At 46.5% G+C, this 70,470-nt stretch overlaps 3 protein-coding genes across 3 annotated transcripts; all 3 read right to left on the bottom strand.

The window, feature by feature from the left end:
• Positions 1–10,749: 10,749 nt before the first annotated feature.
• Positions 10,750–25,915, bottom strand: DDX51 (DEAD-box helicase 51). Its single transcript, XM_081966257.1, has 16 exons — positions 25,787–25,915; positions 20,696–21,057; positions 19,587–19,777; positions 18,944–19,094; positions 17,440–17,585; positions 16,658–16,729; positions 15,603–15,709; positions 15,060–15,168; positions 14,454–14,599; positions 14,082–14,274; positions 13,512–13,627; positions 13,241–13,357; positions 12,539–12,640; positions 12,322–12,385; positions 11,931–12,065; positions 10,750–11,166 (listed from the first exon to the last, which is right to left on the bottom strand). Exons 1-16 carry the CDS (start codon positions 25,807–25,809, stop codon positions 11,140–11,142), a joined length of 2,061 nt encoding a protein of 686 aa, XP_081822383.1. The 5' UTR covers positions 25,810–25,915; the 3' UTR covers positions 10,750–11,139.
• MIF (macrophage migration inhibitory factor) lies at positions 25,892–26,554 on the bottom strand. Its single transcript, XM_081966258.1, has 3 exons — positions 26,381–26,554; positions 26,101–26,273; positions 25,892–26,020 (listed from the first exon to the last, which is right to left on the bottom strand). Exons 1-3 carry the CDS (start codon positions 26,486–26,488, stop codon positions 25,954–25,956), a joined length of 348 nt encoding a protein of 115 aa, XP_081822384.1. The 5' UTR covers positions 26,489–26,554; the 3' UTR covers positions 25,892–25,953.
• Positions 26,555–37,719: 11,165 nt separating this feature from the next.
• LOC309398899 (solute carrier family 2, facilitated glucose transporter member 11-like) lies at positions 37,720–68,348 on the bottom strand (the record flags this gene model as incomplete). Its single annotated transcript, XM_081966188.1, has 12 exons — positions 37,720–37,926; positions 38,144–38,271; positions 39,879–39,954; positions 40,229–40,330; positions 41,095–41,205; positions 41,499–41,686; positions 45,027–45,175; positions 49,531–49,660; positions 50,109–50,233; positions 50,449–50,609; positions 50,835–50,933; positions 68,325–68,348. The coding sequence occupies 12 exons, from the start codon at positions 68,346–68,348 to the stop codon at positions 37,720–37,722; spliced, it is 1,500 nt and encodes a 499-aa protein (XP_081822314.1).
• Positions 68,349–70,470: the final 2,122 nt, after the last annotated feature.

Raw genomic sequence — 70,470 nt, 5'->3', positions numbered from 1 at the left:
GGGGCGTTATGAGATTTCTTGGTTGTGGCAAATTTCACACGCTGTTTGGAAATGCCAGCACTTAGTTGGCCTTATAAATGCACACACTTGAAGCCCCAATTCACAATGGTTGTTACAATAAAATAAACATGAACAGAATATTTCTCATCACATAGTACTGGATTTGGGTTAATATGCTTGCAGCAAATGGAAGACTTAGTAAGATCTTGCCAAATTGCTTGAAGTGAAAAAGAGGTGCAAAATTGTTAGATGGGAATGATGAATGATTAAAGATTACAATTTACAAGCCTAAAAACTAATACAAACTAAAAAAGGAGCAAAGGACACATTAGAATATAATCTATATAAATAAATATGTAATGTTTGTTTGTTCAAAATCTCAAATCTCCGAAAGTTCTTCACCGATTCCTTTGAAATTTTGACATAATGTTGCATTCAAATACGTGTTTTTATATATGTATATTATATAGATGTCACACCTGTGACAGGTAAAAACATGCTTTTTTGTAAAAGCATGCTTTTTTGAAAACCAGCGCCATCTGCTGGATGTAAAAGCAACACGCGCTATACTAAATATTTCACGATTCCATTTCAATGTTTCCGATTGCATTGTTATATTGATTTTTCATAGATTTCCATTAATTTTCATTTTGATTTAATTATTTCGTGTGACATTGTGTTGGAATTCAGCTGTGTTGTTTACCATGTTTTTCCTTTGTTTTTCAGTTCGTGTTTTTGCTTTTTTAATGTTTTGCAAGATTTGAGGAATGATTTTTTGTGCGCAATTCGATCCCAAAATGACATAGCCTTAGCTCTTGCGTTATCAGGAATAGCTGCAACATTGCTACCAGGTGGAAGAACTGCTCATTCTGCTTTGAAATTGCCATTGAGCATGCAATTCATTGAAATTCCCACATGCAACATTTCCAAAGCATCCGGCATGGGAAAAGTATTGCAGAAATGCAAACTTATTGTTTGGGATGAATGCACAATGGCGCACAAAAAATCATTCCTCGCATCTTGCAAATCATTAAAATGTCCTCATTCCTCACATTCCTATGATTCCAATGGATATGCCATTTCAATTTAAGAGATTGCAATTCCCAATTCGATTGACGTTTGCAATCACCATCAATAAAGCTCAGTGCCAATCTTTAGAATTGTGCGGTTTAGATCTAGACACGGCTTGTTTCTCACATGGACAATTATATGTTGCGTGTTCTAGAGTCGGCAAACCAGACAATCTCTATATCTGCACACACAATGGAACAACAAAAAATATTGTATACCCGCAAGCATTGTGAAATTAAACATATTAGAAACTTGCGCTTTCTCTTTTTTTCTTTTCCATTTAACCAGACTGGGCCACAGCAATGCGTGGCCAGGTACAGCTATTATAATAAAAAGAAGTCTCCACTAAAAGTGATGGGATGCCAAACAAGAAAAGGAACTGAGATTGCCCACAAGTGCTCCAGATGGCTGCTCCTCATGAGGAGATCACAAGATGATAGGCTTTGATGAGTTTAATCTCTGGGAGACAAGGATCAAAACAGAAACCAAATGTCCCAGTTTCTGGTGTCTTATATTTTTATTGATTCTGGATCAATAAGATTGTTTATAGTTCAAAAAAACACAAAAAACAAACTTGTGACATTAAGAGCCGTGGTGGTGAAGGGCTAACTCACTGCTCACTCCAGTTGTTCAATTCTGACCGGCTCAAGGTTGATTCAGCCTTCCATCCTTCCAAGGCTGCTAAAATGAGGACCCAGATTGTTGGGGGCAATAGGCTGACTCTGTAAACCACTTAGAGAGGGATGGAAAGCACTGTGAAGCGGCATATAAGTGTTATAAAAGTCTATTTTTTATAATCTGTAAGCCACTCAAAGTTGCCTTATAGGGAAGATGGGCAGCATAAATATTTAATTAAAAATTAGAGTGGTTATGGGATTTCAGCTCTTTTAATATCATGAGTTAACAACTCTGCTGGGCTGCAGTTGGTGGTTGTACTAGGAGTTACATGCTGGGCCAGTAGAAATTTGTTGATGTTGGCTTGCCAGTGTCAGCGTTCCAAGTATCATGCAGAATTAAATCAGAGTCCAAGGCAAAACTTTCCTTAAAGTTCCAATTTAATAAGTCAGACATCTTAGCACATCTGTGGAATTCCAACTCTGATTTACTTCCTGGAATTCCACCCAGTTGAAAGTTCATAATCTTATGCCCACTCCCGTAAATCCATCACATGGTCCAATCTTCTTCTTCGACCCTGACAACTCCACCCCGCTGGTTCCGGTCAGGTGTCAAGGTGCGGAGACAAAAGATGACCTTGGGCTTCTAGAAAACAATGACAACAACACATTCCACAAATCTACTCCTTTCTATTCCCCCCTCCCAACTACTACACTAATAAAACAGCATAGGAAAATAATAGAAAATGTGGCAGGCCAAAGATCCTGAACTACATAACTACAGGCCTGACAGGCGGCCTCTCCTCAGAAGAAAAACATTTCCTGTAAAGAGAATACCATAAAAGTTAACATAACAAAAATTAACCACCTCTCCCCCCCCCCAGGGGGACCCTTTGGCTTATCGGGAAACTTCTCATGGAATTGTTTCACTAATTTATCCGCTTTTAGATCCCAACTTTTCACCCATGTAGCTTCAGACGAAGGGTACCCCTTTCAATGCACTAAATATTGTAAGCGACCTCTATACAGCCTGGAATCTAAGATTTTTTTCACCTCATAATGTGTTTCCCCTACTACCACTACAGGAGGAGGGGGAGCTTGGGTGGATGGCCTTATGCTAGACCCCATTACTGGTTTCAACAAGCTACAAATTTTCCCTAGAATTCTGGGTAGGCTGAGTCGAACTGTAACTGGGTTAATTATCTTTTCTATTGGGAAAGGACCTAGAAATTTTGGACCTAATTTCTTACTAGGCATCCTTAATCTTATGTATTTAGTAGACACAAAAACTTTGTCCCCCACCCGAAAGGGGGGTTGGAGCTAGCGATGCTTATCAGCTTGCTTCTTGTAGGCTTCTGCCGCATCTGCTAGGGCCTTCTTCGTATTTTCCCATCCCTTCTTTAGTGTGTCCATCCATTCATTCAGAGACATGGAGGAGGGAGGTTCTTTAGGCAGCTCAGGCATGGGAATGAATTCCATGCCACTGGTAATCTGGAAAGGAGTTAATCCGGTACTGCTGTGGACCACATTATTATATGCCACTTTGGCGAAGGGTAGCAAGTCCGACCAGTTGTCCTGCTGATAGTCCACATAACATCGGATGTATTGTTCCACCATCGCATTGGCCCTCTCTGCTGCGCCATTTGTGCTGGGATGAAATGCTGAGCTGAGTCCCTGTGTGGACGCGATCGATTTAAGGAACTATCTCCAGAATTTGGTGATGAACTGAACTCTGCGATCTGAAATGACCCTTTTTGGCACCCCATGCAGGTGATAAATGTGTTTCACAAACATTTTCGCTAATTTCTTTGCGGATAGCAGGTCTGAGCAAGCGATGAAATGCGCTTGCTTGGAAAACAAATCAATAACTATCCAGATTACTCTATTACCACTGCTATCTGGAAGCTCAATGATGAAGTCCATTGCGATCTCTTCCCATGGTCGGCTAGGGCTGGCTACTCGTTGTAGTAGTCCAGGGGGCTTTCTCGGCCAGGTTTTCATTGTGGCACAAGTAGCACAGCTTTTTACATAATCTTCCACCTCTGATTTCATCTTTGGCCACCAAAATTGATGCCTGGCGAGGTGGAGAGTTTTTAAGAATCCGAAATGGCCTCCTAGTTTCGCATCATGACTCCGCTGTAGCACTTGCAGCCTCATCTCTGCAGGGACGTACAGTTTGGACCCCTTCCAGTCTAAGCCATCATTCATTGTTAGGATATCCTTGTTGTTGTTGAACCACGGGTCTGTCCGGAGGGCCGTGTTCAGCTCGGTTTTCAGCTTATCTTGGCTTCGAGTGGTGACTTGAGCTGCCTTTTGGTGACAGGGAGATATGATGGGGTGGATAACTTCTTCCTTCTTACTGTCAAACTGGGGTTTTCTCGACAGAGCATCTGCTAACAAGTTCTTTCCTGCAGGGATGTGTTTAATTTTGAATTTGAACCTTTGGAAATATTGGGCCCAGCGAACTTGTTTGGGGGATAACTTCCAATGGGCAAGGAGAGCCTCGAGGTTTTTATGATCAGTCCATCCCTCAAACGGTATATCCCCCCCTTCCAAGAGATGTCTCCAGGTGAGCATGCTCCACCTGATCACAAAGGCCTCTTTCTCCCAAATGCCCCACCTTCTTTCAGTAGCGGTGAGTTTCTTGGAGATCTAAGCGCATGGCAAGAGTTGGCCTTCTTTACTCTTTTGCAGTAGTACCGCGGCTATCGCAACATCACTGGCATCCGTTTTGATTATAATTGTTCGCTCTGGATCGGGGTGTTGCAATCTGGGCTCTTGGGCAAAGAGCTGTTTTAATTTTCAAAGGCTTTTTGACAGTCCATTGTCCATTTTAATGGTTGGTTTACTTTCAGCTTTGTTGGAGAAGGGACTGTCTTTAATAGTCAATGGTAGGGCAATTTCAGCGAAGGTCGGCATGAACTGTCTATAAAAATTTGCAAATCCAAGGAAGCTTTGCAGTTGTTTGCGAGTGCTTGGAAGTTTCCAATCTAACACCGCTTTCACTTTTCCTGGATCCATTTCTACCCCTTCGTTGGAGATACGATACCCCAGATAATCTAGTGAGGTCTTGTGGAACTCACATTCGACAATTTTGCGTATAGTTTGGCAGCTAGAAGTTTTTTCAGGACTTGCCGTACCAGTTTCACATGTTCTTCCAGGGTCTCGGAGAAGATCAAGATAGCATCTAAATAGACGAGTACTCCGCGGTACAGGTGGTCATGTAGCACTTCATTTATGTACTGCATGAATACTGTGGGTGCTCCGTGTAGCCCAAAAGGCATGGCTTTGTACTGGAAGCTGCTCAGGGAAGTGTTAAAAGCGGTCTTCCACTCATCCCCTTTTCGGATTTCGGTAATACGCCTCTCTCAAGTCCAGCTTGGTGAAGATCTTGCCTTTAGCCAAGTGGTTCAACATATCTTTCATGAGGGAAAGGGGGTAGGTGTTCTTTTCGCATACCGCATTCAAAGCTTGTAGATCCACACAGAGGCGAACTCCGCCATCTTTCTTTTCTCTGAAGAGCACTGGAGCCGCTACTTTCGATTTTGCTGGTTCAATAAAACCCCTTGCTGCAGGTTCTGGATGGGTTGGGCTGTTGGGTCCGATCATTCCTGGGTGGCCTTTTGGCTCCACCGGTGGTAACGGTCCAAACCCAATAATCTATTTTCTAACGCCGGCATCCCACTTTATAGTAGGTGCCCACTTGTCCAAACATGCAAGTCCCAAGATAATTGACTCCTGCATTCTAGGGGCCATGATGAATCTGAGGAATTCATAGTGGCGCCCTATCATCAAATTTACCAATATGGTAATTTCAGTGGCTGGGGCCCCTCCAATCAGTGTTCCATCCACTTGCTCGAACCGAATGGGATGGGTTAGGGGTCTTGTACGTATACCTAGTTGCTCCACAATCGACATGCTGATTAAGCATCGGGTGCAACCGGTGTCCACAATTGCCCCAACTTCCCCTTCCACTCCAGTTTCTGGCACTTGGAGGTTGCATTTTATTTGAAAGGGGCGCATGGGTGCACTAACCATTGGGTCATCTTCGGCATTTCCCTCCTCCGAGGCATCCCCCTTGATAGGACTCTTTGTCACCTTAAGTTGGGGATCCACTTCCGGAGGTTGTTGGCCCAGAAGACTCTTCTGTGGTAGCTTCTGGATCCTTCTCTTTATCGCTCTGGCAGTTGGTGTACACGGTTGTGACATTGGGGCTGGAGCCAAGCACTTTGACGCTCTGTGGCCAAATTGATAGCAATGCTGGCATTCTATTGGCTTCCCCAAGGGACGGAATCTAGTTGCATCTCTAGCCTTTGGTACTGCCTCATCACATTGTTCTGTTACCCATCCTGCAGTAATCCCCTCATTCACCTCTTCTTCCACTGTTAAGAACTCTTCTCTGTAGGAAAGTGGGGTAAGAACCTGTTGGGGCATTGCAGGGGAGACTGGAACCGGTGGGGAGGTCAATCCCTCAGTTGGCCATTGGCCAGTTATCTGCCATGGTGCCATCTGCTGAGGGAGAGCAGGTGCCCACTGGCATCTTCTCCATCCATGACCTGGGGTTAAGACCCATCCCGGGGTTTCCTGATTCACAGGTTGCAGTTCAACCAATAATGGCTGGCTAGGGGTTTTTATGTGCCAAGGTCCCCTCTGCTGGCTTGGAAGATTTTCCCATGTTAATGGCAAAGGAGGTGCCCAGTGGCATCTTATCCATCCATACTCTGGGAAGAAAACCCAATCTGGTGGTGCTTCATTCACACACTGAAGCCCAATTTCCGGTGGCTGGCAAGTGAAAGATGTTGGCCAAATCCCTTCTTGCTGGCTAGGTTGAATTTCCCATTTTGATAGGAAATCTGCCTTCAACTCAGTTGCAGGGTAATGAGTCATTTCATTTATCGTTGTTTGGAAGGACTAATTATCCCCACTCCAGTCCTCCAGTTCATTGCAGCTTTTACTAGTGAAGGGGGGGAAAGATTGACTCACATTTGGCTGAAGAAGTCAGTCTGGGAGCCCCCTCCAGCCATCCCCCTCCAGCTGTGGTGCATCTTCCCAGATGCTATACAAATGAAAAGTTCCTCCCACGCAAATTCTTTTGCACTTCTGAAGAACTTCAGAGAAGCAATTCATCATTAGCTTCTTTATCTTAATTGTTTACTGATATTTTACGCTGATGTGGTCTGCGTTGGGAGATCAGTACCCCTCACCAGCCCCCCCCCGTGCGAAAAATACTATAAAAGTTTAAAAGGCCAAGGAATGTCTGTAGTTCAGTTTCATTTTTTGGGATAGGGGCATCCTTAATAGCCTTTAACTTGCTATCAGTGGGGTGAATGCCTGACCCATCAATGAGGTAACCTAGAAACTCAACTTGCCAGACTGCTATTTGGCACTTTTCTTTTTTAACTTTTAAGACTGGTTTCTTAGAACTGGCTCAGTACAGTTCGTAATCATTGAAGTAATTGTTCCCTGTCACAGGCAGACATGAGGACATCATCAAAGTATGGCACTACCCAAATTGCAATCGGTGGCACTTAAAAGCCCCCCTGGTGGGTTACAGTGGTTTGTGCCTCTGCGGTGGCATCTTCCACAGGCAGATGCTGGTATGCCTGGGCTAGATCAAGTTTTGCAAAAGTTTTTCCTTTTCCCAGGGAGTGCAACAGATGGGCACAGGATAGGCACTTTGTTGCAGAGCCTTATTCAAAGTACATTTGTAGTCAGCGCAGATACGGATCAACCCATCTGGCTTGATTGGCGTTACGATGGGGGTTTCTCACTTAGCATGATCCACTGGTTCCAAAACCTTTTGATCAATTAGCTTGTCTATTTTGGGCCGGAGAGTAACCCTGTGGGGCTTTATCTGGACAGGGGTAACTTTGAGGTCTAGGTTAAAAGATATAGGGTTACCCTTATACTTGCCTAGGCTTCCATCAAAAACATCCTCAAATTTGGTGAGCAGCTTTGCGAACTGCGTTCTGGACAGCAAGGATGCCAGTCATTCCCAGTCCCAGGGACTTGAACCATTCGACCCCAAACAGGGTTGGGCAGTTGCCATCCACGATGGTCAGCTGTAATGGCTCACTGAAATCACTAAAGGTTACTTGCGCTGAGGCTCTTCCTAGGACAAAGATGCAGTTTCCGTGAAAATCATTCAAAATTAATTTCTGTGGCTTGAAATCCTTCCTTTCTAGTTTTGGGCTTAGTTCCTTGAGTTTCTTCAAGGTGATAATGGTGCAGACCGATCCTGTATCCACTTCCATGTTACAGGGAGAGCCATCAATGAGGACAGTGACATAGAATTTCTCAGCAGTCTGTATTTGAATATCCCACAGTGGCTTTGTGAAGTTCTCTTGTTTCCGGGTATCTGTCACCTCTTGGTTTATTCCTTGCCCTGGGCGCCCACCTTGCATCTGATCTGGGATTTGATTGTCTTGTTGGGGGCATGGTTTCCTTCCCCTGAAGGAAACTCAGCAGAGCACAGCTACGTGCCCTCTCCTTTGGCACCATTGGCATATGGCCTCTTTGAATTTGCATGCCAATCGAGGATGGTTTCCCCCACACCCTAGGAAGTTTTATATCTTGCTTCCTTGTTTCCTAACTTCCTGCCACGGCTTATACGATGGATGTCCTCTTCCTCATCTGTATGAGTCTCCTTGCTGTTCCACACCCACCCCTTGGGTGCGATGGACACTGCTCGCCTTCTGCATGTTGGCTGCAGATTTGTCAGAAGATTCTGCTGCAGGGACTTCTTCCAGGACATCTTTGAAAATGCCTCCCCTTCTTACTAGTAAGCTTTTTTTGTAGACTCAGGTCTCTTATTCCCAAAATTATCCGATCCTTCATCATCATCTATGGATTTATGAATTCACATTTTGATGCAGGTTCTCAGTCTTGCAATGAAATCATTTATTGTCTCCCCCCCCCCTCCCTTTGGGATCTACGGTAGAACTCATTTTGTCTTACCATCGGCGATGGGGAGGGTGCATAATGTTCCTTTAATATGTTTTGTAGATTGGTCCATGGTAGTGTTTCTATGTCTGTGGGGGCCGCTAGCGATTTAGCCATCTTGAAGATTCTGGGTCCGCAGTAGTTTAGGAACAGTGCCCTTGTTGGAGGAGTCTTGAGAATTGTTAGCCTCCAGGAACATTTGAAAACGGGCCATATAGGACAATTCATCAACATTTGGATCAAATGGTGTTAGTGCTGGTAGAGCGGGTTGTGCATCGTGGATTTTGCGATGCAAAGTTCCTTTCTCTGCAAAGATGGCTGCTGATGCCACACAATGGATGGTCAGTTTTTTATCTGGTCTCTTGTCCTTTGTTCTCTTCAAATCTCACCTTCGTTGCCAGTGTTAGATAGGGCTGAAGAGGCAGGACAACTGGTTTCCGAGGTCTGTTTATTTACCTGCTGGAGAACAAAGAGGCTGAATGCCTTGCAGCTCCTCTTTTAAGGGAGCTGTCCGGTATGTTCAGCCACTGACAGCTCTAAGTCCCAATCAGGGTGGCTTTAGCTGTTCCTCATATGTAAGATACACATATGTACGAGGAGCCAATGTCGCAGCGATACGGATGTGCGGTCTCGATGCTCCGAGACCGCAGCCGATCCTTTTGCCGCTGGGTGGTCCACAGAGACGGTGAACAGGAAGATACACATATGTACGAGGATGAGTTTCTTTTTGTTGAATATCCTCGTGGCCAGGTTCATTTTGTTTTTTGTTAAGTTTTATTCTGGCCTATTTTATTGGAGGTCTTTTAATTGGTTGCTTTTATTGTCACTGCCCAGGGTTTGAGAGGAAATAGATGACCATATGGAAAATTAGGCTGTTGGTTTGAGCACTGAGCTTGTCAATTTGGTTGCAAACGTTTCATCACCATTCGAGGAGACATTATCAGTGCGTTTTGAGTTGTGCTCATCTGTTCTGACAGAGATTTTTGAATACCTTTTTATGAGATGCAAATTAGTCTGAATGTTGTTTGTTCAGATATTTCTGAGTCGTGGTCTGATTTCGGACTGTTTGATTGGCTGGCTCTTGTTACTGAGATGTGGTTTGATTTCTTCATAAAAGTGATAACAAATTGCAAAGCTCGGAGTGCAAACCAACAGCCTAACCTGAGCTACTAATATTCAAATACATTTCATATGTAAAATTTCATATACATGTAGGAAAAAACCCATGCAGATAATTTTTGTCTTACGTTATTTTCTTTTTTGGCTATATATTATTTTCTTTTTGTTCTGTTTTATTAAACAAAGGAATTAAAAAAAAACCTCACCTGAACCTGACCAGCTGACATCCAACTCAGCAAATGTGAGTTCTTTTATTCTGCAAAGGATACGCAAGCTGACCATAATGGCCAGCAGACAACCTTAAGACTTCAACTAAAGGGTTAAATAATGAGTGAGGCACTCTTGGTGGACACAATACAAAGCAAGCAAGATTTGCCACTCTTGCCTGCCACAGCGCAGTTCTGATGATATTTCCTTTGGAGTCAGTCCTCCTTTAAGCCTCCTCCTCCATTTGAGCAGGTGGCTTCATAAACTAAGTAATAGAAATGTCACATGCACACTCTCTGCGTAATCTGGGCATTTGCTGGCAAGATCTAGAGGCCTTGGATTATGCAGACTCTACCAGCATGACCAGAGCTCAGGTGAGATGGGTGGGCCACAGCATCAGAATGGACGGCCTTGCCTGTTGTTCTACAAAGATGCTGTGCAAGAAACCCTGTGCCATCCAGCCATGGGAAGCAGAAGCTGCGGCTTTTGAGCTAGCCTGCTGGTGAGCTCTGGGCCACAAAGCTTCCACTGGCTTTGAAGAGAGGAGAACCTGACAGAAAAGCTGTGAACGCCATCACAGAATAGCAATCCCAGTAACAACAAGAGTGGACCTCTGGTGTCCCTGCTGTGCTAAACTGCTTCCACTGGGACTGCAGAGTAAGCTCTGTGCCCACAAAAGATCTGCCCCACGGCATGGCTCCTTTGAACCCAAAGGACTGCTGTACAGCTCAGCAGAATGCATGCATTCAAGTAGCGTAGTTTTTTAATTGAGACACAGATAGAAACAGACTGGATATCAAAAATTAGCATAGCTGTTATTTCATCAACAAGGACATCTTACACACAACTAGTTTGCCATATTTTGGAGACGCGATTCAGCAATTTTAAATACTAATTTGTGCGACTGTGCAGTTGTTCGGGGTTGCTCATGAGAGTGGCACTGCGCAAAGGCTGAAGTCCTCTGTCCAGAGGGGCTTTTATTAATCTGTTTTTTAAGAGCTGAAAATTATTCTTTCTGCTTCGCAGTGAGGGCAGGCTGTGTCCCTTCATTCATTCTTTGGCCCTAAGGTTGCTCTTCACGAATATCTGCTTCCGGGCGTTGGGCCCTCAAGAGCGTGGGGCTGAGTTCCAGTTCTGCTGGTTTGCAGCATCTTGGGGCATACATGAAGCATTTCTCCAGACTGCCTTAAGATCGCTTCCCAACTTGCTCCTCCTGTTGAAATAGAGAAGAGGTTAAGCCGATTTAATTCATTCAGGACTTGGTGGTTTGGACAGATCCCTCCTCCCCTGTGGAAGAGATTAGCCCCAGAACTTTCAGAGAGAGACAAGAGCAGCCAACTCTGGCTAAACCACAGCCTGAGAAATGGGAGCTTTGCCTGGATCAAAGCCAGCCCTTGTGCCTGGATGTTGCTTTTCTCTCAATGGAGACACTCAGTTGCCTCTTTCCTCTTTCCCACCATTAAACTTCTGAAAGCAGGTCAGCCACAGAACAAGTGCAGACAAGATGCCACACTAAGGGACGTCCCTGGCGGGAGCAGATGTCACAATGCTCCCGCAATGATCATGGCTACCAAGGCCCATCCCATGAACAAACCAGACAAATTGTTTATCCACTTTTAGGTAATTATCAAAGAGATACAAACTAAGCACAAACTTGGCCTCATCCTGAAATCCATAGTCCTGGCCACACACTAATCACTCCATGAAGGTGACATTCTTGGCTTGCTAGCAATGCTTGCTTGTAAGAGAAGTCAACGGCTGCACCCTGCTAATTGGCCATTTGCTTTACATTTCATGTGAACTGCCACAATGACAGATTTGAAAAATAAAAATGGAACTTTTCCACCACTGTGTATACTGTGAGTTGGTACACAGAATTTGTTTCTAAAGACATATGCTAGCTGTACAACTACTTGAATATTTACCCCAGTGCCCCCTCCAACACATTTGCTTCCCTCCCTCTAAAAGCCAGGCTACCTTGACAGTCTGTGCAAATTCGGCCACGGCTGCTTCGTACTGCTGGAGGAGAGGCTGAATGGAGGTGCTCTTGACCAGCTGTGGCTGCAACTCTGGAAGGCCTGCATCCTTCAGCATCTTTAGGAACCTATACTCCTAGAGAAGGAAAGCGGGCTAACCTCACAACTTCTCCGCAGTAATGGTGGCCTTCTCCAGCAACCAGCAGCCTCCTAAAGAGGTAGCCACCAGGTACCCAGGCCCTACACTTTCCTGGGCCTTCGGCTGACCCGTCCTTGAATGTGCCACTGAAACATGTCACTCTTAAGTGTCATGCGATATGTGCCCCCCACACTCAGGGGCTGCAGAACATGTTCTGAGGAGGATTTCCAGAGGGTGGGACAAGGTCACCTACCTGCTGCTTGAGGAGCAGGCTAAAAGCCAGGCCTGCCTTCCCAGCACGAGCTGTTCTGCCCACCCTAAATGCAAAAGGCGTCTGGTGAGGAGATGAACCCCATTCACCCCTGACCTTCCCCAAAACCAAAAGGGAAACTTGGGGCTTTTAGGGAGAGATCAGATTCCCCCACACTATTTTCAGAATGCCTCCTCCCCACATTCCTGAGAAAAAGTACCGGTGAATGTAGGTTCTGATGAATTGAGGGGCATCGTAGCTAATGACACATTTCACACCCCCAAAATCAATTCCTCGAGCTGTGGCATCTGTGCTGATTAAACTGTTCCGGAAGAAACACAATTAATTGCTTTCCATATGACACAAATAATTTGAGCATGACCAGACTCCAGCTGTGAGAGCCAATTTGGTATATTGGCCAGGGCTAGAACCAGGAGATGGTCAGTTTTAGTCCCATTTTGGGCACAAGGCCAGCTGGGAGAACTTGGGCCAGTTACTCTCTCTCACCCTTAGGAAGGAGGCAATGGCAAACCACCCCTGAAACCTTGCCAAGAAAACCGCAGGCATTGCAGTCCAGGCTGTCACAAGGGATCGAGACTGACTTGAAGGCACTTTAAAAAATAATAATCCAACTGTGCTAGCCAAAGTATTGATGGATAAATCTGAGTGTTAGAAATTAGAATCAAAAATATGTAGCATTAAGAGCAAACTATATTGCAAATGGAAGTTGGCAAGATTTAGCTAGCAAACATGGTGGAGAAGACCTCATTGTTGAAGGCCTGAAAAGGGAGCCTCCAAAAGGAACCACCAGCCCTGGTTAGTGCCACAGCCTCCAAATCCCGATGCCAAGAGGCCCTCCTGGTGCAGATGGGATCAGCATTTCAGAGCAGATGATACCGAAACTCCTCCTGGAGAGACTCACAGCTGGATCTTGCCTTGCTCAAACTCCTTCAGGGTCACCTTCCTTTTGCTGGGGCTCAACTTTGAAGAAAACTCAGCTACCTTCACTCCACCAAAGGCCTGAATTAGCAGGAAGAGTCTGGGGACAGACAGAGGTGACCGTTGGGGGAGAGGGAACCGGCTGGGCGGAAGATAATTATGCTTTTGTGCAAGGACAATCAACATAGCTGATAAGGATCCTTGCTGGGAAACCCACCCCCTGATCTAAGACCAGCTCTGCCATGAAATCTCACCTGTGCGAGGTTTCTTTGCTGTTGGTGAAGCACAGCACTTGGGGGAATTTCAGCCTCACCAGGAAATGCAGGAGGAACAGCGGCTTCCACTTCAGGCTGCACGGGACATAATATTGCTAGAGAGGGAGAGAGAACACGAAAGGCAGCATTTGAAGCTGCCTCACTTGGGAGCAGAATATTCTGAAGAGCTTACTTGGGCAGGCAGCCAGCAGCCACAAGTTCGGCAGTTCTGCTTCCTGTCTTTACAGTAATAGGCTTCTTATTTAGTGATTTAATTCTTTTATAAATTATCCATTTGTTTGCCAACTCTTGCAACAGCTGATCAGGATTCCACCTTCAAAGCTGGAAAACAGAGGTGTCTGGTCTCCAAAATCAGTCCCAGAGAAAGAGATGCTTCCACTTCCTGCCCTACTAGATTCCTTTTGGTGGCGTCCTAGAGTTAACTACCTTCAGGACGGTTATACTGACAGTGTGGAATCAATATTAAGCAAATAAACATATTTTCCTGGCAAAGTCTCCTCTTCTGAGGGCACAAAGCACACGAACAAGATCCAGGGAAGGGACACTTACTGAGAGTCCCTCGGGGAGAATGTATTTTTCGCTGACGTACGATTGAGAGCCAAGCACATCACTCCCTTTCTCAGACCGAGCTGGCGTGAAGAGGCGAGGCTGGTAGAGGCCCAACCGCTGCAGCTTCTCGGGGTTCTGCGTCAGAGTGGCTGAGAAAAGAAGCCTCTGCAGAGGGAGCCGAGGGTAGCAAGCCCTGGAAAGGGAAACAGGGAAAGGAGAACCTTCCCCCTGAAAAGCCAGCCGCCCTCTTGGTTAATCCACCATCCTCCAGGTTGGTTCTTCAAAGCTCAGTCCTCTCTCCTCTCAAGGGGGTCCCTTTGGCAGGATGCAAGACCCGTAGCTCAATGCAGACTCCCCGCAGAAATCTCTTACCTGGCTGCTGTGCAGGGATTTGGCTGCACCCTTCTGAACAACCCGCCGGGACCAGAGCCCCCTTCAGCCCGGTGCACAGCCTCTACTACTTGCTGCAGCCAATCCTGGTGCATGTTGTCAATCATGCGATCTGCTTCGTCAATGATCTGCACTCAGAAATAAGGGGGGAGGGGAAACCCATTTGGACGTGTGACTCTGGTCTGGCAGGCTGGCAATCATGGTGAGTGTGTCTTGCCAAGAACTAAGGCTGGTCTCTCGTTCTTGTGGGGAGGAAAGAAGAGGTGCCGGATCTTTGGGCAAAAAGCTTGTCATGCATAAGCTGTGATTCCAGCTATAGCTGCTCCTGCCGGCAAGCTAGCTGAGCTAACAAGAGCCTAGCCAGCCATGTCCCCCGTTCCCAAGTTACAGGCCCAATCAAAGGGAAATGACCCCCAAAATATGCTGGGAGCTGCTGAACTCATGAATCTCATGCTAAAAAGTGAATATGCAGAGGTAAACCTGAAAACCCTTTTGCCTCGGGGTAGAGGAGGAATTCTGATGCTCTCACAATGGCTGCTCAAAGACACAGTTTTGATTCAGGCCCCACTTTTGGGGAGTCGCCCTTACCACGAAACGAAGTTCCCGCAAGCTGAACTGGGGACTTTGCTGGAGATGGTCCACCAGGCGTCCTGGGGTGGCTACAACAATGTCTGCCAGACTACGAAATCCCATCAGCCTGCCCAAAACCAACAAGAAAGCCGAGAAATTAGAAGCCGCACCCTTGGGAATGTTGCTTTGGGTCCCATCCAGATGTTGATTCACCCCAGGCATTGACTGTTTTCCCAACTCTTTCTAGGAACCAGAAAGCATCAAGCAAATGGGCAATTGACAGGACAATCAGCCATGAGGTTGCACAAAATATCACAGGACAACCAAGATCAAGCCACAACATGCTCAAGGTCAGGCCAGGATTAAGGATTCACAAATGCAGATATACAGCAGACTTGGACCTTAGCTACCGCTCCCAGGCAACCCTCTTTTCAGGGTCAGTAAAGCTGCAGTTGAGTCTTTCTTAGTTAGGCTGGTGAGAAATTTCCTATCTCTTGTTTCAAAGCTAACAGGCCAAGGCAGCAAGATTAAATTAATGGGCCCAGGAGAATGTGGACTTACGTTGTCTCAACAAGGGACTCTTGTTCTTTCACGAAAGATTTCTGTCCGGTAAGCTGGACAACTTTCAGCCCAGTCCCATCAGTGTAAATGTTGAATATTTTAGCCACCTACCAAAAGAAGTCAATGTTGAAAGAGAGATGAACAGAATATGAGCATGTGAACATCAGGGAGGAAAGGAAGGAAGGAAAACAGCATCTCCTGAACTCCCAACTTTCCAATGTATCTTTAGTTAGAGGGAGGCCTAAAATTAGGAATGCCCAAAGGCTCTGCAGAGAAGGTATCTGGCCCTGTCTCCCATTAGGATCCCTAGCAGCCGGAAGAGTTGCTGTTATTCTGCACGCTGTGCTTGAGGGTCAGAAGGCTGCGTGCCTCAACGTGACCTGGGAGCCCAGCTTACAACTCCCCTGGGGGTTGAGAGCCAAAGCAGGGACTTGGCAACGGGAGACTCTGTAGTGGCATTCTCTCCAAGGGAGGTTCCTGTTGCTTCAGAGCCTTCTTTTAAGAAATAGAGGAAGACCTGCCAGGAATGTATAAGACTCTCTAGGGAACCACTTGATTGTAACCTTAAATTCGTTTGGCTAAAATGAATACTTGTTGCATTTATTTTTTAAAGCATTATTTGCTTTTACTGATCTTGTAGAAAACTTCTTAATGACATTGCCTAGCCTGGTAATGAAAGATCTGGAAGAAATCAACAAGCTCAGAGACCTCCAAAAACTTAACTGTTCCAGACTGAGCTCCTCATAGCCTCTTCTACTGGAGTATCAATAACAACAATGGCATCTCCCACTATCTTTGGGTCACCTGGCAGGTGGCTCTCAGGGCTCTAACAAAATATATAGCAAACATGACAAGCCACAAGTCTGCCACAGTTTTATGGGGCTCTGCTGCAGTTGCACTAACACAGTGTGAGCAGAGGGTTGTAGCAACTCCTTCATTTTCTTGTGTTTGTCTCTCACCCAGGATTGTCCTCAAGTTAGCCCACTCCAATATTCCTGTGCGTGGAGGGGAAAAATCGGGACCATAAAGGCCTCCCCCCCCCCTTCAGATGATACCTGCTGGGCCAGCTCTTTGGTGGGCAAGACTGCCAGAACTCGTACATGGCAGACAACACGGTCTAACAGGGCCTGCCAACAGAAAAACAGGAGACAAGAAACAGTCTTAGGGTTCCGTTACATCCTCCCAAATAAAGTGCACAAAAACCACCTCCCTGTACAAACAGAGAAACACACACACATCGAAAGACGGGCTGAGAGTTCCCAGAGCACTGACCACAATTGTCAGTTGCTATTGTCCCTTCAGATGACCAAGACATTCCTTTCACTAGTTCTTCTATTTCATTTTTCAAAGGTACTTAAAACTCGCTACCCTGTTTTCCCCCAAATAAGACCTCCCTGGATAATAAGCCCAATCGAGCTTTTGAACGCATGTGCTGAAATAAGCCCTCCCCAAAAATATTGCAACACAGCAGTAGCCATGAGGTGACTACGCTCGCCGCCTCCTGCACCTCAAAAATAATAAGACCTCCCTGAAAATAAGGCCAAGCGCTTATTTCAGGGATCAAAAGAAAATAAGACCCTGTGTTATTTTTGGGGATACACAGTATAAAACGTTCAGTTTTAAGGCAAGAAAATTAAATCTTTGCAACTGGACCAAATACTCAAAAGGCAGAAATCCTAGAAGCCGGATCCAGTTCTCCCTAGATACTTCCACTGATCCCATATCGTATGCTTTGCAGCACCGGCTGTGGCTCCTGGGAGGGACTTTGGTTCTGGATGATGCCCTACACCCCCAACCCCCCCCCCCCCAGCAGTGCTTGATTCCAGCTGAAGCTCACCTGCACCACCGGAATGATGAAGGCCAATGTCTTGCCACTGCCAGTGGGGGCTGAAACACAGATGTCGCTTGGGGGATAGCCACCCCTGCCCGCTAAAGCCCCATTGGGCCCACAATCCAAGGTGGCTGGAATCACCTCAGCCTGAACTAGAGGAGAGTGGGAAAGATGAGTGGGTTGCCATCCAATGGAACGCTTAACACAAAACAGACAATGGTAAAATGTCTCAAATGTCCATTGATATGAAGAAAACCTTGAAATATTTTAGGTGTTTGCCACAGGTAATAACAAAACTTAAACAAACACCTGGTTGAAGGGTCCTTGGTTGTTTCCTTGCAGATGTTTCATTGCCAAACTAGGTAACACCATCAGTGTTATCTATGCACGTGTTCCACCCTGAGCTATAAATGTTCTCTTTTCAGATATCCAAGTGCTTTGAGCAGCACTTAGCCTCCTCTTTTCAAGTATTCCAGCAGGAGATGAATCCTTGCCACCCTCCCCTTGTAGGTCAATCCCCTCCTGTGCTTCCAGATGAGGCAAACAATGGTTTACCACTAATGTAGCAATGAAAAGAAGGAAAAGATGTCACGACAAGAAACGAGCATACTTCCCTGGTATGCATCTGAATGAGGATTCTAACCCTCTCCAGCCGGGCAGAGCGCCATTCACTGACCTAGCGGTATCCCGAAGGTGCCAGGCTGCATGGTGCTCTGCCCGTCCCCCAGCTTGGCACATTCGGCGCTTGGCACAGGGCGCTCTGTCCCACCAGAGTCTTCCAGCAGCCGGCCCACGACCATAGAGCGCACTCCCAAAGCAGCTGCTGCCGGAAGACTTGGCAGCCGATCTCTGGAGTTAGGAAACCGGAGAAGTTATGCTTGGAGCGTGGCGGCGATGCCCTGGCCCTGCAAAGAAAGCTGGGCCAGGGCATGGTGAGGCTGGGAGGCACGTGAGCTGGGGGTGGAACAGGCGTTCGCGCAACCCCCCTCTCCAGCAGGGCAGAGCACCATGTGCCAAGCTGGAGGAGCTGGGGGGGTGGGCAGAGTGCCACATGGCTTGGCGCCTTTGGGATAATGCTAGGTCAGTGAATGATGCTCTGCCCAGCTGGAGAGGGAGGTTGCCGGGCAGCTGCTTGTGAGTGTGGTCACTTCATGGCTGCTGTGTTGCACTGCTGCGACAGCACAACACAGCCGTTCGCCCCTGAGGCTGTGGCCGGCTCTTCGGGAGCCCGCTCGCAAGAGGGCAGCTGCCCGGCAACCCCAAAACAATGTGTGTGTGTCCCCCAATAAGGACCAAACCATATTTTGGAGGTCAAAAGAAAATAAGACCCTGTCTTATTTGGGGGGAAACACAGTAGTTAAGCAAATTATTCCCCAAGGTTGTCTGCTAACTGCAACATTTAATATACAAAAAGTGAAAATAGCATTTTATTACTACATCATTTCCAATATGAAAACTTGGTGAATGAACTTCAGAAATATGTAGCTGACTCTCCTCTTTGTTCCGATACCTGGAAAGAAAGACGCTATTCCATTGGCTTGCAGCTTCTTCCTCAGCTTAGGGTGAATGACTGGAACATCCTGAAGAGGGACAAGGTTCTCTCTGATCTGCCTCTGGAACTGCTGCGGTTGACTGAACCACCGTGGCACAAAAGGTTGCACCTAGAAGTTAAATGCAGAGCCCTCAACCTGAGAGTCCAACAGCCCAACCTAGGCAGGAATCCCTAGAAGACGAGGATTGTTCAGCCTCTGCTCTGGACCCACCCACTGAAGGGAAGCCCTCCCTGCCCCCATAGCTCCCGTCAAGGTTTCTGTTCTTCTCTAACTCTCAAATAATCTGCCTTAAACAGGGCCAAGGAGACAGCAGTTCTGCAAATTAAAAAGTGAGTTTTCATTAAATAAGAGTGGAGGGAGCTGCCAGGAACCATGATGAGAAGAAGAGTTCCTCACTGAAGTGGCTAGGTGTAGGTTGGGGTGTGTGTGTGTGTGTGTGTGTCTTCTCCTTCTGAGGCAGTTGGTAAGTGTTTTGGAGTGGAACTGGCTTTCGGAGTTTTAGACGGAAGCAGCTTCTGGGTTTTTTAATTGACTGTACCCCATCTTCCTTTTGGACCATGGCCAAAGTAAAGATTAGACATTGGTTAATCATCATGTTACCTTGTGCAGATTCCTTTGATTACAAGGACCAAGGACAATCGGACTAGAAGGTGGAGAAGCTGTTCTTGGATTTGGTGTCAGCAACATCTGATCCTCTCTGGCTTGACTCTCTTTGTCTCCAAAACCTCCCGTACATTCTTCCGCTGGGGTAGCTCTACTTTCCAGATGATTCTCTATCACACTTTCATCTCCTGATAAAAGTGGCAGACAGAACACAAATAACTTAGTTTTCAAGAAACATTTTATGGAAGAAAGTAGCTGATCTTAAGGTGTGTTTTCAGGCAGAAAGGGCTCTAGATAGATATTTTCTAATAGTATTAGTTTGTTTATGCAATTTCTAGAGGCACCCATCTCACATATTTGACTCTGGGCAACTTGCAGAATGAAAAAAAACACAAACATAAATAACCAAAATATAACAAGGAAGGCAATTAAACCATTAAAAAAACAATTGGTGGGCAAATACACCCAAGCTCACTAGCAGTATGGTCATTTTGCAGTTCTGCACTACCCCTACCAGATGGCAAAATTCAGGTTTTCCAGAAGGCCAGTAAGGTCAGAGCCAGTCTGACCTCAGGGGGAACGATGTTACAGTGGGTGGGTGCCAAAGAAGAAAAGGCACCCACCCTGGCCACATCAGATGACATTCCTTCATCTGAAGGTCCTGCAATGTCCTCCTGGCCACATCAGATGACATTCCTTCATCTGAAGGTCCTGCAATGTGCCCTTCCAGTTGGACTGTCAAGTACCCTTTTCAAAACATACCAAACCAAAAGGCTAAAGGAAGAACAGCACAGGGAGTCTACGGGGTTCTTCCAGTCTGTGGTAACAGAAATATTGACACCCATGAGGCGCTTGCATTAACAGCCACAGCAAGCAAGGGAAGAAAATAATTCACCAAACACATCAAAACAGGTTAATGTAGATTGTGCTAAGAAAAGTAAAATCCAAGACTCATAAAGTTTGTTGCATTTTGCTTAGGGAAGCTGCAACTATGCAATAAGTGCTTTGCTCAACGGTCTGAAAAACAGCTCTCAAGATTAATAGTCCTTCATAGTATCCAAATGAAACCTGCCCCAGGAGCCAGCCAAAATCAGAATTTGTTTTACCTTCAACTGCTTCTGTCTTTCTTTCAGGTCTTCTGGAATTCCCACCCTTCTTCTTACTTTTACTTGAGTCATCTCCTTTCTTGGGCAAACTTTCTGCCCCACAAACATTTCGTCTTGGATCCTTTTCTCTGTGACTTTGGGCTGAAAGAGTTTCCTGACCTACTTTCTTCCTTTTGCTTGTTGGCTTGAATTCCTCGTTGGTCTCTTCTTCAAGGGTTCCAGGTGCCAATCTCTTTTGTTGCCCAGAAGTAGGCCAGTTCTGCTCCTGTTTTTGCAGCTGCCGCGTCTTTGCTTGCTCCTGCAGTCGATGTAAGAGCAACTGGGACTTACCTTCGGGATTATCCTCTTCATCACTAACGTACCTGGGGATTTCCCGAGAAAAGTTATTTTAATACAAAGGTTATTCACCCTTGGTGGTTTGATGCGAGGAAAAGCCAAGCATTTAACATTCAGTTGAATATTCAACTTTTTAGCTACCTTCCCTCAGTTTTCAAGTTTGCTTTTGCTTTAGAGCAGTATATGCTACTTTTAAGGGTACTGATTTCATGCAAAAAGAATTTTCTGAGGCAGAATCTCAACTAAAGAGTTTCCTTGTTTTATTAGTTAGTTACTAGATAGTTATGCAGTGATGCTCAGGATAATCAGTGGTAAACGTAAACCGAGGCTGCCAAAAGCCAGGGTGACAAGACACCGTCAAAGCCAATGCCAGCCAGAATCTAAAACAACTCAAAGAAGCTGTACATGATCAAAAACATGGAAAAATTAGAATATCATGCAAAAGTTCATTTATTTCAGTAATGCAACTTAAAAGGTGAAACTAATATATGAGATAGACTCATTACATGCAAAGCAAGATAGTTCAAGCAGTGATTTGTCATAATTGTGATGATTATGGCTTACAGCTCATGGAAACCCTAATTCCACAATCTCAGAAAATTAGAATATTGTGAAAAGGTGCAATATTCTAGGCTCAAAGTGTCCCACTCTAATCAGCTAATTAAGCCATAACACCTGCAAAGGGTTCCTGAGCCTTTAAATGCTCTCTCAGTCTGGATCAGTAGGAATCACAATCCTGGGAAAGACTGCTGACCTGTCAGTTGTGCAGAAAACCATCACTGACTCCCTCCATAAAGAGGGAAAGCCTCAAAAGGTAATTGCAAAAGAAGTTGGATGTTCCCAAAATGCTGTATCAAAGCACATTAATAGAAAGTTATGTGGAAGGGAAAAGTGTGGAAGAAAAAGGTGCGCAAGCAGCAGGGATGACCGCAGCCTGGAGAGGATTGTCAGGAAAAGGCCATTCAAAAGTGTTGGGGACTTTCACAAGGAGTGGACCGAGGCTGGAGTCAGTGCATCAAGAGCCACCACACACAGACGGATCCTGGACAAGGGCTTCAAATGTCGTATTCCTCTTGTCAAGCCGCTCCTGAACAACAAGCAACATCAGAAGCATCTTACCTGGGCTAAAGAAAAACAGACCTGGTCTGTTGCTCAGTGGTCCAAAGTCCTCTTTTCTGATGAGAGCAACTTTTGCATCTCATTTGGAAACCAAGGACCCAGAGTATGGAGGAGGAATGGAGAGGCACACAATGCAAGATGCTTGAAGTCCAGTGTGAAGTTTCCACAGTCTGTTGATTTGGGGAGCCATGTCATCTGCTGGTGTTGGTCCACTGTGCTTCATTAAGTCCAGGGTCAACACAGCTGTCTACCAGGAGATTCTGGAGCACTTCATGCTTCCTTCCACAGACGAGCTTTATGGGGATGCTGACTTCATTTTCCAGCAGGACTTGGCACCTGCCCACACTGTCAAAGTTCAATGACCGTGGGATTACTGTGCTTGATTGGCCAGCAAACTCACCTGACCTGAACCCCATAGAGAATCTATGGGGCATTGCCAAGAGAAAGATGAGAGACATGAGACCGAACAATGCAGAAGAGCTGAAGGCCGCTATTGAAGCATCCTGGTCTTCCATAACACCTCAGCAGGGCCACAGGCTGATAGCTTCCATGCCACGCAGCATTGAGGCAGTAATTGCTGCAAGAGGGGCCCAAACCAAGTACTGAGTACATATGCATGCTTATACTTTTCAGAGGTCCGATATTGTTCTATGTACAATCCTTTTTTATTGATTGGACACTTTGAGCCTAGAGTATTGCATCTTTTCACAATATTCTAATTTTCTGAGATTGTGGATTTGGGGTTTCCATGAGCTGTAAGCCATAATCATCACAATTATAACAAATCACGGCTTAAACTATCTTGCTTTGCATGTAATGAGTCTATCTCATATATTAGTTTCACTTTTTAAGTTGTATTACTGAAATAAATGAACTTTTGCTCGATATTCTAATTTTTCGAGTTTCACTTGTAGTTTAAACATTTTGAGAACTATTTGGAAGGCTGGTAAAACCCCATACTATATAGAGTTTTATAGATCATTGTCAGCATTTTGAATTGAGCACAGAAGCAAACTGATAGCTAATGCAGGTCGTGGAGTAGACTGAAGTGTGCACATGAATACCAAGACAATTTGCAACCCTGAAGCTTCCAGTTGTTTTACAAATGCAACTCAATGCAGAATGTATTATAGATATTCAACATGCAGTGACCAGGGCCTCCTGGTCCAAGAATGGGCACAGCTAGAGCGGAATAGTATCCTGACATGGGCAGAGGTCCCTCCAAACCCTATTTTACGTTCTATGATAGCACCTGGAGGCAAAGGCTCTCCTAGTCGTGACTGCCCCCTGCTCTCTGAACAAGTCATGAGTTCTGAAAGACCCCTAGATTGCATACCAGGTCTATCTGGGACAGTGCCACCCCATCCAGAATGAAAGATGGTAAATTCTGGCCCCTTGGTGTCCCCAAGATCAAAGGCTGCTCAAATCTTGCTATGGTAGGAGAATGATTACAAGTAGTCCTCAATTTACAACCACAATTAAGCCATAATTCTGCTGCCAAACAAGACAGTTGAATCATGTCCCATTTTATGACCTTTCTTGCCAATTAAGTGAATCGCTGCAGTTAAGTTAAATTTGGCTTCCCTATTGACTTTGCTTATCAGGTCACAAAACATTATGACCCTGGCATATTGCAACCATCATAAATACATGCCAGTTACCAAGTATCCAAATTTTGATCACATTACCATGTTGCAATGGTAGTGTAAAAAGGTCATGTTACTTTTTTCAGTACCCTTATAACTCTGAAGTCACTAAATGAATGGCTGTAAGTCAAAGACCACCTGCATTATGCCCCCTATTGGACCGGGACGCCTTACGCACAGTCACCCATGCGCTGGTGACGTCTCGCCTGGACTACTGTAACGCTCTCTACATGGGGCTCCCCTTGAAATGCACTCGGAGACTGCAGTTGGTCCAGAATGCGGCCGCGCGGGTGATTATGGGGAGTACCAAGTACTCCCATGTGACACCTCTCCTGCGCGAGCTGCACTGGCTCCCTGTGGTCTATCGAGTGCGTTTCAAGGTTTTGATTACGATCTTTAAAGCGCTCCATGGCTCAGGACCTAGTTACCTGCGGGATCGTATTCTGCCCCATACATCCCTACGACCCATCCGCTCGCACAGAGAGGGACTTCTCCAGGTGCCGTCTACCAGACAGTGCCATGGGGCGGCGCCTAGGAGCAGAGCCTTCTCTGTGGCGGGCCCAGCCCTGTGGAATGACCTCCCCCCGGATATTAGGACTACTACTGACCTCCGCTCCTTCTGTGTCAAGCTCAAGACCCACCTATTCCAAATAGCTGGCCTGGCTCGACCATAACTTAGTAACGCTCCTGATGGGTTTTTTAATTTGGTAATTTTATTAGGGGATTTTAAATTGTATTTTTTAACTGTCTTTCACTTAAGTCCATCCTCCTCCATGCACATATGTATATGTCTCTGTTTTTGTATATATGTTTGTCTTATGTGTATTTTTTATCTGCTTGATTGTACGCCGCCCCGAGTCCTTCGGGAGAGGGTTGCGGCTAATCAAATAAAATTATTATTATTATTATTATTATTATTATTATTATTATTATTATTATTATTATTATTTGTATTAAGTGTTATGACTGTAATTGTGCCCTGTAATTATGAGTTATGATGTCATGTGGTAATGGGATATTGCAACCATCACACAAACATGCTGAAACAGTATAACATTTTAAATTTTTTTTTAAAAAAACTCAAATTAAAAATTGGGAGAAAAAAGACAAGCAATATCAAGCAATTGTATCAGTAACCACAAAGGATGTTGAACCACAGCTCCCATCATCCCCAATTTTGGTGATGAGGATTGAAATTCCTTTATCCCTGAGGGAGGTGGTTATCTGAAGCTTTGTAACCCTAGGAGAGGAATTTGTGCAAGACAGAAGCCATCACTTGATCAGCTGGCTTGGGGGATCTCTGTATTACACATGAAATATAATCACAGCTGCCAGTTGGAATCATTTGCACCTAGAAAGTGGTAATGCAAGGGGGCTTACATGTGCGGATCCAACCAGTGTGGCCTTTTGCAATTGACCTACGGGAATGTTGCAGCTCTTGAGGGAGAGATTTCATTAGGGCTTGGGACACTCTAGGTACACTTAAAAACACCCGTTATAGACGTTATTATAAAACATCTGAATATTCCTATTTTTATGCCAATCGTTTCCTCCGTTGTTTCTAAGGCTCGCCTTAATTTAAGCGAGTGCGCTTTATGAATGTCGGATCAAGTTGGGGCTTTTGCTTAGTTTGCAACCCCTGCTCCCAATTGGCCAGGGTATTCCGGAGATTTCGAAATCTTCTCGAGCCGGGCACAAAGCAGTGCGTTGTTTTCGTTGTTTCCGACCTTCAGCGATTGAAACCTTTGAACAACCCCTCGAAGGACGTTTAATGGCGCACGTCCGAGGCCTCTGACGGGGTTTTTGTTTCCACGCTGAATTCGACCACCGAGTAAACGAATAAGCGCCGTCAGTGCCCCCCCCCCTCAGGAGCTCCTAAGAGGACCCAGAGCATTTGCCCGACACCCACTACAGAAGCCCACCCGCCTTCCTCCCACACGGGCCGGTTCGGTCAGCCAGTCCGACGCGGAGCCCAACCACGCGGCCTCACCTGCGAACCTCGAAAAGCGCCATGTCTGTCGGCGGCGCGTTCTGATGACGCCAGAAGGCCCCAAGCCCCGCCCCCTTCGCTCGCGCACAGAGTCAGAGGCGGAGGGACTGCTCGGAAGCCTTTATTTCGCCCCCCCCCCCCTTTCCCCGGCGGCAGCAGCGGCGACGCTACGCGAAGGTGGAGCCGTTCCATCCCACGTTGGCCGGAGCCATGTCGTAGAAGTTGATGTAGACCCTGCGGGGGGAAGAAGCGGGAACGAGTGAGAGGGAGAGACGGAGGGAGCTCCGCCCACCGCCCCACCCACCGCCCCATACCTGTCGGCGGGCACGCGCAGGCGCTTGGCCAGGAGCGCGCTCAGCATGGCGCTGTAGGCCTTGTTCTGCGGCGCGCTGATTTTGCCGATGCTGTGGAGACTACAGATGGCGCAGGGGGCGCTGGAGCCGCCGAAGGACATCACCTGGTCCGGGTTCACCTGCACGGAGACGTACTGCGCGGGAGGGGGAAGAGAGAGAGCGAGATATGGAGGGAAGGAGGGGGACGCTCGCCCCGCGCCCAGAGCCCCCCCCCACGTGCCCCCGCCCGCCCCCCCCTCACCTGCGCCGGCTTGCCCGTGGCCTTGGCCAGCTCCTCGGTGAGCTCGGCCAGCAGCCCCTCGGGCAGCGCGTCCCGCGAGACGTTGGTGGAGACCACGAAGGCCGGCATGGCTGGAAGAAGGAGTGGCGGCGGGGCTAATGGTGCTGGAAGATGCTGCTGCGCTGGCTACGCCCCCAGAGCCTTCTCCGCCTCCTCCTCCTCCCCCTTCCGTTTAGCCCCTCCTCCTATGGGTGGAGCTGCGCCCTCCCCCCCGCGAGGCCGAGGAGGCCCTGAGCGACAATTGAGGGTTTCCACAGCCGTCCCTCCTGAGGGAAAAGTTCCTCCAGAAGGCGAGAAAGCAGCCCAGGCTTGGACCGGAGGGAATATGGGGAGGGGGAACTGAAGGAAGGTGGCTTGCCATTGCCTTCTTCCTAGGAAGTGGCTGGCTTTGTGTGCCAGGCAGGACTTGAACTCACCGCCTCCTGGTTGGTACTTCAAGCGCTACACCAAACGGGCTCCCGATTTACAGCGCTCTAAAGCCCCTCCAGGCGCTGCTGGGCCTCTACAACTTGGGAGGCTCCTGGACGCCTTGCACATCTGGGTTGGGGCCTGCCCCAGAGACTTCTGCCCAATCCCCCCCCCCCCCTGAAAACCAGGGGTTCTCTATTGGCAGCTCCCTCGGAGGTCTTAAGTGGAGCTCATCCCTCTGGCCTTCCTTTCCCCCCCCCCCCCCAACAATTCTCTCCCTGAAGAGGCCCTGACTGCTGGGCCACAACATTATCTCACCTTTCCAAGGTCTCTGGAGCTCCTACAGCAGACTTCCACTCCTGTCCAAATGGCCTCGTGTCACATGGTGAGGCTCCCAGGGCTCCAGTCCCCAACGCCTCCATACCTCACGGCATCTGTGGGGTTGGTGACTCAAAACATTTCCACCCTAGGCCTGTGAAAACTGACCTGCTTTTTTACTCTTTTTCCTCACTCTCAAGAGCGGCAAAACAGCCATGCAGGCGACTGATCCCTGCCAGAAAGATGTTGACCCCAATCTCCGCTTTCTGGCTAAGAAGCATCTGAAGTGGGCCTTTCACAAGAGCCTTTAGTGATCTTTGGGTGGGAGCTGGAATGCCCCCCTCACACGGCAGTCTGTTCTTATGAACTTCTACCACCAGCTGCTCTTGTTGGAGTAGAAAAGAGGGACTCGTTCTGAGAATTCAGTCATTGTCCACTTGGGCCTGATAGGCTGAGCAGAGGACTTTTTTGGAGGGGGCATCGTGCCACAGACTTCCCCATAGCACATGCTCAGCCCAAGTGTCTGAAGTACCCCCAGGCAAAAAGACACCTGGCGGGCAGTAAGATCTTTTTTGTTTTTTTTATTAATAGTTTTTTATACATCTCATTGCGTGAATGGTTTGATTCCTAGGTGTCATACAGTTCAATACCAATAAACATAACAGTATTATTCCTAGTAATTACATTTCATTTTCATTTTTAGTTTTGCTAACACGTAATTTCTACTATCATCCTTCAATTCTAAACCTCCTCATAGTTCTACCATACATTGTATCATCTTAGCATCTGTTTTTGCTATTTCCCCCCTCTTGTTTCTACCTCTATTTTAGCCCCCCTTTAATCCCCCTTTCCCTATCATTCTAGTAGTCAAAGACATGATCCTTCCTTTTTTCATTATTCAATATTTAAATATGCACTTCTACCATCAATCATGATCTTTCAAGTATTTGTCAAATTACTTAATCCTAGCTTTTCACGGTTAATCACATTTTTATACATATTTAATTATGCTCTTATACAAATTCTGTTTATCTAATTTACAAACTATTTTTCAGCCTCTATAATTCTAATGATAATATACATTACAATACTACTGTACTAATATATATTCAAAAATGATTTTTGTCTCACACCACATACAGAGCAGTATTCATACACATAATGTTTTTTCATAAAATGATGCTTTACATTCCCTTTATTCCACATCTTCCACCCACATCCAAATTTTTAATCTTTTTTTTTGGTTGTCTGCCATACACTTCTCTTAATTCTTTTGTTTCACCTACTTTTGAATCTGCTTTATAACTATGCCCTCTAACTTTCTTTCCCTTCGCACTTTTTCCCCACTGTCTAATTCTATGACTATCTTTTCTAACCCCTTTTTCTTCTCTCTAGCTGTCTTCCTGTTTCTCCTGTTTCCTTTTCGTGTCTTTTAGAGTATTTTCCTTCTGTTCTACTCCCTTATTCACCATCAATTGTATTAATATCTTCTTGTTGTTTCCTGAACAGTCTCCTCCGCTCTTTCTCATGATTCCATTTTTCCTGGTTGTCCTGTTCTTGTATTGTATTTTCTAGTTTTTGATCTATACATTCTACACAACCAAATATTTCCTTCATCTGCTTATGTTCTTTTATAAAATCCTTAATATCTTGGTACATCAGCTCCATTTTGTTGTCTTCACTTGCTTCCATTTCACAATCAATCCAATTTAAGAAAAGAAGCCAGTGTCAACGTGCCAAATATCATGCAGAATTAAATCAGAGTCCAAGGCAAAGCTATCCTTAAAGTTCCAATTTAATAAAACAAACATGTTGGCACAAAACTGGAATCCCAAATCGAAAAGCTTCCTGGGATTCCACCCAGTTGAAAATTCATGATCTTATCCCCACACCCATAAATCCATCACATGGTCCAACCTTCAGCCATGCTGGCATTTCCACCCATCTAGTTCCGGTCAGATGCAGAGATGTGGAGACAAAAGATGACCTTGATTTCTAGAAAGGAATGACAACAACACATTCCACAATTCTACTCCTTTCTATTCCCTCTCCCAATTCCTACACTTATGAAACAACATAATGAAATAATAGAGAGTGTGGCAGGCCAAAGATTCTAAAAAGGAATCAGGCCTGACAGCCAGAGTGTTGTCCACGCCTCTTCCAATCACTTTGATTTGCTCAACAATATTCGGGGTCACTTGACTTGTTTATTGTAGAAGTCTCCAGTAATTTTTAGGTTAATAATTTTTAGGTAAAAGGTCCCAAAGTTGCACAATTCTTTTTTTAGCAGCTGATGGCACACAAATTTCAGCTTGGTGCTGCCTCTCTCCTTAGTGCTGATTTTAATTATTTTAAATTATTTTAAATTTGTAAATCCAGGGGGGCAACATTTATAATAATAAAAAATGAGCTCCAGATCAAATTCCAGCATTATTTAAAATACATTTTCAATACCACATCTTCACTTTGAGAGTTCAATTTTCTTTTCCTTAGTTTTCTTTCAAAAAACTTTCATTCCTGGGCTCCCTGTCTTCAGGAGGTCTGTCAGGGGTTTGGCAATCTTTGCAAAGGAGGGGATGAATTGCCTGTAGAAGTTCGCGAACCTTAGGAAGCTTTGTAGCTGTCTGCGGGTGCGAGAGGGATGCCAGCTTAGGATGGCTTGGACTTTTGCTGGGTCCATCTCTATTCCCTCATTTGACACTCGGTAACCCAGGTAGTCTAACCGTGCATGGTGGAATTTGCATTTTGATACCTTGATGTACAGGTTGGCTGCCAGAAGTTTCTCCAGTACTTGACAGGGGTATGTGGTCGTCCATGATCTCCTTGTAGATAAGGATGCCATCTAGGTAGATGAGGACCCCCTTGTAGAGGTGCTCGTGCAGCACCTCCTTTATTAACTGCATTAATACTGCTGGGGCCCCCTGCAGCCCGAAAGGCATCACTTTGAATTGAAAGCTCCCTAGGGGGCAGTTGAATGCTGTTTTCCACTCATCTCCCTCTCTGATACGTACTCGGTAGTGTGCTTCTCTGAGGTCTAGTTTGGTGAAGACTTTTCCCTTGGCCAGATGAGATAGCATGTCCTTCAGGAGGGGGAGGGGGTATAGGTTGTGTACGCACACTCCATTTATCCCTCGAAAGTCCACACACAACTTCATAGTTCCATCTTTTTTTTCTTTGAAGGGGACTGGTGCCGCGACCCGTGGCTTGGCTGGCTTGATGAACCCCCTTGTTAGGTTTTTGTCTATGTATTTGCACATCTCTTGCATTTCCCTGGGCATCATGGTGTACAGTTTGGCCTTGGGTAGTTTTGCCCCGGGGATGATTTCGATGGCGCAGTCTGTCTCACGGTGGGGGAGGCAGAACATTGCACTCGGCCTCGCTGAATACTTCTGCGAGGTCCTGATATTCCCTTGGAATCTGTTCTGCCTCTGGGGTTTTGTCAGATGTGGTTGCCAGTTGTTCTGGTAGGCTCTTTTGGGAGGTTTCCTGTGTGGGTGGTGTTTCTGCTTGCTGGTGTGGGAGAGGTTGGGGGCCCCTTGATATCCTAAGCCTGCAGGTACCCCCTTGCCACCGGCTGGTCGGTCTCACACTTGTCTAGCCAGGAAAGTCCCAGTATAACTGTGTCTGTCATTTTGGGGGCTATTACGAATTGAATTACTTCCCAGTGATCTCTAGCTCTAGCCTCACTGGTTCGGTCAGGTGGGTGGCATAGGCTCCCCCCATTAGAGACCTGTCAATCTGTTCAAACCGGATCGGGTGGGCCAGTCTTTTTGCTCTGATCCCCAGTTTCAGGACTGTGGTTAGGTTGGTCAATCACCCAGTGCAGCCTGAGGCTGTTTTCTCCCTGGTCCTTGCTGTCATAGGATTTAGGCGACTAGTCGTCGTTGCCTGGGGTTCCACCCCTTTCGCCTGAGGGGGAAGGGGTCTCTGCAGCCTGGAGGGCTTTCCGGGACATGTTGATGGCCCGTTTGGGGCCTCGTTCTGGTCGTGCCCTGGGTGGTGGGTCTGGCCTTGGTTTCGGGACTGGGGTTGAGCATGCAGATGCCATGTGGCCCATCCCTCTGCATCTGTAGCATCTCAGTGGACTTCGAGGGAGGACTGGTCTCAGGGCCTGCTGTGGTGCTGTGGTTCCTTGTTGGTTGGGCAGTTTTAGGTCAGGTTGACCTCTCTCTTTCATGTCTGGTTGCTTTCTTATGTCATTGGCACGCAGCCTGCTGTCGACTTTTGTTGCTACTCGGAACCACTCAGAGAGTTGTTTTGGGATGTCACGGTATGCAGTTACCTGGGCAATTTGCTTGTCCAGGCTTGTTCTGAAAAAATGCACCAGCAGCTGCTCTGGTACAGGGGGTAGCCTTCCAATGACCCTCCTAAATTCACGGATGTGCTCTTTGATGGGGCGGCCCCTATGCTTTAGATTGCTGAGTTTGTCTTCTGCATATGGGTCCTCCTCCACCTCCTCAAACCTGGCCTCTAGCAGTTGCAGGAAGTCAACTATGCCTTGCAGTTGGGGGGCTCTCCCCTTATGGAAGGTGGCTAGCCATTCCCTTGCTTCTCCCTCTATCCCCTCTACATGGCCCTGGGGGATGGGTAGAGGTGCCTATAGCGTTCTAGATGGATATCAGCTGAATCAAGGAATAGAGCTAGCTGGTCTGAGTTCCCGTCAAACTTTCCCCTGAATTGGGGTGGGTCATTCAGCCCTACTCCTCCAATTTCCTGTTGGCCTCTGTATGTTTGCACCTGATATGGCTGGCCGTCTTCCTCACCTCTAGTTCGGAGAGAAGGAGGGGGTTGCCTACTCTTGGCAGCCTGCCTGGTGCGTGGGAGAGGCACTGGTTGCAGTTTCGGGCTCCTTCTCCTTCTATCAGGAGGGGGAGGGGGGCTGTGCTCCAGTCTGCGTCTCCTCCCTTCAACAGGATCGGATGTCCCTCTCCTCCCTTTTGGGCAGCATGATGGCCCCTCATCATGAAGGGTGGTCCGGTCAAAATCCTCCCTCAATTGCTCTATTGCACTCCCCAGGGATTCCATCTGGGGCTTTGGGAGCCTGGCTTTTGCCCAGTCCCACATCCAGTCCACCCTTGTCAGCTCGCTCAAGGCCCTTCCCTTTTTCTGGGAATTGGGGTAAGGGAACTCAACTTCAGCTGCCTTAGGGGCTAATTTCCACCACTACTCATCCATTCTTGCTTCTACCAGTGGGAAAAGCATTGCAGCTTGGATTTCTGGAGCTTTGATGTCTGGATTGAAAAGAATCTTGGGAGGCCAGCTGCCAGAAAACAATAATGTTTATTGAAGGAAGGCAAAGAGTGACAGTGGTTCAGCTCCAGCGTTCCTGGCAAGCAAGCAACTTCTAACTGTAAAACGTACATTCTTATACTCTTTTCTTTGGGTCTGATTTCTATAGCTTTTGTGTGGTTCTTTTTGTGTTTATGATTAGTTAATAGTTCTCATCCTGGTCTGTGTTTGTTTTTTCCTCCATACGTGGAAGTGATCTCAGTGGGAGGGGGAAGAGGTAAATGTTAGCCTGTTTGAATCTGCAGAGGGGTGTGGATGGGGCTTAAGTATCGTTTTTTGTTACTCCAGACTTGGTGTCAGCTTTTTCCCAAGTCATGTTTTAGAGCTAATTCTCTTCCTGGTGTCATGTCCCAGATACTTTGTGTCCCCTTTGGAATTTACTTCCTCCCATCCTGCATGTTCTGTGTACTGTTTGTAATTTGTAATGATTTTTGCTATTGTAGGAAGTTATCACCCAGCCCTCTCCCATAAAAATGAAATATCCCAGGAAATATTGAAAAGGCAGAATATTATATTTTCCTGGATATGAAAAAGGGAGAAACACATTTTAAACACAAAGTAAATTCCTGCAGCTTCCTGCCCATCCCCACTTTGTCAATGGGCCATTAAGAAGGCCAAGCTAGTCCACTTTACATAATAAAGAGTTCTCCCCATCAGCTCCAGGGGGATGGGCAACCAAACCTGGATTCAAAACTCAGCCTAGAGAATTGCCTCTGCATGGGCTCATGTGAGTCTGACAACCAATCAGAATACATTTCTTACACAGGAACAGGAAACAGATAGGTGGGGCTGAACAGATTATAAAAAGCCCTGCAAGCTCTTCTTCAGTCTCTTCTCTTCTCTTCCCTTCTCTTCTCTTCCCCACCAACATTGAAGCATGTGATCACCTTTTCTGTTCAGGACTCAAGCCATGTGGTCCTGTCCACCATTAAAACCATCTTTCCAAGCAGCCTCCATGTCTCCAGTGTCTTTTTCCCCACTTGGAGCCGAACCCAGAAGGACATTTCTTCCAACAATTGGCACCCCCCAGATGGGACTCCAAGCTAGCTTAACCCGTTGATATGGCCCAGGTAAGCCTCCCATGCCGGCACAGACCCCATTGAGTCTGTGGGTGGACTTTATCTTGGCCTTAGCCATTTGGATCTAGGTTTTAAAGGGGTTTTGAGTTTGAGCTCAACGGCTGCCTGGAAAGAAGGTAAGTACCTCTAAATTTTAATTCTCTAAAATTTAATTTTAAAGCGTGGGAAATGTGTGTATGCCTGCATGTGTGTGACTAGTGTGTGTGAAAATGGATGGAAAAGTGAATGATTTTTTTTAATTTTTTGTTGTTGTTGCTGTTTTTGTCCTGTGAGAGAAAAAAAAGCAAATGCCCATTGTGCGTAGAGAGAGGAAAAGAGGAGGTGCGCATACCCGCTGATGACAGGACCCCTCCTGGGTAGCTGTGCGGCTGGTCCTCCGGGTCTCTCCCCAAGACTTGAAAACTGTTAGAAAAGTCCCTGCGTGCAAGGGAAGGTTCCCGTGGTGAGGAACGCAAAAAGTCCCTCCAAAGGGCGCAAAAAGTCCCTGCAAAGGGCGCGAATAGTCCCTCCGAAGGGGGAGGAAAAAAATCCCTTTAAAAGGGCGTGAAAGGTCCTCTAAGGACGCGAAGTGGGGAATACGAAGTGGCAAGCCTGGCTAGGACGAAGTGAGCCCCATATCTGAGCGGGATCATGGGAAGCGGTAGCTCACGGGTGGCCACAGAAACCCCCCGAGGGGAGCTGTTGGGGGCCTGGGATGAAAGGCAGATGCCTGTTCTGGCCGGAATGAAAAAAAGGAAAGCAAAACAGATATGCAGAAAAATGGGCTTTGCTGAAAGATGATACAGGAAAAACTAATTTGGCTAAAAAGGTACTTAAAAGAAAAGGGAAAATGGTGGGGTTTCTTTTTTCTCTTGTCTGTCTCTTTCTCTGTCTTCTATGCAACCACGTGGTTTGTTTGTTAAGATTTGTGCCTTCCCTAATTTAACAGATTTGTGCTGGGAATGACTAGGATGTGTAAACCTGAGAGTTCTCTCCCCCCCTCTTATTTTCTCCTTGTCCTTGTGTAAATGTGTGTCTAAGTCTTTGTGTGACCTCAAGGTAATTGTAACTATAAAATGTCTCCAATCCAAAAAAGACAAGAAATTTAAAGTGTTCAAAGAAAGAAAAGAGTAAACTGGCAGAAATTGCCTTCGCTCAGTTTGTTGGGCCCAGAAAACTAAGTGAAGGTGGGGGGAGTCTTTACTTTGCGTCTGTTTGGTCAGCAGAAACATAGTACAGAGAAGTTTTTTTCCTTCCTTCCTATACCTTAAAGTAACAACCCAGGAAATGTTTTAAGTTCATTTACAAGAAAAATTTCATCCTTGCATTTATTGTGTGTTTAAATGATTTTACCTGTTCATTTCTTTCCTGAAGCATGTGAATTCAGACCCCATTTCTCATCTGTGATATCCCCATAATGTTGCCAATTTATCTGTTTAGTAAATGGTTTTATTTTTCAAACTCTGCCTGCAAGCTATCTACCCCCCCCACGCCCCTCCCTTACCTCTAATCCTCCAACAATGCCTTTTCTATGGAGGAGGGGACCTTGTCTTTCAGCCCTGCACAGATGAGCAGAGCACATGGATCCAGATGCCTCTAGAGGAGACCCTCCATCCATTTGAGCCAGGAATTGGGTTTGGATCTAGTCCCCCACTGAACCAGAGTGAAGCCTAACTCACCAGCCTTACCACCAAACCAAGCATGCCACCCTAGCAGACATGAAATAACCCTGAAGGAGATGAAGAAGTAAAGACCAAAAGACTCTTCTATCCCCAGAAGACAGCTGTAAAGACTATGGGGGGAGGGTGAAAATTGATTGTAAAGTTTTATTTCTTCGCCTCCTTCACAAAAAATTCATTGTAAGGTTTTCTTTCCTGTCTCGTTTATATTGTAATCGGTTTAATGTATTCATATAAGAATTGTATTTGAGAGTGGCTGGCATAGCAAGATCTGAACACCTTAGATTTCTGGCTGGTGGGAGGGAAATTTATCCAAAATATCTGTATTTTCTGTATTGTAGAAGCAGCTACACACACACACACACACACACACAGAGAGAGAGAGAGAGAGAGAGAGAGAGAGAGAGAGAGAGAGAGAGAGGTCACATTCAGAATTAGATTGAAACTATCTCCTTGACTTAACTCCACACAAAGCTTTTCCTAGGTTGATTTTTGCCCTTGCACAAAAGCCTAAGCAGTGATATCTCTCCTTTAATCCCATGGGGGAGGGTCAATTCCCCTCAGGCAATTCCCCCACTTGAAGAGTAGCAGAAAGGATCTTCAAAACCCAAACCCTGTTTGTGACTCCAAAAAAAATGACGCTGCCCAGTAAAGCAGGACATGTTGCACTGGTGGTCTCTGATAGGAGTCCCTGGGCTCATTGTGTGTAATTTAAAAAAAATACTAAATAGCTTGTATTGCACACTAGCTAAACTCAATTTGGCCTCACTAAAATAAGAGCTAGGACAGGTTCAAGAACCATCCCTTCGAAATGGGCAGCCTGTAACTTAAAGGAAAAGCATGGCTGTGAAGAATTGGGATTTCTGCTTGCTTGTAACCTGTCTGGAAGCTCACAGAAGTGATATCAAACAACTGAAAATAATTGGCATGGTAAATTGGATATTGTAAATTTCTTTCTAGAAATTGTGCCCTGGTTGCTAGACCTTCATGGTTGAAAGCTCTTTGGGAGCCTCTCCTGCTGTCTCTTTCAATGCCTTTCCATCAGAAAAATTAAGTTTCCCTGATATGACCAATTTTTATCTTTTGTCAAGAACATGTGCGTTCCACTCCCATGTTTTGAAAAAAAAGGAGGTATTGTAGGAAATTATCACCCAGCCCTCTCCCAGAAAAATGAAATATCCTAGGAAATATTGAAAAGGCAGAATATTATATTTTCCTGTATGTGAAAAAGGGAGAAACACATTTTAAACTCAAAGTAAATTCCTGCAGCTTCCTGCCCATCCCCACTTTGTCAATGGGCCATTAAGAAGGCCAAGCTTGTCCACTCCAGGGGGACGGGATTAAGGCATGATAATATTGGCACTTTACTCAACTGACCACATGGCATCTGAACTCAACCAAACCTGGATTCAAAACTCAGCCTAGAGAGTTGCCTCTGCATGGGCCCATGTGAGTCTGACAACCAATCAGAATACATTTCTTACACAGGAACAGGAAACAGATAGGTGGGGCTGAACAGATTATAAAAAGCCCTGCAAGCCCTTCTTCACTCTCTTCTCTCCCCTTCTCTTCTCCACCAACATTGAAGCACGTGATCACCTTTCCTGTTCAGGACTCAAGCCATGTGGTCCTGTCCACCATTAAAACCATCTTTCCAAGCAGCCTCCATGTCTCCAGTGTCTTTTCCCCCACTTGTATCCGAACTCAGAAGGACATTTCTTCCAACTGTATTTTAAAGGTTTCTTTTCTTGTCTTCCTTGCTTTTTAAATTACTCTGACTTGGTTCTTTTCTTTGAGATATCTGTTTCAATGTCTTCCTATTCTAATGTTTTTAAGCTTTTAATTTCTTTAGCAATTTCTAGTTTTCCTATTCTTCAATTTCTTTGTGGTATTTTGCTTTTGGGTTCAGTTTCTAGTTTTCCTAGAGGCTTCTGGTCTGGTTCTGTTTGGTGATATCGCTTTAGAGGTTTCTGATCTTGCTTTCCTTGTGACTACACTGTCTTGGTGTGGTTCCCTCCACACAGGTACTTGCCAAGGGGGAGGAATTTCCTCGCTGATACTATTTCTTGAGTATGTCAGTATAAAAGCACCCAGGAAGAAATAGTTGACTTCATTATCCCCTCCTGTCAACTGGCATTGGGAGTAATGGCGATTACTTGTTTGTTAGTCAAAGATACAGTTCAGGAGTATTACCGCAAAAACCGTTTCTGTAAAATGTTTTTTTTTATGGGAGTAAAGACATTCTTCAAGACAAAGAGAAGGGATAATTGGGTCAAATGGCTTAAGAACTATTGATGTAGGGTGTCTGCTGGATATAGTCAAAAATATACAGGTGGTAGCCAGTTAATATGATTATACTCTCTGGACTTAAACCGAGAAGACAGGCTTTGTTTGTAGTGGAGGGTACAATATGACACATCAAATGTAGAGGTGGATTTTTCACTTTGTGAAGCTATGCAACATTTCAGAACAAATGTTTTAGTGTTGTGATTGGTAAATTTTATGTGCTATACAATTCTCATAATACAGAGCTTTTGCAGTTCAAGAGTTAAAGTTTGGTACAAAGTACAGTTTCCTTTGGAGAACTATTTTCTATGAGAAAAACTTGGTTCTTTCCATAATTTAGCTTATTAAACTCCACTGTAATTTCGAGAATAGATTTTCCCTTTGTTTCTGGAAGATATAAGTAGATGATTACACTTGAAACAGCCAAGATCCCCATAAAAATCAGAAAGCAGAAGGGACCAAGATATTCCTGAAAACAGAGAAAGGAAAATTAAAACCTAAAAAAGGTACACAGTGTTGCATTCTTCAGAGTTATTTAAGGACAGGTCAATACAGGGCTGGATCTAATTCATTAAACAAGCCCTATCCATTTCTATTTCATATTGTTGTGCAGTTAAACCAGTGTGTATATAACATCTGGTTCTTTTGGTGACTCAGATGCATTGGCCAAATCAAGTTACTCTTACCACAATGAATGGGAAGATCATCCCAAGCAGAAATAGCCCCATCCAGTTGATAAATCCCACAATTACAAAGGCAGATGGACGGTATGTTTGATTGAAGATTTCCACCATAACTGATATTGTGGCACCAGCTAGCAAAGAGGGAGAGGAAGAATGCATAATATGACAGAGTCCCAGCTATGGGAAGAGTGATGAGAAAGGTTTTCTTGTACCCATGGATGGACTGGGCAAGGATAGATGCATTTCTGAGGGCAGCAAGAATAAGTCATCTTGGGCTCCTGCTCTTCATTCCTAAAATCAGGCAAACAGCCTTATTGCATTCACTTACCATATTTTTTGGACTATAAGATGCACCGGTGTATAAAATGCACCAAGATTTCAAAGTGGTAAGTAAGAATTTTTTTTTCTTCCCCGGCCCTCAGGAGCACTCTGCAGGCTTCAGCAGGACTGGAGTAAGGCAAAAATGCTCCAATTTTTGACCAAAACGGGGGCATTTTTCCCTTCCCCCAGCCCTGCTGAAGCCTGCAGAGTACTTCTGGGGGTGTGGGAAGGCAAAAATGCCCCCGTTTTGGTGAAATGGGCCCGTTTTTTGCCCATTTTTTACAAAAATGGGATGGGGGGTGGGGCTTCCAGAGGCCAAAAATGGCTGTATTCAGTGTGTAAGAAGCACCAACATTTCCATGCTCTTTTAGGAGGGGGAAAGGTGCGTCGTATATTCCGAAAAATACGGTAATAGGAACTCATCATTCCAGAAACCATTATTGTGTCTGGGGAGGATTAAGGGACACACCTCATGTCAGGTATTGAGTGCCTAACAACAGAAAAGCAGATTGCTTATAAGGTCCTTGATCACAAACTCCATTTATTTATTAGTCAAATTTGTATGTCAGCTGACTCCCAGTGATGAAGCTACTCACAACATTCAAAAGAAGGAAATTACAATAAAATCAATTAAAGGAGGGAATAAAAGAAATATAAGGTGGTAAGGATGATAGACTGGAAATGAAGCAAAAGATCCCACTTTTTCTTGCCAAAGACCTGGGTGAAGCGCCAGGTTCATGGCTCCTCTAAACAATAGCAGAGTGCGGACTGGATCTCAAGGTGAGCCTCGTTCCAGAGGGCCAGGATTGCTACAGAGAAAGTCCTGATAAATGATGTTTAATGGAAGGAACCTGGCCTGTGCCAACAGATCAAAATAGCTGTACTGTGGGTGACAGATGGTCCCTCAGGTAACCAAGCTCGGTATGGTTTTAGAAGTAGTGAATTGCACTAGGAAGCAAGATGGCAATCAGAATTAGGTTAGGGTTAGCAGAGTAATTACATGGGCTTATTGAAGCATGCTTGTCACTGTCTGTGTATTCTGGAACAGTTGGAATTCCCAGGGGGTCTTCAAGGGCAGCCCAGTGCAGACTGCATAATAGTCAAGCTGAAAAGTGACCAAGGCACAAGTGACTGAAGCACTTCTGGATCTAGGAAAGGGCACAACTAACATATCAGATGAAACTATGTAAAGGCCTTTCTGGCTGTAGCTACCAACTCTTTTTGAGCTGGAACTGTAAGTCCAGGAAGATCCCCAAATTGTGCATCACATCTGAAGAGAGTGCAATTCCATTCAAGATCAAAGATGGAATACCCCCAGATCTGAGTGACCCAAACCCCACAGCCATTTGATCTTGGGTTGGAGATGTTCTTCCCCATCCAAGCCCGTACGCAATCTGTCCTGGGTGAAGATACTCACAAGGTCCAATTCCATAGAAGATGACAAAGAGGAAGATGAAAATGACACTCAAGTAGTGCATCCAAAAAAAGCGATGCTAGAATGAAAGAAGGCTCCTTTAAATGTAACAGCAACCACACTCCAATTCCTGGCTATTGTTATGGCAATTAAAAATTTGAGGTATCAAATTGGATTAAGGGGACATTTAGCCTTCCTGATCTATAATGGGGCTCCTGAAATATGCCCACAAAGTGTATCTGAATGGTCTTCATTTTGCCATCCACCCCATTTTCATTTTGCTACATCTCACCATTGGGAGAAAATGACACTTCCGCTTTTGCCAGAAAAAAACACTAAAATACCTCCCTTACTTGGAATGAAAGGGTTACTGTGAGTGCAGCCAGCACCAGCACCATGGCAGCATATCCTCCCCATAGTAGAGGTTTCCGCCCAAAACGCTCAATCAGAGAACTCTGAAATGCAAGAGAAGGAAATAAAGGGAAAATACATTTTGATGAGCTAATTGTGGAAATGCTAACAATTATTTTCCAAAATCTATTAATTAACAGTATAAGAGTTGGAAGGGACCTTGGATGACTTCTAGACCAGGGGTGTCAAACTCAAGACCCAAAGGCTGGATCTGGCCTGCGGGGTGCTTAGATCTGGCCCATGGGGCACCCTGGAAACGGCAGAGGATTGGCCCATGGTGCCTCTGCTAGTGAAAACAGAGCTTGGGAGGGCTGTGAACGGCCTTCCTGAGCTCTGTTTTAGCTGGCAGAGGGTTGCAGGAGGCCATCGCAGCTGAAAACAGTTCAGGAGTCCATTTTCACTGGCAGAGCACCCAGGCCACCACAGGCACTCCTGACACAAGTGACGTTGAGCTGGCCACACCCTCCCCACCCACGCCTCCCACCCCCCCAGGTCAAACACAATCCTGATGTGCCCTTCAATGAAATCAAGTTTGACACCCTTGTTCTAGACCAACTCCCTGCTCAAGCAGGAGGCCTTAGACCATTTCAGACAAATTGGATAGCCATCCAATCTCTTTAAAATGCATAATTGCAGCCACACAGCTGATGTTAATAACTCATATCTGTCTCATAGAAAACCAACTGTCAGCAAAGAATAATGGGGCCAGCCCTAACTACCATCTTCAACCTGATTTGAGAAAAGGGAAGGCGTGGTTCTGTCCATCTTTAATAAGGTCATCCCTTCTTGTATGCCCTGTTGAACTTACGCACAGAATGGATGAGAAGCACTCGCAGATGCCAACACCCAGTGCAATGTATGGAATGAGGGTTTCTTCAAACTGGGCTGTGCGAAAAACTTCAAACGAGTAGAAGTAGATCTAGAAAAGGACAAAAACGAAGATAGGAGAAGATAGGCAGTGTTTTTAGAAGGGAAGGAAGAGAGAAGGAGGTTTTTTTTTAAGAAAAGGGGCCTTGGGTCCAATTAATAATTTGAGTAGGGGAGATTAATGTCCAAATCAGCCTGCACCAAATAAAACTCCCCCCCTCAAATGGTTCTATGATCTTGCCAACCTGGGTTTTGTGATGGGCTGAGCCACAGGTTGTGTTGCTCTCTGCCAACAGTGACAGAGGACAGCAGCAGTTGTGGGATTCCTTTGAGCAAAGACTCAACTGCATTGATGCCACACAGCTGCAGGGTGCTCATGACGGTGATCGTCACGTACAGCTGCCAGCGCAGTGATTGGGCCTTCAGCACCTCTAGGACTCGGAGACTTTTCGTGCAAGACATGGCAGCCTTTTCCTTCTTGATGTCATCAATCTCGGCTTGATGGTCGCCCTCACCCCAGAGTTGTTTGATGGCTGTGGAAAGAAGGACATGCATGCTGACTCCCTTGTGTCCCTTTGCCCACTTGGGTGGCCCTAGGTCAATGTACACGTGAGATTGAGATATGGACAATCCATCTATGAATCTGTTATGGAGATGGGGCAAAGTTATGTGTTAATATTTATATCTAAGATTGATAATTTTATTGCCAACTTGGAACTGTTCTTCAGGCTTACTCTTGTGCCTGTTTCTCAAGAAAAGTAAGTCTACCTTGCTTTCTAAAGTTCCAGCAAGATAAATGGGTGGAATATTTGCCAATTGCAGAATATGCATATAACTGCACATCAGACAACAATTCATATGTCTCTTTTCCCTACTAAGTATGGTATCCTTGGCTCTCATTTCCACACCCCTTCTTCTAATTCAGCAGTGGAGAACTTTTAAGAATTAGTGGTGATTTATCTTTTTTTTTTAAATTAAATTTTATTTATAAATATGTAAAATACAAAAACTTAGACGTACACCACATTTACACAATACAATATGAACAAGAGCTTCCTGTTCTTTCTAATAGCAATTGCCAATCGATATTGCTCACCTTATATTGTTTCCCCTTCTATTATATTTCATTTGCATTTCACCATTCTTAACCCTCTTATCTTACTCATCTATCTGCTATATTGGCTGATTACCTGTAGTAAATTTAAACCACTTGGATACATATATATGTGTTAATTCTCCTTAACTACTATTTTTGGGCTTTGTTGTCTTCCTTCATTGATCCTTGTTTCTTTCCTCCATCCACCTATACCATTTATCCCATATCTGGTAGTATTCTGTTTCTTCTTTTCCCTGGATTTCTTTTGTTAATTTCTCCATTTCAGCACAGTCCATAACCTTTCTTATTATTTCATCTTCGCTTGGAATTAATTTGTTTTTCCATTTCTGGGCAAAGACAATCCTCGCCGCCGTAATTATATGTAATATTAAATACTGAATTTCTTTTTTATATTTCGTAGTCATTATTCCTAATAAAAAAAAACTTCAGGTTTCCATTCCATTTTAACACCTGTTATTACCTCTAGCCACTTTTTGATCCTTTTCCAAAAAAATTTAGCCTCCTCACAGTCTACCATAAATGGTAGTATGTTCCATGTATTGATTCACATTTCCAGCATTTTGGGGAGGTATTTGTTGAGATTTTAGCTAACCTTGTTGGTGCCAGGTGCCATATGTAAAACGTTTTGTACTGATTTTCCTTGTATGCAACTGATAGTGTCATTTTAAAGTTTGTTCCCCAAAATTTTTCCCATTTATCCAATTCAATATTATAGCCAAAGTTCTGTGCCCATTTTACCATTTGTTCTTTCACGATTTCCTCTTCCATTTTATGCTTCAGGAGAAATTTATATATTCTCCCTATCATCTTTCTATCTGAGCTGTGAATTATTTTATCCAATTCATGTGGTTCTGTTTCGATGTCATATATTTTAGTATCATTGTGTTTAGTTTTGATTTGCAAGTAGGTTAGCCAGTCAACTTTCATGTTTTGTTCTGCCAATTCTTCAATTGTTTTTAAATTTCCCTGTCTGTCAGTATTATATCTCAGCATTTTATTCATATCTATAAAATGTGGATGGTTCGTCCTTTCTGTCGATGATAGCCAATTCGGGATTTTCACATAGTGGATTTTTTTTATTTTGAGCCAGTTTTGCAATAATGCTCTTCAAATTAAATGTTTTTGAAAATATTTGTGCGTTTTATAGGAATGTATGCCAACCTGCTTGCAAATCATGGCCTTCTAAGGTCAACATTCTTTTATTTTTTAGCTCTATCCAATCTTTCACCCATGTTATTGTTACTGCTAATGTGTATAATTTATCGTGATAATGATTTATCAAGTCTTGCAACATCAACTTAAGATAGCTAAAGAGATTTACAAAGCATTTGTAGACAAGCATCAGCAACCTGATCCCAGTTTTCAAACAGGCAATTACGTTTTGATTTCTACTTGACATGCTGCCTCCTTGCAAAAAAATGTATCACAAATTTATTAGTCCCTTTCCTATTGAATCTGTAATTAATCTTGTGTACCAAGTCAAGCTACCTGCCTCTATCAAGGTGTGTTTCAAATTTCATCGTTCCTTTCTACTTTCATTTTTTCTTGGGCAAGTTCCTTTCATCCTTCATTCCACTTCTGCCTCCCAAGTTGCTTCCATTCTGGACTCTCAGCTGAATTGCACTCGAGAAGCAACTGGTAACCAGTGCAGCCTTCGTAGCTGTGGGATTGTCCAGTAAGCGCAAGAGCTAGATTTGTCGTCAGTTGCTTGTTCTTAACCATTTCCTTTGTTCCATTGCTTTTCAATACTTCTTCCTTTATTAGAAGGGGTCAACCTATTCCCCAAAGCACCTGAGAGGCAGGACATGAAGTAATGGATGGAAATTTATCAAGGAGAGATCTAGCCCAGAGAACTTTCCTGATAGCCAGAACAATTAACAACCAGCTTCCCTCCAGAGGTTGAGGGTGCTCTTATCACTGGAGGTTTTTAAGAAGAGATTGTCCAGGGTCTGTGAGGATCTGCTGGGCAATGGCATGCTCACGCACATGCGCGGCAGATCTCAGCTGGGGCAACTGCTCGCATGGCATAAGTTTGCCATCATGGATATAGGGTCCCCTGCTTATGCAGGGGGTTGGGCTAGAAGATCTCCAAAGTCTCTTCCAACTCTGTTATTATATATTCTATTCTGTATCTATCAAGGTCACAACAGGACTCTAGTGCATGGTTGATGGCAGATTTACCAAGCTTTTGATCTAGTGCTTCTGGTTCACTTTGTGTCCAGGGTATAATTGCTGCAAAGGATTGAAGAAGTGGGTTAATTCAAGTGTTGATGGTTTTAACAGTATTTCTATACCATTAAGCATGGATTTCAGGACTTTCCTTATGCTTTCTGTATATTCCTTAGTTATACTGTATTGACCTCAAAGTGTCTAATGCTATTTGATTGTTGGAGCAACCCAGATGCTTATAAGTATCCTCTGTGATGAAACTTAATTTGTTTTCAACTGGCATTTTAATTCCATCCCTTTTTAATTAATCTTCAGTTCAGGAGCATAGGCATGGCGATGGAAAAACATAATTCTCTCAGGTTTCCTTGGTGGCTGCTCTGCCAGGTATCAGGCAAGAGAGTTTGATGTTCCCTTCCCACTTCCTCTCTTTGTAAGAGCAGATCCCACGTACTCCTCCCTCTCCTCAGCTGCATTAATGGTCCTGCTTGCCTCCAAGGCAGAGGACTGCTGGATCTGACAAGCTTCCAAGTGTAATAGCATATTCCAGCCCTGTCCCCCATTTGGCTGCAGAAGAAGGATCCTCCTACCTTTCAGGAAGGCCTCTTCATTGCCTTTCTGTATCAGAAGGTACCGTGGGGAGTCAGGAAAGCATGGGAGTGTCACCAATTGGATTGTGGCTGTGAGCCCACTAAAAGCCAACAGCAGGGGCCACAAGGACTCTGTGCCCAAAATTTCCCTGCAGAAAAAGAACGAACGTAATTTGTACTGCAACAGCAGAGAGAAGGCTTTGGCGTTTCTCCACCAGACTTTATTTGCTCACTACAGCGTTCACCCTACTTTGTGAGTCTCTATAGAGTCAAGGACACACAGTAGGGATAATTGGGTCCCCCGGCAGATTTTACTTTGCTAGTCATTGACAAGGTACGGTTCTCATCTCCATTTCAAGGCAGCACTGTCCGAAGACATTTCCATGGTCATGTGGCCAGCATGATGTCACAGACCACTGTCATCTTCCCACCAAAGTGGTACCTATTTATCTACTCATCCTATCATGTGGAGCTTGGGTCTCGAACCTGGGCTGCAAGCCCAGTGTCTTAACCACTGAGCCACCATGCCACCCAGCATGGATAAGATATGGGGAAATTATGCAATCTTCTTCCCACCTTCACCAAGCAAAGATGGAAGAAAATCCTCTTCCAAGGACTGAATGGCATTTAGAATTTAAATTTGAACTGAAATAGATAATCCAGATATGTTTAAATAGCAAATAATCTGTCTAATTATGAGCCAACATGAAGGTAATATTTTTATTGTGCTATTATAAAAGATGGGAATAAGATTTGAGGTTTTCCTTTCCACTGGAAAGCCATTGTTATTGTAAGCAATAAACGACCTATAGTTTGGCCTATTTGAAATTCTGTGGAATGATATAGCATCCAAGAAGGTGGAAAACTTTAGATTCTACAATTTAGAATGGTAAACCATATGTTACCATAACATATTCAAAATATTTTTGCATCATCTTTACCATTGAGGTGGAGATAGCATCCAGGAATGAGTTGACCTCGTCTGCTCGCTGATTGGACTGAGTCTGTCAGAGCTGTTTAAACACTCCCCTGATGCTAGGGCTTCCCAGCTTTTGACTCAGTCCCTCAGTGTGGACGGACGTGTCAAACCTTCTCTGAATTGTATTTCTAGAAAAAACAAAGACATAGTGTTAGCAAGGAATTGAACTATTTTGTAATCCATGAGTACTGCCAGCTGACTCCCTCTCACAGATAGAGTCACTGGTTTCCCCTCAGTGGCAGAGCTTTGGCTCAAGCCCTGAGGGGCATATCTCAATGTAAACTATTGATTACAAAGGCCTCTGATATCTGCCTGAGCTTCATGCTCAGTTTAAAGGCTCATTTGAAATCGTTAGAGCCTACAGGGCAACAGGAGCTTCACTCCACCCCAGCCTCTAGCCAGCCACTTTAAAAAGACATTGAGCACCCCCCCCCAGCCTGTCTACAAGCCAAGGCCAGGTTTTTCGGGGCTGTCATGATGCAGGGCCAACCGGAAGTTCGGAAATAATCTATTTCCAACTTCTGGAGGGCATCCGGGGGGGCTGGGGGAGGCCATTTTCACCCTCTCCAAGCTTCAGCAAAGTCTCCAGAGACAGGGAAGGTGAAAAACAGGCCCAACGGGCCAACCGGAAGTTTATTCTCGAACTTCCAGTTGGCCCAATTGGGCCTATTTTTCACCATCCCCAGCCTTTTGAGGTGTTCCTGAAGCATGGGGAGGGCAAAGGCAGCCTCCCCCAGCCCTCTGGAAGGCTGAAAATCAACTTGCTGGTGTGTGCTGACACGCCGGAGCTGATTACTGGTGTGCCAGCAAATATGGCTCTACGTGCTACCTGTGGCACACATGCCATAGTTTCGCCATCACAGCACTAGACTCTTTATGAATGTGATCCAAAGGCAGTGGGTCTCTGCTACCTAGGGTCCTATGCCTAGCTCGACTGATAGGTGTTCAATGGGGCACCCAAACTCACCCAGACTCTACAACTTCAAACAGTAGACACATTGGTGGCAGCTCTTTACACATCTTCCACCATGCCCGGAGTACCTGAAGAATATTGGAAGCCAGAGGACAGATGGGCAGACTTAACCTTACAGAGGAGCCATCAAGCAGCAGTGTGGGTGGCCCGGGCATCTACGACTGCCTCATTCTTCAACTGGACCTCATTGCTCTGGCTTAGACAGCTGCAGGAGAGGATCCCAATGACAGATACCAGGGCGCACCAGGATGTCAACAAGCTGGTAGCAGCAATCAAGTTTCTGGCAGATGCCATTCTCAACGCTGCTAGATTTGCATCCAAGTCCATGGCTTCATCTGTACCGATGCATTGTTTATTCTGGCTCTGTCAGTGGCAGATGGATGTTCACCACAAGTGGCACCTGGCACCAGCCCCCTTTAAAGGGGCATCCTTGTTTAGAGAATCCCTAGACTCCGTCTTGGTGGAGACCAGGGACAAGAGAAAAAATTTGTCATCTGCTACCAGAAGGGGCTTCTTTCACCTCTTGCCATACATGAGACGTCCTTCCTTTCAGTCTCCAGAATCCAGACAGACAAATTTCAGACTACCGGAGGGTTACGTCCTAAGACAGCAGCAACAGTCGGACCGAGCACCTAGAGGTAGACAGTCCAAGTGGCCCTTTTGTGGCAGAGGGGGTCGTTACTTCTGTCGCCCCTGATACTGATGCGTCCATCCCTCCCATCGGAGGCCACCTAGCCCTTTGTGCCAACTGGTGGGAGAAAATGACCTCAGGTGCATGGGTCAGAGATATGGTGAGGTCGGGGCTCTCCATTGAATTCATCTCCACACCCCCAAGGTTTTTCATTTGATGCCCAGTTTCAAACAATCTGGCAAAGAGGTCTCTCATGCAGGCTGCAATTCAGCATCTGATGGAAATTTGAGCAATCCAGCAGGTACCAGAGGGTCAACGAGGGCAGGAGTTCTATTCAGTTCTATTTGTGACCCCCAAAGCCTTGGGGTGGGGCAGGGGTGGAGAGACCTCAAACACCTGAACCACCATCTGCTTTATAGGTGTTTTAAGATGCACTCGTTGCAAACCATCCTGGGGGGCATATAGGACGGCGAGTTCCTTACGTCCATTGATCTAACAGAGGCTTATCTGCATATTCCCATCTTGCCTCTTCATTGGCAATACCTCTGATTTACTTCGTGAGCTGTCACTATCAGTATAGGGCCCTACCATTCAGATTTTCATCAGCACCCAGGGCATTCACAAAAGTCCTAGCAGCAGTGGCAGCCAATCTGCAGGCTATACCAGTGTGGGTCCAGTGCTATTTAGATGATATACTGATCCAGTCCTCCTCCGCCAGCCAAGAGGATCTGAGAGTCACAGCAGTACCATGGCATCTCTATCAACACAGAGAAGAGCCATCTTAACCCGACAAACAGGATGCTCCACTTGGGAGCAATTATTGATATGGTGGTGTGCAGGGTTTACCTGTCCCAGATCAGCCTCAAAGACCTAGCAGGGCAAGTCAGGAGGGAACAGATAATCTCCTTGGCTATCAGTTCTCCAGAACCTGTCAGAACCTGCTGAATTTCACCCCTGCTTGGATGTCAGGAGGACTCTCAAGATATAGAGAACTTCCCTCTTTAGGAAGTCGGGAGTCCCCTTTCCTGTCCTTCCAGCCTTCATCCCTGGGCAGGAAAGTAACTTCCTTGACTATAGGTAGTTGGCTAAGGGCGTGCATTGCAAAGGCATACGATCTGCAGGCCACACTGTTACCTGGATGAATCACCGCTCACTCTACCAAAAGCGCAGTCACTACCACAGCGTGGGCAATGCAGGCTTCTTTAGAAGAGGTCTGTCATGTGGCTACGTGGTCCCCTCCCTCCCTCTTTATCAGACACTATAAACTGGACTTTGCCAAGGCAGCATATGATCGGTGAGTGCTACAGAGTTTTCACATGGGATGGGGAATTTCAGACCAGGCTATGGCTCACCTGTAAGGACAAGCCAGCTTTGGTATGTCCCATTCCTGGATGCTATCTCCACCTCAATGGAGAAAGGGCTTTGGTCTTACCTGATATGCCTCTTCTCATAAGGTGGAGATAGCAACCAGCCCCACCCTGAAGGAGGCTGGTCCTCTTTCCAAACAAACAAGACTTCACCACAAGACACATCAGGTCTGTCACTTCAACTTTGCTGAAAGCTGGGAAGCCCTAGCAACAGAGGAGTGTCTAAACAGCTCTGACAGACTCAGTCCAATTAATGAGCAGACAAGGTCAACCCATTCTTGGATGCTATCTCCACCTTATGAGATATCAGATTAGACCAACACCCTATTTATTTTTAGAGGAAAAAAGAGATGGTTGATCAAATTTCTATTGCACAGCAATTATCAAGATAATATTTGTATCATAATATATCCACATCTTCAGGTTGAAAGCCAAATGCTCCAGTTTCAACTGAAATGAAAAAATTGTGAAATTAAAGCTTAAATTAAATGTTTGCTTCAGACATCTGGTGATTTAAATGGCTTTCATTGAGTGTGTTTTGGAAAGGGACTTACCCAAGACCAATGATTTGTCCTGCAACTTTGCCTAATGTCAGAAAAACAGCGACTGTGGCATTTGTAAATCCTCGCAACTTCTTTGGCGAAATCTCTCCCACATATTGAGGATGTATATTGAAAGAAAACCCTTCAGAAAGGAAAAGGGTTGTAAAGAAAAGTATTGAAAAATTGACCAGCATATCATCTAAGAGGTCATGTTATTAAAACCATCTTACATTGCAGAGAGGCATTGCTGAGTTATGGGTAGATGAGTGAGAAGGATTACAATGACATCAGGTGAATCAGAAGGGGAGAGAGAGAGAGGGGGAGAGGCCTGTGCCAAGGAGGGCTCTAAGTTAACTATTCTTGAATCAGCCTCTCCTCTAGAACTTTTGGTCACAGCAGAACTTTCCCTGTGCTGAGTCAATGGACTTGCCCATAAAACAGCCAACAGCTACCAGTGCCAATCCCACATAGCTACCAGTGCCAATCCCACATAGCTACCAGTGCCAATCCCATATAGCTACCAGTGCCAATCCCATATAGCTACCAGTGCCAATCCCACATAGCTACCAGTGCCAATCCCACATAGCTACCAATGCCAATCCCATAGAGGAGGCGTCCAAGGAGAATCATCTCAAAAGATTTGGCCATCTTGCTGAAACCCATGAACAGGGCAGCAGTCAGCATGATCAGGTTGGTGAACATCTGGCACTTCTTTCTGCAACAGAAAGGGGGGGCAGTGAGGGACAGGCATTTCCAGGGGTTTCTCAGCATAGCACAATGGAGGGCAGCATTGTGGCTATCATCTTGATTTTTAGTTTGACCGTATCATGTGAGGACCCTGAACAGGGTGCCAAAGGGCTACAATCAATGGAGAGTTTCAAACATTTTGAACATTTGGTACTTGGAGATAACAAGTAGTGAAGAAGTTACTTTCTATATTTTGTGGTGAGGTATCCACAACAGACACTCCCTATGAGACCTCCAATCCCGTAACTGGATACTATGAAGGACCATAATAAGATAACATTCTCCTGAGGCAGTGGTGAGCCATGTCGTTCCAGCCAGGTCTCATTAATGAATTTTTTTATATGCTGTGGATAAAGAAAATGCATTCATTTTACAGTTAACGAGTTTCTTCACTTTTCCCCATGAGTTTACCTATCAGCCGCCCCAGCACATCACCCCAGCCACCCCACCGCTCTGGGCACCTCAGGTCACCGAACTCCAGGATGGCGAACCATCTCTGCCCCTGGCTCAAGTGCCAACATTTGGACTGAAGGAAAAGGGCAAAGAAAGGAAAGGGCACTATCACTTACCAGGGAGGGATAGTTTATTACAGAAATGTGAAACCCATAAGGGAAGCTGCCCCCGATTCCCAGCACGAGAATCATTTGGAATAGTCCCCGGTATTGAATCTGGAAAGAGGAAAGATGTTAAGGCTTCTGGCATTGGACACCAGTTTCCTACCAAAGATGTATCCTCAAAATCACCCTCCTCCTTCTCTCACAGCCATGCACACAACAAATAATGTGCAGCTTCACAGCCCTTCCACCAACAAACTCTCCCCTCTGGGACAAAGAGAAGATTTTTGGGATCTTCCTCTGAGAGCTCAGAAATACAAAACAGAAACTCCATGTGGCAATCCTCAAATATAATTGGCAGCTGCAGACACGGTAGGAGGAGAGTCATGTTACTCTATGGTACATAGACATTTGAAGGAAATAGGAAGCATCTTTTCAGACTATTTGATGAAAAGGCATAGCCTTTTGTGAGCTACAGTTTACTTCAACAGATCTCATAAAGCTTATGCCTTTTTAAGGCAAAATGGTTGAGATCTTTTAACAATATAGTTGCTCTTCTGATGTAGAATGTAGAACAGCACACTGTATGTCTAGGAATTTGGCAAGGAAAACCAAAGAAGTTACTCCTCATGGCTTCACACACAACTTTTTAGGATGAAAGGGGAGAATAAACTTTTCCTAAAGCACAAGAAAATAGCTCCTTGCCATTTGTGCCTAATGCCATCTAGTCTAAGGATTCAACCTTATTCTGGAAGTGATAAACATCAGTTGGGATGAAAACAAGAGCTTTCTAAAGAAGAATGGGAAATCTTTACACTATCCCACTTCTGCTAATTCTCCAATGAATCTTAGTGACGTAACACCCTGGCGCTCTGGATCCTGGCTTTGCTCTCAGGCAACATCCCCCCCCCCCCCCGCCCAGGAGAAGAGAATCATCTCCAGGGATATTATTGTCTCTTGGATCTGTGTCTAAAGACAAAGCCAAGGTCAGAGAGTCAGTTTTTAAAAAGAGAGATACTGTTTGGTGAAATACTGTTTCTATTTTGGTTAAACTTTAATTCCTCTGGCAACTTCTCCATTGTTGCAGAAAATCACGGGACTCAGACTTTTCGGGATCAAGGAAAAGATTTATTTGGCACCAAAGGTTCAGAGAAAGCTAGTCAAGGGAAGTGTTTAACATCTGAACGAGGTTCTTAGGGAGAAGCATGCTCTTATAACTTCCTCAAAACAGTGAACACGGAAATATGTTAAAACATTTCTATTGGCTAAGCTCCTTATTGCTGGGCAGAGAAGCTGATTATGGCATCATGCAGGAAGCACTGGTTTCATTCTGACTTATGTGGTTTTAGCTCTGCGCTTTGACTCTGAGGTGAGAAAGCTAGTCTGTGGTTTGACATTTTAAACTTCCTGCATTCAAGCTTCCTGTGTTCTTCTACAAGACTAGAAAATGTCTTACAATAGCAAGGTAGAAGGGACCCCAGTAGAAGGAACCCCAGGAGGTTCTCTAGTCTGACCCTGTATCATTTCACTCTTATGTCCAAATCTCACTTTATGTCCTGCCTTACCAGGGCTGCATCACAGGCATAGTGATTCTCAATATACAAAAAATTATAAACCAATTAGCCTGTTTAATGTCAGGGGCAATATTTATGCAAAACATCTAGTCAATAAATTAGAGGTCTGGCTCATTTATAACAACATATTTGCAGTGTCACCGGCAGGGTTTTTCCACAGTTGACCATGGTTTTATATTGGATGATTTCATAAATAACATGACAATAGAAAACTATTTCCTTTCTACTAATTCATGCAGCTTTTGATCCTATCAATAGAAATGAGCTGTAGATTAACTTAGATGCTTGAATTTGAAAAAAAAACCAATTGATTTTAATCATTGCATTATATACAAATAATCAAATTTAAATAATATTTACTCTAGGCACGAGTATCAAACTCACATTGTCATGTTGCTGTCACATGATGTATCACAATGATTTTTCCCTTCACGGAGCTGGGGTGGGCCTGCACGTGATGCATCTGGCCCGTGGGCCACCAGTTTGACACCCGTGCATGGGATACCTGACAGATAAATTCAAGATCTCTAAAGGGGTGTGTTAAATAGTGGGCGATGAACGAGGCTGGACACAGCTGAGGTAAACTCCAGGAATTTATTGCAACAGGCAGTACAGTAATACAGGAGAGAAGCACTCTTCCCCTGCTTGACAGCTATTTATACGGAGCTGTCAAGCAGGGAAACCAATGGGGAAAGAGAAACAGCCCGCGCTTCAGCCAAGCCGCGTCTTAGCCAATCAGGCGCGGCTTGGCTGTTGCTGGCTGTCAGGCAGGGAAATCCCCGGTTGTAAGTCGAGGAATATAACACTCCTTCCCCCACAGCAAGGATGCATGCATGAAGGTTGCGCAAGAGTATCAAATCAAATCAAATCAAACTTTATTTATAAACCGTGCCCTTTCCTAAGCAGGACTCGGTGCGGTGTACAGTCATTATTAAAAACCATATACATATCAAAATAGAATACATATACATAAACATAGACATAGACGGAGGAGGTAGAAAATATACTGTACCATATTTAATTAAAATACAAATAAGATTAAAATTCCCTTAAAAATTCCACGATAAAATGTTTGCCAGGAGGTGAAAGATGGAGCTATAAATCGGCTAAGCCAGCTAATTGGAACAGGTAGGTCTTAAGCTTCTGTCGGAAGGAGCGGAGGTCGTTAATAGTTCTAATATCGGAGGGGAGGTCATTCCAGAGGGTTGGGCCCATCACAGAGAAGGCTCTACTCCTAGGCGCCACCCATTGGCATTGCTTGGCGGATGGCACCTGGAGGAGTCCCTCCCTGTGAGAGCGGATAGGTCGTAGAGATGTGTGAGGTGAGATGCGATCCCGCAGGTAACTAGGTCCCATGCCATGGAGCGCTTTAAAGATAGTAACCAAAACCTTGAAACGCACCCGAAAAACCACAGGTAGCCAGTGCAGCTTGCGCAGGAGTGGTGTTATATGGGAGTATCTTGTTCCTCCCATGATAGCCCGCGCGGCCGCATTCTGAACTAGCTGTAGTCTTCGGGTGCATCTCAAGGGGAGCCCCATGTAGAGAGCATTGCAGTAGTCCAGGCGAGACGTCACCAGCGCATGAGTGACTGTGCGCAGGGCGTCCCGATCCAATAGGGGGCGCAATTGGCGCACCAGGCGAACCTGGTGGAACGCCCCTCTCGCCACGGCTGTCAAATGGTCATCCATCGACAGCCGGGCATCAAGGAGGACGCCCAAATTGCGCGCCCGTTCCACGGGGGGCAGTTGTTCGCCCCCTATGGCCAGCGATGGCATCCACTGGTTGAACCGGGGCGCCGGTAGCCACAGCCACTCAGTCTTGGAGGGGTTGAGTTTAAGTCTGTTGTCCCCCATCCAGACCCGGACGGCTTCCAAACACCGGGACATCATTTCGATGGCCTCGTTGGGGTGGTTTGGGGTGGAAATGTACAGCTGAGTATCATCAGCGTACAGATGGTATCCAACCCCAAAACCACGGATGATCTCACCCAGCGGCTTCATGTATGTGTTGAACAGGAGGGGTGAGAGGACCGATCCCTGTGGCACCCCACAGGTGAGTGGCCTCAGGGTTGACCTCTGCTCCCCTGCCAACACACACTGCATCCGGTCAGAGAGGTAGGAGCGGAACCACCGCAAAACGGTGCCCCCTACGCCCACCTCTTCCAGCCGGCGCAATAAGATACCATGGTATCGAAAGCCGCTGATAGATCTAATAGGACCAGGATAGAGGAACAACCTCTATCTCTGGCCCTCCAGAGATCATCTACCAACGCGACCAAGGCCGTCTCCGTGCTGTGACCGGGTCAAAAGCCGGACTGGCGCGGGTCTAGATAGTCTGCTTCCTCCAGGTGACGTGGGAACTGTTGTGCCACCACACTCTCTACAACCTTCGCTAAAAAGGGAAGATTGGAGACAGGACGGTAATTAGCTAGCTCCTCCGGATCCAGGGAAGGCCTCTTGAGCAGGGGCCTCACCACCGCCTCTTTCAAGGCGGCCGGCAAGGACCCCTCCTCAAGTGAAGCATTCACCAGACCCAGGAGCCAGCCTCGTGTAACCTCCCAGGATGCCAGTACAAGCCAGGAGGGACACGGGTCCAGTAAACATGAGGTGGCTCACAGTCGTCCACGTAACCTGTCCAAATCCTCGGGGGCAACAGAGTCAAACCCCTCCCAGCGTGGTGTCTCAAGACTTGCTTCCGACGTCTCCCCTGGTCCACTGAAGGGGGCCCATCCACTCCGGATTTGATCGATTTTGTCCTGCAGATATTTCCCAAACTCCTCTGCTCTACCCTGCAAAGGGGCTTCCCGCGGCCTCTGTGATAAGAGGGAGCGGGTCACCCGAAACAGGGCGGCAGGGTGGTTATCGGCGGACGCAATAAGAGTGGCACAGTGTCTAAGTTTGGCAGCTCTCAGTGCCACAAGGTAGGTCCGTAAATAGGCTCTTACCTGTGTTCGGTCAGATTCGGAACGGGAGGACCTCCACCTGCTTTCTAGGCGTCTCTTGTGGCGTTTCATCACCCCCAGCTCCTCGGTAAACCAAGGAGCCAGGGTGTTTCGTTGCCGCAGGAGAGGCCACAAAGGCGCTTTATTCCAAGCGGCCACTAGGTCCTCCGTCCGGGAGCGGATCAGGGCTACAGGAAGTGGCCCAAGCTCCGTCTGGAACCTATCCGGTTCCATCAGTCGCCTGGGGCGGTACCATCTGGGACAATCAGGTTCCACCTCCCCGCGGTGGGGGGTAGCGCCGGGGAAGTCGAGCCGGAGAGAAGAGTGGTCTGACCAGTAATCGCGCAGATAGGCTGGGCGACGCTGGACCCGCCCAGAACGCCGCAGAAGAGGGTAAGTCGTCGGTGGAGGAGGAGGTGCCTGTGGTAGCTCCTCCCAGAAGGGAGTGGAGCTCCGGGTGTCATCAACAGGGCCTAGATCAACTGCCGGAGTCTGCGTAACAGGTAGGCAGGGCCGTGGGGGCATGGCCGAGGACGGGTTTGAGCTTGAATGCTGGAACGAGGTTTCAGGGCAGGCCTGGCCTGGATTTGAGAAGGCCAGAGGAAGATGTAACCCGAGAGGAGCCTGCCTAACAGGGCAGGGCTCCAAAGGTGGTGGTAGCCGGCAGGCGGCGTCCGAAGTGGCTGACCCCTGGTGGAACTGGGATGCGACCAACGGCCACGGCGGCTGAACTATTGTCGGTGGAGAGCTGGAGGCTGGCTGTGAGATGTCGGTGGCCGGCCTCGCTGGTTTGAGCCTCTGGAAGCAGGCGGCATCTTAATTGGTCCACATGGCGCCGTCATTCTGAACCGTCTGGAAGCTGGACTTTGTAGGAACAGGGACCAGTTATGGAGGTGATGGTGGCAGGCACCCATCTTGTATCCCCCATGAATGACCTCGCCCAGACCTGATCCCTCACCAGGAAACTATGGGGAGGGGGCCCCAGGTTGCCAGGCTGTTCTCCAGAATAGAGCGGGTGCAGCCTATCTAAGGTGGTCCGCAGGCGCCGGCCCATCAGCAGCTCCACCGGAGACTTCCCTGATTGGGGGCAAGGGGTGGAGTGCTGTACCAATAGGTAAGCAGCCACCCTTGCAGGCCAATCGCCCCTGTCCATCCAGCCAAGGGCCTCTTTGGCCGAGCGGATGGCGCGTTCCACCTGGCCATTGCTGGCAGGATGGTACGGGGCGATGGGGGCATGGCAGATGCCCTGAGAGGCCAGGAACTCCAGGAACGCTGTGGAAGTGAACTGCGGCCCGTTGTCAGAGATGACAACGTCCGGCAGGCTGTGGGTGGCGAACAGGCGTGTCATCGCCCTGACTGTGGACTCAGCTGTGGTGGAAGTCATGAGAATGAGCTCCACCCAGCGTGAGTACGCGTCCACTACGACCAGGAACATCTGGCCTCGGAAGGGACCCGTGAAGTCGAGGTGAAGGCGTGACCACGGTCCACGGGGCAGTTCCCATTCCCTGGGCGCAGCCGCTGGAGGCGCCGGCCGGGAAAGTTGGCAGGGGGAGCACCTGGCCACCCAGGAAGCGATCTCGTCATCCAAGCGAAGCCACCAGACATAGCTGCGAGCCAGCGCTTTCATGCACGCTATGCCTGGGTGGCCCTCATGGAGGCGAGACAGCACCTGGTGGTGGAGGCTAGGTGGAATGACCACCCTGTCACCCCACAGGAGGCACCCACTGTGGAGTGACAGCTCCAACTGCTGGGCCTTGAAGGGTCAGAGGTTGTCAGACACCGGTCCCTTAGGCCACCCACGCAGGACCCACGTCATGACCTGGAAGAGGAGGGGGTCAGCCCTGGAGAGGGCGGCCACTTCCCTGGAAGTGAGCGGAAGGGCGAGGTCGGCAATGGCCAAGACAGACAGGCAAGGCACTGTCTGCGGGTCAGACACGGGGAGGGGGCAACGGCTAAGGGCATCAGCGTGCCCTAGATGCTTCCCAGGGTGGTAGACCAAGGAGTAGGAGTATGCTGCTAGGAATTCTGTCCAGCGGGTCATACGGGGGGACAGAATGGGAGGGGTCGGACGGTCACCGGCCAGGAGCCCAAGGAGAGGCTTGTGGTCAGTGTAGAGCATAAAATGCCATCCGTAAAGGTATTCGTGGAACTTTTTAACCCCGGACACGGCAGCCAGAGCCTCCTTGTCAATCTGGCTGTAGTTCCTCTCCGTGTCAGCGTTCCAAATATCATGCAGAATTAAATCATTGTCCAAGGCAAAGTAGTCCTTAAAACTCCAATTTAATAAGACAGGCATGTTGGCATTAAGCTGGTGAAATTTCAACTCTAAGGTACATCTGGTGAATTCCCCAAGTTAAAAGTTCATCATCTATCCCCACACCCCATAATTCATCACATGGTCCAATCTTCATCTTCCACTCTGGCATGTACACCCCTCTTCTTCCGGCCAGGTGTCGAGGTGCGGAGACAAAAGACGACCTTGAGCTTCTAAGAAATCCATAACAATACATTCCACAATCCTACTCCTTTCTATTCCCCCCTCCCAACTACTATACCAATGAAACAGCATAATATGTATGTTTTAATTATGTGGCAGGCCAAAGATCCTAAAAGGAACAGAATTACAGGCCTGACAGGCGGCCTCTCCTCAAGAGAAAACCGTTTCCTGAAAAGAGAATAACATAAATGTTAACTATCAAAATTTAACCACCTCTTCCTCCCCCAGGGGGACCCTTTGGCTTATCAGGGAATTTCTCATGGAATTGCTTCACTAATTTATCTGCTTTCAGATCCCAACTTTTCACCCACGTAGCTTCTGACAAAGGGTATCCCTTCCAATGCACTAAATATTGTAAACGACCTCTATACAGCCTGGAATCTAATATTTTTTTCACTTCATAATGTGTTTCCCCTTCTACCACTACGGGAGGAGGTGGAGTTTGGGTGGATGGTCTCGTGCTAGACTCCCTTACCGGCTTCAATAAGCTACAATGGAATACCGGGTAAATTTTCCCTAAGAGTCTGGGTAGGCTGAGTCGAACTGTAACTGGGTTAATTATCTTTTCTATTGGGAAAGGACCTAGAAATTTTGGACCTAATTTCTTACTAGGCATCTTTAATCTTATGTATTTAGTAGACAAAAAAACTTTGTCCCCCACTCGAAAGGGGGGTTGTAGGGAACGATGTTTATCAGCTTGCTTCTTGTAGGCTTCTGCCGCATCTGTTAGCGCCTTTTTGGTATTCTCCCATCCCTTCTTTAGTGCCTCCAGCCATTCATTCAGGGACATGGATGAGGGAGGTTCCTTAGGTAGTTCAGGCATGGGAACGAATTCCATGCCACTGGTAATCTGGAAAGGAGTTAATCCGGTACTGCTGTGAACCGTATTATTATATGCTACTTCAGCGAAAGGTAGCAAGTCCGACCAATTGTCTTGCTGATAGTCCACATAACACCGGATATACTGTTCTACCATCGCATTGGCCCTCTCTGCTGCCCCATTTGTGCTGGGATGAAATGCTGAGCTGAGTCCCTGCGTGGACCCGATCGATTTTAGGAATTCTCTCCAGAACTTGGCGGTGAATTGAACTCCGCGATCTGAAATGATCCTTTTTGGAACTCCATGTAGGCGATAAATGTGTTTCACAAACATTTTCGCTAATTTCTTTGCGGATGGTAGGCTTGAACAAGCGATAAAGTGTGCTTGCTTGGAAAACAAATCAATAACTGTCCAGATTACTTTATTACCACTGCTATCTGGAAGTTCGACAATGAAGTCCATTGCTATCTCTTCCCATGGTCGGCTAGGGTTGGCCACTTGTTGTAGTAGTCCAGGGGGCTTTCCCGGACGGGTTTTCATTGTTGCACAAGTAGCACAGCTTTTTACATAATCTTCCACCTCCGACCTCATCTTTGGCCACCAAAATTGACATCTAGCGAGGTGGAGAGTTTTCAGGAATCCGAAATGACCTCCTAGTTTCGCATCATGACTCCGCTGTAGCACTTGCAATCTCATTTCTGCAGGGACGTACAGTTTGGATCCCTTCCAGGCTACGCCATCATTAATCGTTAGGATGTCTTTGTTGTTGTTGAACCATGGCTCTGTCTGGAGGGCTGCTTTCAGTTCGGTTCTCAGTTTATCTTGGCTTCGACTGGTGACTTGAGCTGCCTTTTGGTGAGAAGGAGATATGATGGGGTGGAAAATTTCTTCCTTTTTACTGTCAAACTGGGGTTTTCTCGACAGTGCATCTGCTAATAAGGTCTTCCCTGCGGGGATGTGTTTAATTTCAAATTTGAACCTTTGGAAATATTGGGCCCAACGGACCTGTTTGGGGGATAACTTTCGATGGGCAAGGAGAGTTTCGAGGTTTTTATGATCAGTCCATACCTCGAACGGTATATCCCCCCCTTCCAGGAGATGCCTCCAGGTGAGCATGCTCCATCTGATCGCGAATGCCTCCTTCTCCCAAATGGGCCACCTTCTTTCCGTAGTGGTGAGTTTCTTGGAGATGTAAGCGCATGGTAAGAGGTGGCCTTCTTTATTCTTTTGTAGTAGCACCGCAGCTATCGCGACATCACTGGCATCCGTTTGGATTATGAAAGGTCGCTCTGGATCGGGGTGTTGCAATATGGGTTCTTGGGCAAAGAGCCGTTTTAATTTCTCAAAAGCCTTTTGACAGTCGATTGTCCATTTTAATGGTTGGTTTGCTTTTGGTTTAGTAGGGGAAGGCCCCGTTCTTAATAGGTCAGTCAATGGTAGGGCAATTTCAGCAAAGGTTGAAATAAACTGCCTATAAAAGTTTGCAAATCCAAGGAAGCTTTGTAATTGTTTGCGAGTGCTTGGAGGTTTCCAATCTAACACCGCTTTCACTTTTTCTGGGTCCATTTCTACCCCTTCATTGGAGATACGATATCCCAGATAATCTAGCGAGGTCTTGTGGAATTCACACTTTGACAATTTTGCATAAAGTTTGGCAGCTAGAAGTTTTTTCAGGACTTGCCGTACCAGTTTCACATGTTCTTCCATGGTCTCAGAGAAGATCAAGATGTCATCTAAATAAACGAGTACTCCGCGGTACAGGTGGTCGTGTAGCACTTCATTTATGTACTGCATGAATACTGCGGGTGCTCCTTGTAGTCCGAAAGGCATGACTTTATATTGGAAGCTGCCTAAGGGAGTATTAAAAGCGGTCTTCCACTCATCCCCTTTCCGGATTCGTATACGGTAATACGCCTCTCTCAAATCCAGCTTGGTGAAGATCTTGCCCTTAGCCAAGTGGTTCAACATATCTTTCATGAGAGGGAGGGGATAGGTATTCTTTTCGCATACCGCATTCAAAGCTCGTAAGTCCACACAGAGGCGAACCCCCCCATCTTTCTTTTCCCTGAAGAGCACTGGGGCTGCTACTTTTGATTTTGCTGGTTCAATAAACCCTCTTTTCAAATTGGTGTCGATGTACTTCCTCAATTCTATCATCTCTTTAGGCGTCATAGAGTACATTTTGGGCTTTGGTAAGGTTACCCCAGGTTTGAACTCTATGGCACAATCTGTGGCGCGGTGAGGTGGAAGGTAGTTTCCGTCTTCCTCACTGAACACCTCCGCCAGATCCCAATAGATCTTTGGGACTCGTTGGATTCCCGGAAGTTTAGTGTCTGCTGCGGTTGCTGCAGGTTCTGGATGGGTTGGGCTGTTAGGTTCCAATGTTCCTGGGTGGCCTTTTGGTTCCACTGGTGGTAACGGCCCAAGTCCAATAGTCACCTTTCTAACGCCATCCTCCCACTTTATGGTAGGTTCCCACTTGTCCAACCATGCAAGCCCTAGGATAACTGACTCCTGCATTCCAGGGGCCACGATGAATCTGAGGAACTCATAGTGGCGGCCTATCACCAGTTTTACTAACTCAGTGATCTTTGTAGCCGGAGCTCCCCCAATTAGGGTTCCATCCACTTGCTCAAACGGAATGGGTTGTTTCAGGGGTCTGGTGCGTATACCTAGTTGCTCCACTATTGACATGCTGATTAAGCATCGGGTGCAGCCGGTATCTATAATCACCCCAACTTCCCCTTCTACCCCCGTTTTCGGTATTTGGAGTTTGGCTTTTATTTGGAAGGGGCGGATAGGTGCACTCACCATTGGGTCGTCTTCTGGGTTTCCTTCCTCTTCCTCCTCTGAAGTGTCCAGGGCGTTTTCAGTGGCTCCGCTCTCTGCCCCTGCTGGCTGTTGTGCCAGACGACTTTTTTCTGGGGGTTTTCTGGGGGTTTTCTTGACTGTGCTGGCAGGTGGTTGGCGTGGTTGTGGAACTGGGGCTGGAGCCCAGCATGTAGATGCCCGGTGGCCAAGCTGACCACAACGGTAGCACTTTATTTTGGGGCCCCAGGAACGAGGGGTTGGCGGGAGCTTTTCAGTTTGCTGCCTCTGCGTTCGGTGGGCTAACGGTTTTTTTTCAGGGGTTCTGGTACCAGGCTTTGGATAGGTATTAATCTCGTGGTCCAGTATGATTGCAGTGGTGTACCATTCTTGGATACGATCTGGGGTCCCCCTTACGGCACAAGCTTGTTTCAGTTTGGGATCTAAGGCCTTTTTGAACGTATAGACCAATAGTCTCTCTGGCCAGTAACGTAGTCTTCCAGCTATTCTCCGGAATTCCCAAACTAATTCTTTGACCGGCCGACCCCCCTGTCGTAATTCCTGGATCTGGTCTTCAGCATCTACCTGTTGGGCCACATCGTAAAATCGGGCCCGCATCAGTTGGATGAACCCCGTTATGTCATCTAACTCAGGAGCTGCTTCTTCATGGAGTTCCGCTATCCATTGTGCTGCCTCTCCTTCATTCATCCCCTCTGCTATTTCTTGGATCAGTTCTCGATCCGTCAGGTATTGTGGGCCTACTTGGTCAACGTATGCCAACACTCGATTCATAAAGTAAGCTAGTTTGTCTCGGCTGCCATCATAGGTTGCACGGAACCTTGGGGGTGTGGGAGGAGGAGGGGGTGCTGGTGGTTGAACCGGAGCAACCTGTTGGCCTGCTGCTTGGGGTGGTAAGCTTCTTTGTGGGGCCACACCCATCGGTTGGGCAAAAGCCTGCTGAGGCATTGGTGGGGGGGCTGGGCCCTGTGGTGGTCCCATTCCTTGGCTCTGCCTCTGAGCAGCTATTTGGGGTGGCGCCATTGGTTGGGAAGGGGCAGGCGTCCACTGGCATTGAGCCCATCCATGACCCGGGAAGAAAGCCCAACCTGAATTGGCTTGATTGATGGGTCCAGAGCCATCGCTTTGCAGAGGGGGGGAGGTGAAAGTGTTCCAGGCCCCTTTCGGCTGGTTAAGTTTTACTTCCCAACTTTTTTTCACTCCAGGAGGGGAGGGTGCTGATTCGCTGATGGCTGTGTGGAAAGACCCAAGGTCTCCGCTCCACTGCGCAGCAGTTTCTCTGCTGGGGAAGGATAATGTGGGCTTTGCTAGCCTCCACCCGGGTGGTTCTGGGGGCCCCAGGGGTTTTTGTTCACTCACATTTAGGCGTCGGAATTGGTCCTGAAGGCCCATCAAAGACTGGCTGCATGAGAGTGACTGAGATCTCCATTCATTTGCTCTTCTCCCCATGCTCCAGCCGTCTGTCAGAGTTCCCTTGGGGGGCCCCCCTCCTTCCAGCAGGCATTCCTGAGAAGCAATAAATCCCGAAACTTCCTCTCGCAGGTCTAACTCCGTCTGTGAGGAAAATCTTGGTTTCGGTTCCTTTTCCCTCGCCTCTGCCTGTTGAACTATTTCTTTAGAAGGTGCATAGATAGTCTCGACAAAATTAAGCGATCCATCATCCTTAGCTTTCTCTGCTGCATTCTTTCCCTCCTCCATCTTCACTGAAATTTCGTCCTGCCCAGGGTTGGGTCACAACTGGGATTCAGTACCCCGATGAAAGAAAAAAAAATTATGGGAGAGTTGAAATAATGTCAGCGTTCCAAATATCATGCAGAATTAAATCATTGTCCAAGGCAAAGTAGTCCTTAAAACTCCAATTTAATAAGACAGGCATGTTGGCATTAAGCTGGTGAAATTTCAACTCTAAGGTACATCCGGTGAATTCCCCAAGTTAAAAGTTCATCATCTATCCCCACACCCCATAATTCATCACATGGTCCAATCTTCATCTTCCACTCTGGCATGTACACCCCTCTTCTTCCGGCCAGGTGTCGAGGTGCGGAGACAAAAGACGACCTTGAGCTTCTAAGAAATCCATAACAATACATTCCACAATCCTACTCCTTTCTATTCCCCCCTCCCAACTACTATACCAATGAAACAGCATAATATGTATGTTTTAATTATGTGGCAGGCCAAAGATCCTAAAAGGAACAGAATTACAGGCCTGACACTCCGCCGGAGAGAGTGTCTGGGAATAAAAAGCGATGGGGGCTTCTGAGCCATTTGGGAGGACATGGCTCAGGACAGCCCCCAAACCCACGGGGGAGGTGTCACAAGCTAGGGTCAAGGGCAGCCTGTCGCTGTACTGGACTAGGACTGCGTTTGACGTCAGCATGTCTTTGACAGCCGTGAACGCATGCGCTTTGCGGCTTCTCCAGCGCCAGGCCGCGGATCGGTCGAGCAACCGATGCAGCGGCTTGGCTAGTGATGCCTTGTGTGGCAGAAATGGCACATAGAAGTTTAAAAACCCAAGGAACGACTGCAGCTCCGCCTTAGAGGCAGGCGTGGGGGCGTTCCTTATGGCAGCAACTTTTGAGGGGGTAGGGTGGATGCCCTGGGCATCTATGGAGAAGCCCAGGAAGTCCACCTGTGGCACAGCAAAAGAGCATTTGCTGCGCTTCAGTTTTAGACCCACACCCCTAAAACGGTCGAGGACCTTCCCAAGAATTTCAGTGAGTCCTGAGCGGCTGCTTGCTGCGATCAGGACGTCGTCGAAATACGGTACCATGCCAGGGAGCCCATGAAGCAGCCGCTCCATGAGACTCTGGAAGATCCCCGGGGCCACGGAAACGCCGAATTGAAGGCGGCGGCAATGGAAAGCCCCACGGTGGGAGACGATGGTTTGGGCAGCTGCCGCATCATCATCCACCGGGAGCTGCTAGTAGGCCTGCACCATGTCCAGTTTGGCAAAAATACAGCCCTGCCCCAAGGAGTGGAGCAGGTGCTGTACCACAGGGACTGGATAGGGGTTTGCCTGGAGGGCAAGGTTGATGGTTGACTTAAAATCAGCGCAGAGGCGAATAAAGCCATCGGCCTTGACGGGGATCACAATAGGGGTCTCCCATCGGGAGTAGTCGACTGGCTCTAAGACGCCCTGCGCCAACAATCTGTCAATCTCCGCATCGACCTTGGCCCTCAAGGCAAAAGGCACCCTGCGGGCCTTCAGCCTAATAGGGGCAACCTGGGGGTCTAGGTTGAGGGAGATGGGGGTTCCCTTGTACATCCCAAGTTCCCCGTCAAAGACGTCAGCGTAGGCCACCAGGATGTCGGCTACGTCAGGGGGCGTGTCATCTACGCTGTGCACCCCATGAACAGAAAGGCCCAGGGCGGGGAACCAATCTAAACCCAATCTAAACCCAATAGAGCGGGGAGGGTTTTTCTACTACCAACACCGGCAGGCATCCCGAAAAACCCCCATACATACGCACAGCATAACACCCCAGGGTTGGAATAAGAGTCCCCTGGCAGTCCCTCAAAGAAATGTTGGCGGCTGTCAGGTGGCGTTTCTGGATGCCAGGGCATAGGCGGGAGAAATCTGCCCAGGAGAGGAGGGAGCGGGACAATCTGGAGTCCACCTCCATCAGGCAGGGGGACCCTTCGACCAGGACGGAAGCTTTGATTCTTTCTGCACCTGCGGAGGCATTGTAGACCGCCTCTGCAGGGGTGGCAGGAAGATCTGGTTCGACCGCGTAGCAGTTGTCCTGGAGACGCTGCTGTCGGTGAGGCAGCTGGCTGACAGGCGGTGAGGGGAGGCTTGCCGGTTGACTGAGGCTGCCCGGGTGCTGTTGTTGTGGGATGGCAGCCTGGCAAACTTGGGCCAGGTGCCCTTTCTTCAAGCACCTGCGGCAGACGGAAGCTTTGAAGGGGCAGGTGGCCCGATCATGGTTGCCCCCGCAACCGAGGCAGGCAGCAGCAGTTTGGTGGGGGCGTTGTGGTGCGCGTCGCCTTGGAATGGCTGCCAGGCGAGCCACCAGGTCCTCTTCTTCTGAGGGCCCCGGCAAGGGCACCAGCTCATCAATGAGGCAGGTGCGGCCAGGCTGCGGAAGAGGCTGCAGTCGGAACATCTCCGCTGTGGATTGCTCCGATAGCTTGGCCGCCCTCGCCTCAGCGATTGCCTCGGTGAGGGTAACCTCCGGCCATGCCAGGAGACGCCTCTTAAGATGTGGATCTTTCACGCTGCACACGAGTTGCTCGACCAGCGAGTCGTCAAGGTCGAGAAATTCGCATGGGATAGCAGCGGTCCACAGGGACTGGAGGAATTGGCTCACTGACTCCTCCGGCTTCTGTACGCACTGGTGGAACGCGTAGCGCTGGGCGATCCTGGAAGGTGTCGGCGCATAGTGGTTCCTCAGTTTGTTAATTAAAGTGTCCCAGTCCAGGAATGGACCGGCAAGGGCGCAGCCAAAGCCCCGGCGGAATTAAACATTGCTGGTCCACAGCAGCTAAGGAAGAAGCTGCATTTTTGATCCATGGGATTCAAAAAACATTTGAACCGCTCCAGGAACCCGGCCCAGGACTCGCCGGCGGTTCCGAACGGCGCAAAAGGGGGCATCGGAGCCATGGAGGCTCTGGGTTTCCGGCTGAGAGGGAAAACTCGAGCGGCTTGCCCCGACAGTCAGTCGTCTGTTGCGGCGTTCCTTGGAGGGGTGTCCGAAGCCTCAGAATCCCACCTTCGTCGCCAGTGTTAAATAGTGGGCGATGAACGAGGCTGGACACAGCTGAGGTAAACTCCAGGAATTTATTGCAACAGGCAGTACAGTAATACAGGAGAGAAGCACTCTTCCCCTGCTTGACAGCTATTTATACGGAGCTGTCAAGCAGGGAAACCAATGGGGAAAGAGAAACAGCCCGCGCTTCAGCCAAGCCGCGTCTTAGCCAATCAGGCGCGGCTTGGCTGTTGCTGGCTGTCAGGCAGGGAAATCCCCGGTTGTAAGTCGAGGAATATAACAGGGTGAAACGAGATGTGCTTGCCCTTCTCCTATTAATGATATTATGCTGATTCCCTTTTAATCAAACACTTTAGTCTGAGAGGATACTATCAGGCTCTTTCTGATTAATAAATAGCTAGGTAACTATGTGCATAAGGGATATTTTAATGGAAACTCTGCATTAAACTAATAAAGTTAAAATATGAAAAGGGAATTTATTGAGAAAAGAGAATACATGATAGCAAGGGTACAAGCACACAGAATTTTTTAGCAATGTATTTATTGTCTCCTTGGATAAGCTTTTGAGTTCCAGCAGAGGTTCAGAGTTGTAGAGATTTTCTCTGGACCCACTCTTTGGTTTTTGGCTGTATCTTGGGCTTCAAATGGGGCTCTGAAGGAGGAGGTTGATTTGGGCATCCTTCTGGAACCCACCCAGCACAGTTCCTCCCCCACCCCCACCCCCTTTCCCTCCCTGCTGACAGCTTCTCTCCCCCCCACCACCATAGCTCCATTTCTTGATGTCTTTGGTATAGCCATCAAATCAGGAATTATCTAATGGCCAAGTCTTCCTTCTTAATGACTATTGAATGATAAAAAAGAAAGAACATACCAGTTGTTGCTGTTTCTGATTTTATAAAAGGGATATTTCCATGATGGGTATTTTTGTTGGGGGAACAAAAGCTTTATTCTATTTCAAAGGAACTCTCTGGTGCCATATCAAAGACCAAGATCGCTCTCAGAGACTGACCAATGTCTTCACCGCTACCCACATTTGTCACTGAACTGACCATATAACAAGCCAAACCCAGGAAAGCTCCAATTTTTGGATGTAGAACATGCACAGGTACAGTATATGTGGTACCTTGCTCAATAGTAGTAACTGTGAAAGGGATCTTGGAGTCCTAGTGGACATCCATTGAAATATGAGCCAGCAGTGTACAGCAACTGCCAAAAAAGCCAACACAGTTGTAGGCTAAATAAACAGAGGGATAGAATCAAGATCACATGAAGTGTTAATACCACTTTATAATGCCTTGGTAAGGCCATACTTGGAATACTGCATTCAGTTCTGGTCACCACAATGAAAAAAAAAGATGTTGAGACTCTGGAAAGAGTGCAGAGAAGAGCAACAAAGATGATTAGGGGACTAGCATATGAAGAACGGTAGAAGGAATTGGGTATGTCTAGTTTAATAAAAAGAAGGACTAGGGGAGATGGGATAGCAGTGTTCCAATATCTCAGGGGTTGCCACAAAGAACTATTCTCCAAAATGCCTGAGGGTAGAACAAGAAGCAATGGGTAAAATAATCAAGGAGAGAAGCAACTTAGAACTAAGGAGAAATTTCCTGACAGTTAGAAAAATTAATCAGTGGAACAATTTGTCTCCAGAAGTTGTGAATGCTCCAACACTGGAAGTCTTTAAGAAGATGTTGGATAACTATTTGTGTGAAGTGGTGTAGGATTTCCTGCCTAAGAAGTGGGTTGGACTAGAAGACCTCCAAGGTCCCTCACAACTCTGTTATTTTATTTTATTCTATTCTATTCTAATTTAAACTACTCCCATCCCAAAGCCTTCTCCCCAACTCCAGCCAGTGCTCAGCATCCTCTACTGTGCTTTTATGGCACCGCCCCCTTCCCTGGAAATTGGGGCAGAGCTTCCAAAAAGTGGTAGGTGTTTGGGGAGAGAATGCATCCCTCAGGTAGCCGAATGTCCCTGGTAATTCCTTTCACAAGCCCTAAAGGAAAGGCAGGCTATCAACTGAACAAACCAGCAAGGAGACTCCCAGTGAGGTTCGGCACCCAGAGATTTTCCTCTCTGGATGTGTCTGTGTATGAGTTCGTGGTGGTAAATTATAGGTAGGCCAGTACTCACCAGATCGGAGAAGAAGCTAGCCATCTCTTAGCTAAGAAGTGAGCAGGAACTAATTTCCTGTAACTGGAAGGCACATGGGCTGCTTCTCAAAGAAGTCTCTTATTGCAGAAATTAGCAATTGGCCCCATTTAATTAAAGTTAAAGTTTGGCATGCAGGTTTCCAATTAATCTATTAATTTTGCTTTCTCTGCAAAGTTGGAGTTTTTGGGTTAAATAAATAACCCAGCAGTAGATACAATGTCCAATTAAAGATCAGCAACTGCCTCGCTTCCGCTAACACCCACAGATTTGGGAAATATTTGTCCTCTGCTGTCATTAGATTATATAAATTTCTTCTTTTAACAGATTAACAGAGTTGGAAGAGACCTTGTAGGTCATCTAGTCCAACCCTCTTGCCTCACTGAGTCCTGAAAACCACGTGAGATGGTTATAGAAATGAAACTTTCTGCTAGTAGTTGGTTAGAGTTGACAAGATGAACTCACTTTCTTGGACTAAAATGATGCAATGTTTGTGACAGTTTGCTTGAATAGACATTCCTTTACTGAGGTGCTCTTTTTACTCATTCACAAATCACAGGCAGGCAACATTTAAGCAATTGCTTTAAAATGTTGGAGCATGTGACGTCACCCTGCACCCATCCCTTCCCTACTCCTCTTCTTTGAACAGAGGTCTGGCACAATGTTGGCTATTAGTTCTGTGATCTGGATGGCATCTGCACTTCTCTTGATCATTGTGTGGAGCTGACAGACAGACTGACAGAGTTGGAAGGAACCGTGTAGGTCATCTAGTCCAACCCCCCTGCCCAAGCAGCATTTCTGACAAATGGCAGTCCAATCTCTTCCTGAAAGCCTCCAGTGATGAAGCTCCCACAACTTCTGAAGGCAAGCTGTTCCATTGATTGTTCTCACTGTCAGAAAATTCTTATTTCTAGGTTGAATTTCTCCATCAGTTCCATCCATTATTCCTTTTCTGGCCTCGGTGCCTTGGAAAATAGCTTCCCCCTTCCCCCTCCCCTTCCTCTCTGTGACAGCCCCTCAAAGATTGGAACACTGCTATCATGTTTCCCCTGGTCTTTCTCTTTACTACACTAGCCATACCAAGTACTTGCAACCTTTCATCATATGTTTTAGCCTCTAGTCCCCTAATCAATACAATACAATAGTAGAGTTGGACGGGACCTTGGAGGTCTTCTAGTCCAACCCCCTGCATAGGCAGGAAACCTTATACCGTTTCAGACAGATGGCTATCCAACATCTTCTTAAAGACTTCCAGTGTTGGGGCATTCACAACTTCTGGAGGCAACTTCTGTTCCACTGATTAATTGTTCTAACTATCGGGAAATTTCTCCTCAGTTCTAAGTTGCTTCTCTCCTTGATTAGTTTCCACCCATTGCTTCTTGTTCTACCCTCAGGTGCCTTGGAGAATAGCTTGACTCCCTCTTCTTTGTGGCAACCCCTGAGATATTGGAACACTGCTATCATGTCTCCTCTAGTCCTTCTTTTTCTTAATCATCTTGGTTGCTCTTCTCTGCAGTATTCTAGGTGTGATAGTTGGCTCATATTTAACTGGTTGCCCACTAAGACTCCAAGATCCCTCTCACAGTTACCGTCATTCAGTCTGATTTCACCCAGTCTATACATGTACTTTTGGTTTTTCTTGCCTAAGTGTAAGACTTTACTTTTCTCACATTGAATTTCATTTTATTTGGTAGGGCCCAGTGTTCAAGTCAGTCGATCTTTTTGGATCCTAAGCTTGTCTTTTGGGGTGTTGGCTATTCCTTCCAGCTTAGTATCATCCAGAAATTTGGAAAATTCCCCTTCTGTTCCCCCAGTCATTTATGAACATATTGAAGAATACTTGGCCTATGACGGAACCTTGTGGTACCCCATTGCTCATTGAGTAATGCTTGTCAGCCAGCTATGCATCAATCTGGTGGTGATGCTATCTATCCCATTTTTTTCTAGCTTAGCTTACGTTGTCTACTTTATTGAATGCTTTGCTGAACTCTAAGTCTATTATGTCCACAGTATTTTGCTGGTCTATTAATTTAGTCACTATGTTGAAGAATGAAATAAGATTGGTTTGGCATGATCTGTTTTTAACAAACCCATGCTGACTGCTAGTTATTACTTTACTCGTTTCTAG

Source organism: Natrix helvetica (assembly GCF_964273705.1).
Source record: "Natrix helvetica genome assembly, chromosome: 14".
Classification (NCBI taxonomy): domain Eukaryota; kingdom Metazoa; phylum Chordata; class Lepidosauria; order Squamata; family Natricidae; genus Natrix; species Natrix helvetica.
Note: the sequence above shows the minus strand (reverse complement) of the source record. Positions and strands in the feature narration are given on the sequence as shown.

Excerpts from the sequence above, each read along its gene's own strand:
- MIF (XM_081966258.1), bottom strand. The coding sequence starts at position 26,488 with ATGCCGGCCTTCGTGGTCTCCACCAACGTCTCGCGGGACGCGCTGCCC. Across the intron at positions 26,274-26,380 it reads CCACGGGCAAGCCGGCGCAG|TACGTCTCCGTGCAGGTGAA; the intron begins GTGAGGGGGGGG and ends CCTCCCGCGCAG. Across the intron at positions 26,021-26,100 it reads CTGCGCGTGCCCGCCGACAG|GGTCTACATCAACTTCTACG; the intron begins GTATGGGGCGGT and ends TTCCCCCCGCAG.
- DDX51 (XM_081966257.1), bottom strand. The coding sequence starts at position 25,809 with ATGGCGCTTTTCGAGGTTCGCAG. Across the intron at positions 14,600-15,059 it reads TGCGGGAACTTCGTTTCGTG|ATCATTGACGAAGCAGATCG; the intron begins GTAAGGGCGACT and ends TTCTGAGTGCAG. Across the intron at positions 12,641-13,240 it reads GAGCAAGGCAAGATCCAGCT|TTTAATCAGCACAGATGCCA; the intron begins GTGAGTCTCTCC and ends CTTCCGGAACAG.